The sequence below is a fragment of the Anopheles coustani genome, chromosome 3 (genome assembly GCF_943734705.1).
Source record: "Anopheles coustani chromosome 3, idAnoCousDA_361_x.2, whole genome shotgun sequence".
In the NCBI taxonomy this organism is placed as follows: Eukaryota; Metazoa; Arthropoda; class Insecta; order Diptera; family Culicidae; genus Anopheles; species Anopheles coustani.
Genome location: NC_071288.1, coordinates 31,397,939 through 31,467,507, shown reverse-complemented (window position 1 = coordinate 31,467,507; position 69,569 = coordinate 31,397,939). Strand labels below are relative to the sequence as shown.

Genomic DNA, 69,569 nt, shown 5'->3' with positions numbered 1-69,569 from the left:
GATGCGAGAGCCCGAACCACGTGTGATGTGAGAGAACTCTACAAAGTTTCCTTTGAGAGCCTCCCAGCTGTCACACAACTGCATACTGTCAACAAAGTTTTGCAAAGTGAGACTCGTATTCCCCATACCCGTGGCGTCCTTGGACTTCAGCACGCAGTTGAAATCCCCTGCAAGGATGACCGGTCCCGGTGCATTCCGCAGGTAGTACGCCAACGAGCGGTTGAAAAAGAGTTCCCGCTCAGCTCTGTTTTGACTTCCCGAAGGAGCGTAAATGTTGCATAGCGTGGAAGAATTCTCAAGCCGGACGCAGATTAGTCGTGAGTCCAAGCTACGCTCGACGTGAGAAAATTTTAGGTTCACCCGCAAGGCGATCGCTGTACCTCTCCTTGTGTGGTCAATGTTTGTTACAACATTGTACCCAGGGAGCACTAAGTCTTTGACAGAAACTTCTTGTAGGAAGATTATGTCTGTGTCAAGAGTGCGTATGAAAGTTCGTAGTGCATCTAGTTTGGTGGAATTGGATATCGCATTGATGTTTATCGATGCGATCGTCACTGATGTCATCAACTCATCCATTTCCACCAAACTACTGTGCGTCCACTTCCATTACCCCAGTCGGTTTCGCTGCCGTGGTATTGGTCTTTTTGGGAGGACGACCTGGCTTACGCTTGATCGGTTCCTCCCCAGACTTGCACGACACGTCGCTGTCCGTCTGTTCGTCCGTCTTTCTCTTACCTGCCACTGTTTGCCAGGAAAGGGATGAAGGTGTAGCGGAAGGTGAAGGGACACGAGGGGCTTTGAACGTCGATGAGGCATCGGCGTCCACCTGAAGTCCGGCGTTGTCCATCTTGGTGCTGGTCGATGCTGCCGGTACGGTCAACGCACTTGCCCGGATGAAAGATGCTACTGCCGGGACGGTCCGTGTACTAGCCGCAACGCTAGTGGCCTGCATCGGGATGATCGTTGCTGGTGCGCCTATTGTCAGGCTCGAAGCACCGGCCGGTGCGCTCGCCGCGACGGTCGATGTGCTCGCCGCGACGGTCGATGTGCTCGTCGGGACTGTCGGTGCGCGGACGGCCGGTGCGCTCTCCGGGTCGGTCGATGCGGGCGCCGGGATGATCGGTGTGCTCGATGGGATGAGCATTGTGCTTGCCGGAACGGTCGGTGTGCTCACCGGGTCGGTCGGTGCACGGACGGTTTGTGTGCTCGCCCGGGGGACTGTTGCTGGAGCAGGGTTTTCGGTGCCATTCTGCACCGCTGAGGCATACGACAGCCTCTCGTTGACGCTCGTCTTCTGAGCCACCAGTTTCCTGCCTTGGGTGCAGGTCATCCCATGGTGTGCAGCAAGACGGCATGTTCGACACGTTTGCTGCTGTCCCCGGTATGTTACCAGCGTCTCTTCCCCTCCAATCGAGACGTATGACGGCACCGGCTTAGACAAGACCGCTGTGACGTAGCGGTATCCGTCAGGGATTCCGGCACACGGGTATGGCTTCGCCCATACTCCGGCTCGGATTGACCGGACTTCTCCGTAGCGAGCAAAGAAATCCGTAATGCATCTGTCCGTGATGTCCTCGGACAGGTCGTGGATTTTGATGACCACGGAATTGTCGACCATTACGATCGGGATCGGGAATTTCTTCCCGTCGCATTCGAGAGAATGCTTGCCGTCGTTCTCCTCGACGGTTCTTAGAGCAAGGCTCTGGTCCTTCACTCGGATGTGAAGGAAGTGGGATGCCGGCTTCGTCCGGATTGAAACGATTGAAGAGCTGCTTAGACCCAGCTTGGTCATGGCGAGGGTTGTGGCCTCCATCAAGGACGGCCTTTTGGGGAGCTTCGAGAAATCCACCCGCAGGGTGCTTCTCGAAGCAGCCATGATGTGGCTTGCTTTTGCACTTTTTTTTTTTAACACTCTGTTTTGGTAAAAGTGCGTCCGATCGCAACGAGTCTCGGAGAGGAACTGCGGGTTAGATACAAATACTCTTATATTTACTAATAAAATCATTAAATTATATTTTAATTGAGGGTTTGTTAAAATATCTTCAATTGTTGAACAAAAAACCAAAGTGGTGCTATTTTTATTTCCTCCCTGTTTTCATGACTTATTTTGTTTTAATGTTATTAGCCCACATGAATGCGATCGTAATCCACTGAAAAGTTGTGAAACTGATTGTAGTAACGTAAAAAACTCGAAAAAGCTCTTATTTTAACGAATTATAAAAAATATTGGCAAAAAACAAGGTGGTGCTGTTCTTGTTTCCTCCAGTGTACCTAATTCGGGGTCCACACTGCAGCGCAACGTCCCGTTTCTAAAGTATCCCAGTTTCGGCAGAACAATCGCGCAAGCCAAGCGCGACAGAGGTAGGAGAGTATGTGGAAATATGCATCACATTGAGCCGCGAACTCGGCTAACATTTTTTATTGAATTTTGAGGTAGTAATGCATGATATTTGTTTAGCTACGTATTTTATGCACCCTGAGTGAGTTGTACGCTCCTACATTTGAAATTCACTGAGAAAACAAACTTAAACAAACAACGACGATATTTTGGCCCGCCGTAGGAAGTATATATTTCCACACCATCTCCTACTTGTTGAAGAGCAGGTTACTTACGTTTCGGCACCTGAAAAAACTTTGGTAAAAATATCAATTAAAACGGAGTTTGATAACTGAATTACATTTGTGAAGCCTAAAAATAAGTAGTACAACGAAAAATCCGATGTTTCGTGAAGAATATTGCTCGTTTTGTTCGCGTTTGTGTTTAGGTTTGTTTACGTTCTGTCCAGCTGTCGGTTTGTTTACGTTTCTACACTAGCGCAATTTGTGCGACATTTTTTTTTGTATGGAGTTCGGCCGCCTGTCAGGCGACGTCTCGTTTCGTGACGGGACGTCGCGCTGTAGTGTGGACCCCGAGTAACGAGAAATTTCGGTAGTATTCGATAGCTAACAATTGAGGGTATTATGACTAGGGGTCCACACTACAGCGCGACGTCCCGTCCCGAAACGCGACGTCGCCTGACAGGCGGCTGAACTCCATATAAAAAAAATGTCGCACAAATCGCGCTAGACGATGCCTAGCTCGGGGCCCACACTACAGCGCGACGTCCTGTCACGAAACGATACAAAAAAATTTCGTACAAATCCCGCTAGTATAGAAACAGCGAAAAACGCGACGTCGCGCTAGCTCTTGTCAAATGTCAATTCGAAACGAAAACAAACCGACAGCTGGACAAAACGTAAACAAAGCGAAACACAAACGCGAACAAAACGAGCAATATTCTTCACGAAACATCGGATTTTTCGTTGTACTACTTATTTTTAGGCTTCACAAATGTAATTCAGTTATCAAACTCCGTTTTAATTGATATTTTTACCAAAGTTTTTTCAGGTGCCGAAACGTAAACAAACTGCTCTTCACCAAGTAGGAGATGACGGAAAAAAATATACCTCATACGGTGGGGCAAAATATCGTCGATGTTTTTTTTAGGTTGTTTTCTCAGTGAATTTCAGATGTAGAAGCGCCAAACTCACTCAGCGTGCATAAAATATGTAGTTAAACAAATATCATGCATTACTGTTCATCTCCACATAGCGAACTCATAGGAAACTCTGGTGAAACTCCTGTCAAACTTGTATGGAGTTTCGAGTTTCCCGAGTTCGCTAAGTGGACTCGCATTTGTTTCGGTCTTCTTCGCTTCTTCTTAATCCGTCAGTTATTAAACGTCAGAACGAGGGGCTTTGCTAGTGCTGTCAAGAGTTTCCTACCAGTTTCCTACGAGTTTCCCAGCTGTTGCGGGAACTGAGTTCGACAGTTCGTCGGAGGAGAGTTCGCTATGTGGAGATGAACAGTTACTACCTCAAAATTCAATGAAAAAATTTAGCCGAATTTGCGACACAATGTGATACATATTTCCACATACTCTCCTACCTCTGTCGCGCTTGGCTTGCGCGATTGTTCTGCCGAAACTGGGCTACTTTTGAAACGGGACGTTGCGCTGTAGTGTGGACCCCGTGTATCATAATACCCTCAATTGTTAGCTGGGTTGATTATGTGTCGGCGAGGAAAGTTCCTTTGCTCGCTGGGTTTTTGCATACCCGGTTGACAGAAATTTAAATTGTTGCTGGTACTATGTAGTTCCAGCAAGAATTCCAGCAATCTGCCATGGAAAAACTTCCCGCTAAGCAGCTCGAAATATCGTCCTCAAAACCTCCTCCGCGCGAACAAACGTCCTCCATTTTTGTATGGGGATGAAACAAAAGGAGAACGTTTTTCGAGCAATCGTCCTCCTTGTCCTCCTCACCATACAAAACTGCTCGATGTTTGTGTCATGGAGGACGTTTTTGAGGACGATTTGCTCGAAATCGCCTAGCGGGTTGTTGTAACTACATGACAGCTGCAAAAAATTTGAATTTTTGTCAACCGGGTAGTATGCTGCCACCTTACTTTTTATCGATCTTGGCTATGGCCTAAAGGCCTTGCAGACATGAACTATGCCTGCCAAGGTAATACCAAAACAAATACTTGACAACCTCTATTCTTCTGTCAAAATAGCTTGTCTTGGCATTGCTCATGTGCGAAGTATCACCGAAAGTTGTCGACAAGTTGTCGACGACAACATTCTTTTACAATTTGTTCTATACTCATTTTTTCTCTGAAAAATAAACAACAACAGTTGTGTTTGAATGCGAATGGTTGTTTACGCTTGGTAGACTGGTTTGTTTACCTTCTGTACTAAGTAACATTAAATTGTCGAATGTTGGCGAGGTTGCAACCAAAATTTGGTTGAGCAAGATTTGGTTGCAAATTTTTCCGAAAGATGGCGATACCATAGAATCTGCATATTGGCAGTGAAAGTTGGCGCCAACATTGGCAATGTGTGCAAGAGCTTTAAGGGCATGATTATACACAAACATGGCGGATCGAGTCGTGCTATACGTATACCGACGCCTATTGTGCTTCTAAAATATAAATTTTAAGCGAGGTTCTCAGTCAAGTGTTCAAAATAAAATAGTTGTGAAACCCAGAGAAATGAGGACAGCGCAACATTTCATTAAAAAATGTCGTACTGAAAAAAAACGGCACAAGTTTCGGAACATCGTCATTACCTTTATACCGCTCATTGTGCTTATATTCATATTGAATTCTACCCAGAAAAAACAAACAATAGGCCGAGATGAGAGCGTATACGGCGAAGAAGTAAGTTTATATCTTATATATATATTAATCGAAATCTTGGTTCATGGTTATCATGCAATCCATGTAATTTTATACATCAGCTAATCGCTTTAGTTCGTCGTAGGACGAGACCCGCTGCTGACTATCAGTTTTCGCATAGTGATGTGTGTAAATTAGTGATGTGCAAACTGAGTCAGAGTGAGTGAGTGAGCCAATTCATCGCAATGAATGAACTGATTCAATTCATCAAGATGATTTATTCTGGCTCATTACAGGGTTTCGATCCATATCATGGTAGAGAGAACATTTTTAAAGCACAGGGGATTTTTTCAACCGGTTGAGAGAACTTTGCAATCATATAGGGGAATGTGTCAGACAGCCAGGGGAATCATGCAAACCCAACGGGGAGCTTTGCAACCGGTTAGGCTGGTGTCAGTGCTTTACCGCGTTAAGTTTCGACAGCCCAAAATGTATGGGATTTGACAGCTGCAAGCTGTCGCACGATTTTATCGTACGATAAAATCAAAATCGTTTGATTTTATCGGATGGATGCATCTGGTTTTATCTGTCAACAAAGCTGGATTTTATAAACTCGGAGAAATATAATATATTATTCTCTATATAATATAGAATAGAAAAAAAATTTAATCTTAGAATTTGTAAAATTACAGAAAAATTGGCGGACCTGACATCCGACTAAACATCGTGCGACAAAGCACTGACACCAGCCTTAGGGGAGCAAGCTGTCAACCCCCCAAAAGTTCTCGTTTGTTGTAATTTGTTTGTTTACTTTGATCCACCCCTGTACGTCCACGCAAGAAAATTAAATTAATTGCTGTGTATTTTTACTGGTCTATTAATTTAATTAAAACTTGTGTCTTCGATTTATGCATCAACTAGTTTACCTTCGTTTGTCATGCAACGAATTTAGTACGATAGATGTGGAGAACCTCGCATCGAATATACCACATTAACTTGTCACTTTGCGTTTGGCTCAGCGGATCGATTGTTTGACCGAACCGTTCGTAACATGTCGAAAAAAGCTGAAAACTCGGGGAATATTGTTTTAGTCTAGTTGAAACCAATTTATACGTTTTTAAAATATTAAATTATCTAAAGTCATTCCTTTCAACAAAAACGTTGAGTTTTGTGAAGTTAGCAGCTCGCTCCTCTTACCGGTTGCAAAGCTCCCTGGTAGATTTGCACGATTTCCCTAGCTGTCTAAAACATTCCCCTATATGATTGCAAAGCTCTCTCAACCGGTTGAAAATATCCCCTATGCTTTTAAAATGTTCTCTCTATCCATTATATGGATCGAAACCCTGTAATGATTCGGCTCAGTGAGAATGTATTGACTCTGGAAGAGTGAATTGGCTCAGGAATAGTGCATTGGTTCCCTTAGAATGATTTGACTATTTTGCGAGCTCAAAACTCCACATTTTTTCGATGAATAATCAGTGATTACCAGGTCAATTCAGTTAATCAGTAATTATCCATCGAAAAACTGCGTAATTTCAGCTCGCGTAATAGTCAATTCACTCTCCCAAAGCCAATTCACTCTTCCTGAGCCAATTCACTCTCCATGAGCCAATCCACTCTCCCTGAGCCAATTCACTCTCCTAGAGTCAATTCATTCTCACTGAGGCAATACATTCTCACTGAGCCGAATCATTCTCACAGTGTCAATTCATACTGAGTGAATAAAAGAATTGACTCTCTATTATAACTCACTCACTCTGAATTGAATCACGTTACTGAATCGTTATTCTCATGACTAGTGTAAACGTCTATAAAAAGCACGGTCTGGGTATTTCCGAGAAAGATTTGTGATATTCTTATCTTAATGCATGATCATGTTTGATTTTTTGTGTTTTTTTGAATAGCAGTTTTCTGGGTAAAATCCTAAATGAGGTCGCCCTGCCGAAATCACTCTCGTGGCTACACCATTTGCGAGAGGAGGTACCTAAAAGTTGTGTGAACCGTTTGGATTGGATGTCTCGATTATGATTATACTGGACGAGATGTACAACATGAACTCCCACACGTATTATTTGCATGAGTTTATGAAAATTTGGCTACGCAATCATCAACATAACAAACTCATTTGGATATTAACCGTTTTTGTGTGGTGCAGACCTAGGCTAAACACATGCAAGAATTTTATTGGCCAGTTTCATGGCGGCACATCACCATGGATTCTATTGACATTTTTTCTTCTTTGCTTTTAGGAATTGGCGAATTTTTTACCTAGCGAGCTTATCAACAAATTCTACTATACGCCAAATACCAGCCTAACAAAAACTATCATGGAAGATGTACGTCAAATTTTATACATCGTCGAAGAAAGTATGCTGATAAAATTGGTTTGCTCGATTTTTATACGTCTAATTTTTGATCATGATTCATGATGTGCTTACAGGAGTTGAACCAGTTGCAACCGAACAGTTGTTGGAGTATAAAGTTCTGGACAACGAACACATTTGTTTCGGCATCATCTTTTCGAATATTTCCCATGATGATTTGCTTCGATACACAATACGTATGAAAAACAATAACTTTCAGACCGAACAAACATACTCGCGGGACGTTTTCAACGCATACAAGATACGCAATAACGAGTACATCCAGAGCGGATTTTTAGCTCTCCAGAATGCGATCGATCGGGCGTATACATTTTACTTGGAGAAAGCGAGTCACGGCGACGATTTAAAGATGCCACATGCTTCCTTGCACTATGGACACATTCCAGTGGTGGAAAGTCCTAACATAAAGGACTCAAACAGTGCCTTCTATACAGTCGTTTGGACACTCGCATGTGGTACTTTTCAAAGTGTGTACCTACTATTGCTGCCCTTATTAGAAGAGCGAGCTAACGGTGCAAAGGAATACTTGAAAATAGTTTGTTCGGCTAGCTATTGGAATGAGGTGACACTATTCAGCATTTCTTTAATTCATTTTTTCATAGTTTTCTTGATAAGTGTGGTATACTGTTTATTCATTGATGTTTGGGAAACCAACCCTGCCCAGGTTGTCTGGCTGATCTTACTCGGCCTATTGTATCTTATACATTTGATTGTATTCATCTTTTTTCTAAGCACTACCCTCGAATCGTCAACCATTGCCGCAGCGGTGGCACCCGTTTGTTTGTTTTCCTCTGTCTTGGTTAGTTATATCTTCAAATCCCTAACATTGCCACTTTGCATCTTTCCCGTGAATGGTTGGCTGACTGGTGGGCTTATATTTGTTTCATACAAATCCTCCGGTCATGTCTTTGAGGCACACGATCTGTTCAATAGTGCGTATCCTACGTTTGAAAGTTATAGTTTGTTCAGCGTTTACCTGATGCAGCTTTGTGGCATTATTTTTTGGCTGTTTCTGTGGTTCTATGTTACGAACGTATTTCCTGGGCGGTATGGAACACCGAAGTCAAAAGGATTCTGTTTATCGAAAAACTACTGGCTTAGGGCACGTGGTACACTAATGGGCAACCGAGTAATGGCCGAAAGTCGCCGTACAGTGGATCAGTCAGTTGACCAAGAAATGGTTCCTGTTGATTCCATGTGCTTGGATACACCCATTCCGGATGGAGTTGAACAACAAGCAGTTGGTAAACAGGTGAAACCTCTGGTTCGAATAACAAAGTTAAATAAGGTTTACAAAAGACGCTGGAACACCGGGCGGGAAAAGGTAGCGGTGAAAGATTTTTCTCTTTCCATCTATTCAAATAGCATCACGGTATTACTTGGCCACAACGGTGCCGGAAAGACGACTACAATGAACATTATTACCGGTATGGTCCCACGTACTTCCGGTTCTATAATTGTGGACGGAGAGCAAGCTCCCGATCGGTACCGGCAGCAGATCGGGTTCTGTCCCCAGCACAACGTGTTTTACTCATTCCTCAACTGTCGAGAACACGTGGAATTTTTCGGTTGTTTAAGAGGTTTAAGTCTTGAGGACGCTCGAAAGGAGGCGGTGGATGTTATGAAAAAAGTAAATTTGATGGATAAAAGCGAAGCTTTTGTCCACACACTATCCGGCGGAATGAAAAGGCGACTTTCTTTGGCCAACGCCATCATAGGGAACACCAAACTGTTAATCCTCGATGAACCGACATCCGGGTTAGATCCGGAGTCTAGGCGCGACATATGGGATCTGTTGCTGAAGCTGCGCAGAGATCACACAATCCTACTGACAACGCATTTTATGGAAGAGGCCGACATTCTCGGTGACTGGATTGCGATCATGGAGTACGGAGAGTTGGTAGCGTTTGGAACCCCGTTATTCCTGAAACAACGTTATGGCAAGGGTTACACACTGAAGCTGCTAAAAGGGCCCGAATTTGACGCCGATGGAATATGGAAATTAGTTCAGCAACACGTACCCAAGTCAACCGTACGAGAATCAGTAAAAGAAGTATTTTCTATTACGTTGCCTTATGAATCATTGAATCAGTACCCGGCGCTGTTAAATACATTGGAAACCAATCAGAAAGATCGAGGCATTGAAGCTATAAGCATGACGAATGCGTCGCTTGAGGAAGTGTTCTTAAAGTAAGTCTAAATTTAGTGTAAACAATTTTTTTTTTTGTAGTCCAAACAGAATGTTTTGGTTGAGAAATATCTCCTAAAAGAGAGTAATTTCTTTTTTCACCTTCAGTTTACAAATCAACCTTATTGTTTAATATGTTAATAATGGTTCTATGAACTATATTTTTATTTTTTGCAAAATAAGCTTCTAATATTGTTTTTCTTGTTTATTGTAGCTCTAGCAAATCCAACAAAAGATTCCAGCATCATCCGGAAAGTGAAGATCGCGTCGATAGTCCCATCAGAATGCCACTAACTTCATCGACTACAGTTAAAAGGGCGTCCAACGTACTGTCACGTGCTTCATTAAACATAGGCTGGGCCATTTGGCGCAAAAAGGTTATCCATATGCAATGCAACAAGCACATTTACGGTGCGTTACTGCTGCTGCCTGTTATAGTCATGTTTATTTGCTGTATCGCCACCGGGCACACGGCAGGTGCTATGGATCTAGCCGCCGTAAGCCTTATCGCAACGAAAATTTCGAATGCACGTGGTGTAATAGCAATCAATTCCTTTTCCCTCCAAAATGGAGACAACACACAATCATTATTCCGTACCATTTTAAAGAATACAACGTTTGAGGGAGTAGATCTGGTGGTTCAGGAAAATATATCACTGATAGAGTTGCTAAACAATGAAATTCGAAAGGATTACACGAAATACCGCGACGAAGTGGTAGTAGGAATTGAGTGCAATCATACCAAGGATGGTTTAGACATGACAATACTACACAACAACAACCTCGTGCACAGTACCGGTATTGGACAAAGTATAGCGACCACAATACTGATGCGCTACTATTTCGGTCATCCCAGTGCGAATGTCGAAGTGCAGAACATTCCATCAACCCGCAAATTACTAATCGATGTTGCGACACCATACTACGTCACGGAGCTTGTTTCAATCGGTAAATATCGCAAACGATGCTCCTCGTGAGCATGTTTTCTAAAAATAACGGTTTTGGTTTTGTCCTCCCTCACATAGCGTACATGTTCTACATTTTATTATACTTGCAATTGCCTCTGCTAGAACATCAGACAGGTTTTCGACAGTTACAAAACATTAACCGGTATGTATACTGGACCAGCACTTATTTATTTGACATTTTGCTGCATACTGCGATAACCACGCTGGTGGTGGTTTTGCCATTAATTACCGATCGCGGAAATGTTTTTTCGTCGTCTGCGTATATGCACATCTTTGCCGCGTTACTTTTGTATGGCGTGCAAGCCCTGCTGGTAGTGTACATCATAAGCAAGTGTGTGGAACATGCGAATACGGCGATCACGATCATGAGCTATTTAATGATCATTGGGGGTAAGAATATCGGGAAAGATGCGAATTGGCTGTCCAATCGATACCGAGCTGACCAATAGAAACGTTAATATTGCAATTTTTCTTCTTAACAGTTTGTGGTGTGGTGCTGCTTTCGAGCGGATACGACGATATACAAAATAATTCTACTTTGATATTGCTACTGCACATAATTCCGGAGTTTGCCTTGAAGCATTCAATGCACGTAATCTACGAAAATGAAAAACTCATAGTCTATGAATCGCGCTCCTCCAAAATCGAAGCTGACGACAATAAGCCACTATCCCTGGTAAAACTGTACGTCGCACCACTGGTTGTGGTACCAATACTGGTATTGATTTTAAACGAAGTCATTGAGCACATTTATCGGCGAGAGAATATTTCAAAGTTCAAAAATTGTTCCGTCTTCTGTTTGATGTTTAAAACTAAAAAATCGTGTCGAAAAAGCCGAACATCCAGTTTAGCGAAACTACAAGACGCTGCTGAAAATATGGATGAAACTGATAGTGTTTTTTTGAAGAACGTACAAGAGGAGTCAAACACAGTGGACAAATTGCTGGAGAATACAACAAACGTGCGGGACCAGTACGCGATAGTGGTGAAAAAGTTGGAAAAGGAGTACATGGACGAACACAAGGCAGTGAAACAGATCAGCTTCGCGGTGAAGCGTGGGGAATGTTTCGGACTGCTCGGAATGAATGGTGCCGGAAAGACGACCGTGTTTCAGATGCTCTCCCGTAATCTGCCGATTTCGGATGGTCAGATCTACTTGCAACATTGTGAGGTGCAACAGGCAAACCCGTTAGAATACCGGGAGCAGTACGGCTACTGTCCGCAGATTGACATGTTGCTTGATTTTTTGACCGTGTACCAGACGATAGATTACTGCGCTTCGATTAAAAATATACAGGATAGAGAAAAGCACATTATTTACTGGCTGACGGTGTTGGACATACTTGCATATAAAGATCATGCGGTGGGAGAGTGTTCCGGCGGAACTAAGCGCAAGGTAAACACGATTCTCGCACTGCTGGGTGGACCGTCGGTTGTGCTGCTCGACGAACCGACGACTGGTGTTGATCCAAAGTCTCGACGGTTTCTTTGGAAGTGTATCAAAGACATTCAGCGAGAAGATCAAACGATCCTGTTAACGTCCCACAGCATGGAAGAGTGTGAGGAACTATGTAATCGGCTGTCCATTATGGTCGATGGAACACTTCGATGCATCGGTAGCATTCTGGAGCTAAAATCAAACCACGGGCAGGGTTACAACATACTAATCAAACTTAAAGACACGTTGGTTATGGATGATGCTGAAAATTATGAATCGCTTATTGCGGAAATTAAGAAGCGATTGAACGCATCGCTAAAAGAAGAACATGAAGTACGTTACTTGAACAATTTTTCATTCAACTCACACATGAACATTCAGTCATGTGTATCATAATGTGAGCAAGTGTAATAATGTTTCTTCATTTTGCAGGATATGTTGAAATTTGCCGTTAATCCTCCGGTCATGCTGTCTCAATTATTTGAAAAAGTGAATCAACTCAAAGAAGCGCACGACGAAGCAATAGCAAGCTATTCAATCAACGAAACTTCGCTCGAGGACATTTTTATGAAATTTCGCGCAAAAGCAAATGAAAGTAACCCTTGAACAGCAGTTTTATTTAAAAAAAGCATGAATTTTCAGCAACGTTTATAAAACTAAGAGGGTTGTGTAGTTCCTGTGCAAACTCTTAATCAGAGTACTCTCGAAAATAGTGAGGCTAAGCGAAAAACGTATGAAAACAGTTCACAAATTGCTTATCCCAAAGAACAGGATATTGTGGCAATCCAAAACCACATTCAAAATTGTTTTTAAAATTTTTCTGATGCATAATTTCCGAGAATCGGTATCATGTTTGACTAAGTTTAATCGGTCAATTTGTCTCTCGTTTTTGAAACGCAAGAACTTCGTCGTATTTGAAGATATTTTGTATTGTGTCAACAGCTGCTGTTTAATGCATCTGTATACTGTCTTTGTTTTTTGTATGTTGATGCACGAGTTTCAACCAATGCTACTAATCTTGTGGTTAGTTAGTTAATATATAATTGATGCTTTTTCGAGCTACAATCATAAAACGCGTTGCAAACATCCCTAATGAAAATGAGGAAATAGCAGGAAAGCACGTATTTATTGTATTGTTTTGTGTGTGAGGATCAGTATTCAAATAAAACAAAGCGATTTTTTAATAACAATATTATTCTGACTTGTTAGTGCAGACATCGTTTACGATGCCACAGTTACATCGGAGTACACTAAGGTTTATGTTTTAAATTACAGACCCAGTCAATTTAATTTCCTTTTATAAATCCCTTGCGATTTATGCGCAATATTGCTGTCAGAACCGGTCGTGCCCGGTTCCGATTTTCTTTCGACTAGAATTTTTATTTCAAAGTGGCGATTTGTTTACTTTTAGCTCTGTTTGCAACAGATTTTGTTCGTTACTCTAGGTTGAACAATACGCTAAATTCAAACATGAAAATGATCAATTAACTGCATTACCCATTTTGTGGAACATTGCGTTATTACACGAGCGGAGAGCATTTTTATGTCAAAAGAATATTTTGGTAGTAAAATTCTGGGCAAAGATGACAGCAAAAGCGCTCGTCTAATAAGGGTATTATTTTACAAATTTATAACAAACTCCCTTTTTCGGTTGACCTAGTGCAGTCCGTTTGCTGCAGGCGCGCCGCCGTTTCAAACTAATTTCTTCAGTCCAACTCATTGGTTTATGCTGTCCATCTTTCCCAGTTTAACCGATTAGTTCAAATTATTACAGCTTCTAACTGAAACCGCAGCCAGCAATGTAGTGGGGATATGCCATGCAATAATGTGGAAGGTTGTGGGGTATATCCTGTTTCAAGCAAAGTTAGATCACTCTTCTGAACAGGAGTGGCACCACAAACAGGACAACACATGCCTTGTTGTTCCGTGATCACTGATAAAAAAAAGATTACACACAGCTTGACAGCTATGATAACCGACTGATAAGGGTGTTTACTTAGTAGAATAAAGAACTTGACTGTTTAGATCATTTCATTTTCTAATCGTTTTCATTGTTTTTTCAAAGAGACCAGGAACGATTAGCAGAGTGTTTTTTTTCGAAATTACGGTTGGGGTTGATCCGGGTCCATGCCGGCGGTGAAACTTTTCTAAATACTTTTAAAACACTCTTTTACTTCAAAAGATTTTTTTGCTGCATTACCAAAGTTGAAAAAGTGTTTTTTCCATAATGGCATACAGTTTTACTTGGCAAAAGTGAGTAAGACATGGTAAATGTGCATATTAAATATTTTGTTATGAAAGCTTAACATATTACCTTTCCAACAATGTATAAAAGATCATGGTCATAGTTTAAATACTTGTAAAACGATTGCCATCAAGCAATCAATAAAAGTTCGCTAGCGCGGACCATTTTTGAACATTTTTTTGACTTTGACAGATTATTTCTTGAAATCTACTAATCCTAAAAGGCTAAACATTTGGATTGGTCTTAGTTAACATGTCGGTAAAAGAGTAAATGAGGCCCCGGGCTAGATTCTCCTCTTCCTGCTGGTTCACATTAAGCGCCTGAAGCTATGCAAAGCGCGACACATGCATTCGTTTCGAATTTTTGAACGCTAACGGTTCGCTTAAAAGAACATAACGGTTTAAACTAATCACCCACTGGAGGTTTAATGCGGGTTAATATACTTTTACATGTTAAGTTACTAGTAAGTAAACTATACCACACTTGATGGACAGCATGAAACAATGAGTTTAGCCGAAGAAATGATTTGGAAACGGCGGCGCGCCCGCAGCGAGCGCAGCGAGCGGACTGCGCTAGGTCTACCGAAAAAGAGAGTTTGTTATAGTTTTGAGAAATAAGGGGGGCCCGTGGGCCCCCCTCATACCGCACCCTTAGGTTGATTGCGTAGCCGAAATTAACGGTACACACTACGATTCAAATACTCGTAGGTTGAATTTAACGAATTAATGTATCACCAATTGCATACATTCAGTTTAAACGTCCACAAGAGGTGTAGCCACGATCGAAAACATGGCGGCCGGGGCCTCATTTACTCTTTTACCAACATGTCTACTGCAAGGAAATGTGGTATAATCCCAAATGAAGCCCCCCCGTCGCCGCATCGTCGTCATTCTTTCCACGTTTGCGCCTAAAGTTATGCAATAGGTGGCACATCAATTCAGTTTGAGTATGTGAACCGTTGAATTTCTGTTAGAAGCAGTAATGATTTGAACTAATTGGTTAAACTGAGCAAGATGGACATCATAAACCAATGAGTTGGACTGAAGAAATCAGTGTGAAACGGCGGCGCGCCCGCAGCGAGCGCAGCGAGCGGACTGCGCTAGGTATACCGAAAAAGGGAGTTTGTTATAAATTTGTGAAATAAGGGTGGCCCGTGGGCCCCCCTCATACCGCACCCCTAGGTTGATTGCGTAGCTGAATTTTCATCCATCCAATTCACATCCTTTCCAGTATAACCATAATCTTTAATTTAACGTGACAATCAATTCAAACGGTTCACACAACGGCATTTGTTTCATCCATTGCATACCTTTTAGGTACATCCGCTCGCAAATGGTGTAGCCACGACAGCGATTTCGGCTGGGGGAGCTTCATTTGGGGTTTTAACGATTTTTTGCTTTGAGTAAGACAAGTGCAAACAAAAACAAAACATCCCAAAATGTCCACCGATTTTCGTTAAAATTAGTAATGTCCTCTTGTTCCATACAAGTTCCACATTGTGGGGCCTTATTTGGAATTTTATCATTTAGTCTTGTACCGATGAGGCTGCTGCATAAAATTTCATCTAAGAACGTTCAGGAAATAAATATTGTCTGTTTTCCTTATTGCGCATATTGCTCCATATTCTTCTGCCGGTGAAACACAATCTGCTGCATGGGCCGAACCGGCTTCGATGAAGGTACATTTTGCAATGCTACACTCTTATCGAGGTGTTTAAATACTATTTTCTTACATTGATTTAATTTCCTTGGTTTAACGTGCCATTTTGTTGAAGTGTTACTTCTTTCAAGTAACCTTGCATTCTGTCAAACATGCTTCAAATTTAGCGGGATCACTTAAATCCATCACTTGAATTCACCGGCCGGAGTCGACTCCTAATTATCTTGCACAACGTTTCCTACGCATTTATTTCGCTTAATATTAAAGCAATGAGTGATATCGTCTACCCGATATTGGTTGAAGTTGCCTGTAGCCGAGGGTAAGCGTTCCACAACACTCGCAGATGGGACCATCTATTGTTATCCTATGATTGTTGGTCCTTTGCAGATTCAACAAGTTAAAGCAACGCAGCGAAGTGTTCCAATATGTGCATGCGTTTGTCGACGAGCGCCAAGAAATCCCAATTGGTACGATTTTCACTATACCAGTGAAATACGTCGTAGAAGTGCAACTTTGCACAAATATAGATCAGTTCACGCCCCGCTCGGGGCTGCAGTTCAATTTTTATGAGCTGCATGATGCTGCACCCGAGGAGGAAACAGTAAACCATGGCGGGGAAGAGGTGGACATAGCCCAGCACTGGCTGCTCCCTTCCCGTGAACTGCACGGACTTTGGGAGAGTTTAATCTACGATGCAGAAATCAAGGACGGAATGCTGTCGTTCGCTGAAACATCGATGTTATTCTCCAGGAAGGGCGTCAGTACTAATTTGGTCACCTGTAATCGGTTGGCACTATTTCACGGTCCACCCGGAACCGGCAAGACAAGCTTGTGTAAAGCGATCGCGCAGAAATTGTCCATCCGGTTGAACGAGCATTATACGCATTCCCACCTGGTAGAGATAAATAGTCATAGTTTATTTTCCCGATGGTTCTCCGAGAGCGGTAGGCTGGTGAAAAAAGTGTTTGGTGAGATAACGGACTTGCTGCAGGACCCAAAGTGCTTGGTGTGTGTTCTGGTAGATGAGATCGAGTCGATTGTTTACGCCAGAGAAAAAATTTCCTGTAAGTACTTTGAAACTGCCCTGTATTGGATAAATCGAATGCTAGTCCAGTTCTCCCTTTCATTTGGTTGCAGCCAACGAACCGAGCGACAGCATAAGGGTCGTAAATGCCGTCCTCACGCAGCTTGACCGCATCAGACGATACTCCAATGTGTTCATCCTTGCGACCTCCAACCTGACCGAGAGCATCGATGCTGCATTCCTTGACCGTGCGGATTTCGTGCAGTACATTGGTTATCCGAAGGCGCAGGGAATCTACGAAATTTACCGCATGGCCCTACACGATCTCATCGAAGTGGGCATTATAAAGCGCGAAGAAACATCTATCTCCTCGCAGACTCTCTCGAAAAGTTGGCTCGGCGAGAATATTCCCCCCCATGCGGAAGCAATCAAAATCGATCGACCACCGTGCATTGTACTCGAGATGCTGCTACAGGTGGTGGAACTGTCAACAGGCTTAAGTGGCCGTACACTGCGGAAGATCCCTTTCCTAGCGCACGCCATATTTGTCAAAAAGGAATCGGATAGTCTATTAAACTTTCTTTCCGCTATGCGGCAGGCCATCCGCAAAGTGCGATCCGACAACGAGTTGCTGGGAAAGGATATGAAAACATTAACGGAGAAAGTAAACGGATTACATTTGGATGAAAATGTATTATGATTCACCCTCTCACCTCACGAGCACAATTTTCATTGTAGGTACGCAAATTTTGGCAAACGGACACGATTACAGTTTAATATTCAATTACAATGTTGTTCAACAAATGTGCAAACTGCGTTATGTGCTAGAATAATAAATCCGATTAGGCGATGCGTAATGATAATTTTTCCGAGAGTGATGCTGGCCAGTTGATCAATCAACAGTGTAAAACATAGTGGTATGAACTGCACCAGTTCCCACTCGTGTTGATACTAGGGGTGAAAAATAATTGGGCGTTTGGGGTCAATCGGTACTAGTACTAGACGTAATTAAAATATTATTTTCGAGCTAAACTTACCGTTATAAAGCTGTACTGAAAATAAGCAAGCAGAATGAGTACGTGTGTTTGCCATAACAAAAGGATTCGTTGCGAAGAGAGAATTATCCCTGTTTTGGTATCGTTCTGGTTAACCATTAAGCAGAGTAATGCACTCAATCGTTCCATCTGTTTTGAATAAAAATTATAGAAGAACTGTACTCTATCATTGAAAACACTGTTATTTTTGCGCTTACCAAAAGCAGCCAAAAACAGGAAATAAGAACTATTCTTCTGTCCCGTTCATCGACTGGCGAAAATCTGGCGCATGCCAGATTAAAAAGAAATTCAAATCGTGACTCCCGCCACGTACAAAAGCGTTTTTTCGAAACAGGGCTCATAATATGCCAACAGTGTTGTTTCCACTTGATATGATGTTACGTTCGTTGCTTTCTGTTTACTGATTGGATTATGTTACCCCGTCGCCTACTATGGATGAAGTAAGTTTCATGTGAATAAACTATCCGAATAAATCCTCAAAATAACCAACTTTCGTCTACGCGTTAATTTAGTGTCTTGCCATTTTTTTATTGTACGTGGATTTGTTCACATCACTGTACTCTAAATTTCTAAACCTAACTTGTCCGTGTACTTATTTAAGGATGCACTTTTGACCATTTTGAATATTTCTTAATGATGAGTTAAAAAACTTCATATGACACCTTCCGCTTGTCCGCTTGTGTATCCGCTTTTCCTGTATGCCGTATTTTTGCATGGCCATAAATGAGATAAAAAACATCAACACTAAAAAGAAACAAAACAATTGCTGACTAAATTGTTCACTCTCGGTGCTGATATGAGAGATCCAACACCACTATCATTAACGCTTATCGGTGTAGTTTAGCCTTGCTTAACATGCACAATGATGTTTTCTATATGTGCTTTAGGTTATGTTTCATCTTCTGACACTTTCAAAGCTAGTCGAGTAAAAACTGTTGAAAAGAAAATTTTGAAAAATCTCAATGCGTACATTTGCGTCACATGAAACCGGGATGGCTTGTAAAATTCAATCTAACATTTCTCTAGAATTCAATAATTCAAGAACGAAAAACAAACCTAGCAGGCGGTATAATGGTTACAAACTGTTTAAAAACGAAAAAAAAGATGGTCAAAGAAGTCGTGCGTGCCAGTCTGGGACCAGGCAATTCGGGGTACAGACCTTAAAACGGATGACGACACTACTCAAGAGATTCCACCTTTAAGATTAAAGCACTGTTGTCGCAACTGATAGAGTTTACCGCTCCGGGGGGCGCACCGACGGAGGTATTTGCGCCGACTGCGTTACTCCCCAGGGGAGAGTGCATCACGGAGACCGTCTGCTGCTGCAGCTGATTGCTCTGTTGGTTTCTTTTCGTTTTGACTTTCGCGTGCCGCTTGTGCGAGCGTTCGATGGCATCCTTCATTTCGGCGACGTACTCATCGTACTTCATTTTGTCCTTAAACCAGGCCACTATGATAAAAGAAAAGATAAACGGAGGTTGAAGGTTAGTTTTGCTTCAGTTGCACTTCAACTGTTCTACACTTTCGGTTCCGCTATGCTCACCGTACAGCGAATCGCTGAACAAAACGACCGAGGACAGTTTGAACTTTTTCCCGGTGTCCCACGTAACGGCATCGAGCACCTCGTCGCTGACAATCGACGTTAGCGCATTGATGACGATATTTTGGTCACACTCCAGTCTTATTTTGGTGAGATGCTCGAACAGCTTGTTGTACAGCGACTCATCGCCGCAGATGCTCTTGTTCAGCTCGATCAGCTCCTTAAGAGACCGCAGTGGAAACTTAAAGCACGATTCTATCTCAACTGCTTGCGTTGCCTGCTGCTGATGATGATGTTGCTGCTGCTGATGCTGTTGTTGTTGCTGCTGTTGTTGCTGTTGCTGATGTTGTTGTTGTTGTTGTTGTTGCTGCAGCGTTGGGTTTGGGTCTACGGAAGTCAATTGACCGGAGACAATCGTCGTTGTCTGCAGTTGAGCATTGCCCGACTCCTGCTTCAGCGCCGTTAGACGAGTTAGACTCTGTTCGGCCACTATCTTCAGTAGCTCCTCGATATTGGACAGCTTTTTCAGTATCTGCTTAATGTCTTCCGACTGAGAGCCGACATTGCTGCTGCTTTGGCATGCTAGACCGGCGCCGCTGTTCGATGAGAGCGAACCGCCCACTCCCACGGACTGCTGTCCGAGCGAGATGATTTGTTGCTGCTGTGCTTGCAACTGCACCTGCACTGTGTGGCTATTTCCGAGACCGACCGTCTGCAAAGTTCCTCCAACGGAGGCGCATGTTGTACTGTTGCTGTTACTGTTTGTAGTAATGCCAACCAACGTTGACGAAGATGACGGTTCCTGGTGCCGCACTCGTCGCAGCTCCTCCGAATCCATGCTGTGATCATCGTCATAGTCGTGGTCACCGGAAGTGGCTGAATTTCGGTGTGAAAAGTGGAAACACAACGCCATAAGCTAACTGTTACTTCTCCGTTGTACTGCAAATCAAATACTTACATGGCTTTTCATCATGCTTGTCCTTGTCACGAAATTTTTTGATGATTATGTGTATGTCGTCGGAGATCGGAATACGTTTCTTTTTCGCTGAAAAAACAGCACAAGGGTAAGTTTCCCCAACGCGAATAGGGTTTGGGTTCCCATAACACCGAAACTAGACAAACTCGAAGCTACTTACATGTGGTCGCATAGTTGTGGCAATTATCCATCGTTTATGGTTCCCTCCTGGCGCGCTGTGGTGGACCTGTTCGTACGACTGGACTATTGAAACTACCAGTGCACTACGGGATGGAGTGCATCCGATGCGTCGAACGTCGGAAAGTGTTGGCGTATAGCATAGACTGCGTTGGTGTGGTCCGTGGTAATTTTCTTATGGAATTTTAGCTCCTACCAATCGCCCACTGCAGTTGGGTTTCGAAAACTGGCGATACAGATTCCGCTATGCCACAAGTTACACTCGAAACGAAGCAGGTGAACTGCAGAGTAAGCACATTGGGAGTCTCCCACACGGAAAAGTCTTGTTGAACAATCGAACAACAAACGAGCGAACCTGGGGATCTATGCAATTAAAAAATGGAAGAAAAACACAGATTGACAGCTGTCAATGGAACCTACCCAAGGAGCTGTACAGAAGGTTGATTAATGCATAAGCAGATTTCAAACTAACCTAACCATACGTTGATCATATTTTCCAACAAACATTTGATCCTCCATAATTTGCTATTCTGGTTTACATTCTAATACCATTAGTATAGTAGAACAAAACATAATAAGGCAAACCTTCTGATGTTTCGGATTCAACAATATGTATTAATCACATTGTATGGAAAATTTAGACGAATGACCGAAGAGGTCAAAGTCTCTAAAATTAAAAAAAAAACACTGTATGAAAAAGGAACTTACCAGTGTCCCCAAATTATTTAACCAATCATAAGGTTTTTGGGGGTCCGCGACAGCCGAGCGGTAGCGCCAGTTAGAAAATCGACCCATGAGCGCCGGGGCTCACCACCTCGACGGCGTGGGTTCGAATCCCAACCGAGACCGGACCCTCCCCTGTACGAGAGGACTGACTATCCACGTACAACAGGGAAACAAGTCTCGTAAGCCCTTAACGGGCAGGCATGACCAACAAGGTCGTTACGCCAAGAAGAACAAGAAGAAGAAGGTTTTTGGAATAGGCCTTAAAATATAAAAAAATATTTTTACGGTTACTAATTTTAAAAGTTAAGAAAACAAACATTTATTAAAAATTTGACCACTGTTTCAACAACTGCGATAACAAACAAATTTAATTTAAGTAGAATTTCACTGCAGTAAACTTATAAGAGAGTGTAATAGCATATCAAACACACATTTGAATTCATTTCTTTTATTCCACTATGAACTTTCTTTAATAATCGTCTTCGGTCATGTCTGCCACGCAAGGGTTCGGTTTAGAACTGCTCCAGGCCGCGAAAGAATGCGTATATTGCTGGGCAGATGTCCTGCAGAATGAAGAAGTTCAGTATTCGTCTATAAAAACTATATATTTTCGGATGTCATAGATAAGGATGTCGTGGATCTGGTACAACCCTAAATTTACGTATAGTTTTCTTTTTAGAAAGACATATCAATCTTAATTTTATTATTCGTTACTACCAACTATATACATTTACCACTCTTCCTGCATGCTCAAGTCACGTGCGAAGAAAAGCACATTCCTTTGTGCAGGAACGTGGGTTACGAAATATTTACAGCCTTCTTACGGAACAGTAACCGCAAACGTTAACTTAATGGTAAATCGACGATATAGCCCGAAGGCATAAATCTAATAAAGCACATTTGAAATAAGGCAAAGTAGCAGCAGCTAATGATAATAGATTAGAATCATTCAAGTCCTCACAAGATAGAAGGTCAAGTGAAATTGTGTTGAAAACCTATGAAACATAACGTTTCTTGAGGCCACTTTCAGTGATAAGGATGGGCCTAACTCTTTCGCTCCCTCGCCCACATAATTTGACTCAGCCTCCATTCCTTAAGATAGTGCTTTATGTTATGTTATCGTGTTTCAGATCGAATCTGGCTTTACATTTATGTTTTATGTTTTCATTTGTATTGCTGCTTGTCTTTTAACGTCGCATCTTCTAAGGATCCATTAGCTAGCAAACATTGTTTCTGTGTACATATACTCTACATCGAGGGACCATTCCATTACATGAAAAGGAAAATTTATTGACTTTCTTTACTTTCGAACGGTTGTAGAAATTATATACATAAATTAGTGAAGCCACGAAGCGGCTTTCCCTAGTGTCCACGGTGTTTTCTATGTTTGAATTGCTAAACTCCTATTATTAAGTTCTCGATCGCTCGATTTATGTGTGTGTGTGTGTGTGTGTGTGTGTGTGTGTGTGTGTGTATATTTATTATTTTTTCAATCAATTTCTAATGCTTTGTAAAAGGTACATATAATGTCGAATCGTCGTTGATTTCGCCCGAAAACTAATTTTGCACACCTTAAATATTCCGTTCTAAGCCAGATCCCTCGCCCTCATGTTCTACGATTATGAAAAATAATCAGATAGAGCTCCCATAGACCATCCGCGTCCGAATCGAAAGGCACACACACACATTGTCCTAGAATAAATTTATTTTGTGGACATAATCAGTCTTTTAGTTGCCGTATGTAAATATATGATTATTAAATTACTAATGTTTGTTCTGTTGCTATTTATGCTCATGTTGCTTCTTCCTCTCCAGTGTCGATTCGACAAATCGATCTATCCGATCGCGATTCCTTATCACGCGCCGCCTGCTTGGCAAACGCTTTATCACTCGCGCAAAATCCGCTCTCTGATCCGTCCTGCCCACATGGCTTTAGTATGTTTTTGGTACCTATTGTGTTCAACTGGACCAGTGTGGAAAGGATGTTTGTATTGCAATTTCCCTTGTACGTTTCTTTTTGCTGCTAATTAGAGGTGAACATATATTTCAAAGAAAACCGCCAACAAATCTCTTTAACCATCCCTCCGTGGAACTCGACAGCTCTGATTGGTTCGGTTAGCTTTTGAGTATTCTTCGGTAGTGTCCTCCCTTGGCCCTAACGACAGTGAAAGGAGCAGCTGCTACGGTGCGAGTTAATCATCACACGTTATCTACATCAAACATAAGAGGCCAACGAACGATACGAATCGTGTCGCTTTCGTACTCAACATTACACTTGATCACTTTAAAAACAAAAAACCCACCCATTGCGGTCATCCCACAATCGTGCCACCTCATGAAAGGGATATGACAAACCGTATGGTGAACACGGTGCACCGGTCGGCTGATCCGTTAATTGTCTTCGTCCGAGTCCCGGTTCACGTGTGCACATTCTGGTTCAACATAAGGTTGCGCAGGCGAAGCAAATTGGCAAGCAGATCTTCGCCCTCGTGCCGCTCCCGTATGTAGTACAGTTTGCCACTGCTGGCACTGCGACCCAGTGGCACGATCGGTTTCATGCTGACCGGCGGATGGGTGCAGGTATCCGCGCCGGTGCTGGCTCGGCGATCGCCCGCCATCGCCACGTGCGTCCCACGAGTACCCTCCTCATACGACAGATTCAACCCGATCGGCTTCATTTGCTGGCGGGGTGGTCCTGGGGCGACGTCCACGTCCGGCACCGTCTGATCATGCCCGGCACAACGGTCCAGCGAGCAGTCACCCGTACTGATGGCGACGAAACAGACAGGCAGTGCGGGAGAAAGAAAAGAGAACAAAAACAAAGCAAAACATGAAGCGGGCGGCTAACAGTTTGACTCATTTAACGGTTATGTTTAAAACGAAAGGATTCCTACGGGTCGACGATTGGTGCAGGGTGGAAAGGTGTACGAAACTGATGGAAAACCATCACGAGGCCTTAATGATGCCCTATGTTTGCCCGATTTTTGCTTATGAATGGGAAAAAATGTTGCCAATTTCGCCATTTCACAATCCCATTCTACCACAATGCAACACACATAATGAGGATGGGTTAGTACACCGATCGCGTTGGCTCGACCGGCGCGGCTACAGCACGCCACACTTACTGGACACATTAGTGGATTCTAGCGCCAGTCGGTTGTGGGTGGATATGCGCTTTTTCTTACGAAAGCTTTTCAGTACCGATGGCACCCAGTTCCAATTACAGCGGAAGCAGCTGAAACGGCCGAATGGGAAAGCCACAGATAACACTGACACGCAGTTTTCATCGCTTGCTAGGATGTTTCTTGTGTTGGAGTGTCGAAAACGGTTAGAAATTTGAATTCGAAATTTTCTAGGTGTGAGCTACTTGAGCGCCGAATCCCTGAACTCATTGGTGTGGTCGATGAAGACAACGAGTTAGATCTATGACATGATCATGCCATTGAGTGTACAAAATAACGCCATATTAAAGCCGAACAGTTCAGCACAGGCTCAGGTGATTCCACAATACCGGTGCACAACCCCAAGATAGACTATAAGGAAGCGAAAGGAAGGAAGTGCTGTTTACTAGATGCATACGACACCACGAGATCAATGGAACTCTAAGTAGTGCAGCGGGGCACTACGCGTGAGGCTGCTGGCTCTCAATGGCACCGTCTCGCGGGTTGTTAAACGTTTCGAAGGACGCCAACCGGTTTTTGGTTTTGCTCTTGGTTTACGCACCTCTACCGTGGACCCACGTTGTTTTACGTTATCCATAATAACCTCTTGACCTAGTGCAGTGTGACGGGCTTAACATATACGGTTAGGTAGTTAAGAATTAATTTGTGATCTAAGAGCAGTGGATATTCTCGTACACATGATAGATGAAAGATTCCCAAAATTAAAGCGTTTTGTATGCGAACAACCTACCCGTCGGTGTCACGTGATCCAAACGGTGCTCTACTCTTTCGCTTTTGGTGCGACCAAATTGAAATAACAAGTTAGTGTACTAGTAGCTGAAGTTACCCCTAACGAATTACTCTATCTACTCAAGGTACCTTTCATGTTCCTGATTCTAGACTAGGCAAAGATCTGTGTTAAGTTAGTTTTTATCGAAGGCAAACAGAATTGATGGCACAAGCAGTGACGGAGAAAGGAAGCAGGAAGCGAGGAGCAATGGAGCAAAGGATATTCTACATTTAAGGGAAGCTTGGTTAAAACTTAGTGTTGAAAATTTACCTCCGTGAAACAGAAAACAAATCACTTTCACTGTCGTTTTCTATTTGCGTGCGAGCTGTGCGCGGGCGGTGGCAGGTGCAACTGGAGCTTGTGCACACATGCACACGAACATACACTCACATACACGAACACAAACGCGCACACATACACACAAACGCAAACCGGTTGGCGTGCACATCTTAGAGGTACTGAAGTGTCCGGTATTGTGTGATCACTGACTACTCGATGCGTGAAAGTTGTCTAACAGTTCTTTAGCACAGCGTCTAGGATGCAAACACTCCGCGACAGAGATGTCTAGAGACATCTCCGTTTGTGGAGAATTTTCAAGGGACCATACGCCATTAAACGATACCCACTTCATTCCGGAACTTTGGAATCCGAAAAACAGTACTTGTGGGTGTCGATAGTTGGTCCTTTCCATTCTCGTCATTCATTCGTGTCTTAGTAGTGTGCAGGATTAGCGTAAGGCAATATGAGCAGACGAGGGATCACCCTATTCAGCGCAAAGACCTCTTGGTTAGATGTGACAGGATTTGTCTTCTTATCTCTTTCCTTCCTTAATTTGCTTTTTTTCTAAACTTAAATCTATCTGGAAAGGGTCGAAGGCCTACAGTGGTTCCACACGGCTAGGAAGTGATTATAACTCCTGGTCCCTGCCTGCCCCCTCGCTGATTTAGAAACTTTTCAGGTGGAAGCACACTCTGCCTGATCCCTTATCGCGAGCAAAGGAAGTGTTTTAACCGATTTTCAAGTCTCCAAAAGGCTAGCTTCTTACACGCTTCGTGACGATCGTGGCGGAATGTTCCCTCGCATAGCAGTATACCAACAGCCGCAACCGAACACCCGTTCTCTCCCAAGTGGTTCGGCAAAGAGTTTTCATGTGCTTAGTAGTGAATAGTGTGAACACTAACGGCTACTTGTTCGAACTATGTCCCACTGAGGGATTTTTCTTATAGCGCTAGATCTAGACGATCTCCGGGTAAACGCGATTATCGTGACTCGGGATTGTTGCCGCCGTCACCGGTAAATGGTGGTGGTGGTGGTGAGTGGTCGCGGTAGTGTTTCTCTGTTTGTGTGTGGTGCTGAGAGGTTGTGGGGAGGTCTAAGGTTGCGGTTGGCTGTGTTTGCATTTACCAGTAGGGCCCCGTTTGTGATTCGACGTTCATGTCAGTCCAGGTGTCCAGAGGAGCACTGGAGTCGACGTAAGGCGACCTGAAGGCACCGGTCGGCGTCGTTGTGCCATTGCGCCCATTATGACCACTACTGTACGCCGCGGCGGACGATAGGAACGCTCCGGAGTCCTCCCGTGGGGCAATGCGGTTCGTCAAGGAATAGTTACGACCCTGTGGGGGAAGGCATGTAAGAATAGGTATCGATAAGAAAACAGGGTTGAGAATGCAAGTATAGATTGCACATCGATACGTACATCATTGTTATCCCAGTACTCGACGCCATCGCACTTGTATGCGGCGCAAAACTCAATCCGTCTGGACTTAGGAGGAAGAGTAAGCTTGAAGGCAAATGTGTCATACAGAAGGTAGGCTGAAACAGCTCCGTTGCCAACCTGTCAGAGAAAAAAGAAACAATTAGCCACTTGAGCTCTGTTTGCCAGTAGGTAATCAGTAAATCATTCTAGTCAGTTTTAGCTGGCTGCAGTGTTTGCCGTTCTTACTTACCACACTGTAGGTGCAGAACGTATCCTCGTGCGTTTTCCAGCTGTCACAGGACGAGCGGATGATGACCTCTTTGTGGTAGGAGAGATTCTTCACCTTCACCGTGCCGACGATCAGCTGCTCCGTCTCTTTGATGATCACGTTCTCGAGCGATACGTTGCGCTCGTCCAGCTTCTGCCGGAAGCGCACGTAGTCGCTGGCGGGCTGCACGAAATCGACCACCCATTGCTCCTGCGGTACCGGGCTGATCATGCCCTGGGTGACATGGGCCAGAAACTGCAGGCTCCAGATCGGCGGCATGTAGGATGGTTCGCTCATTATCCGCACATGTGTCAGCTGTCGGCCGTGGTCATCCGCAAAGACGACCTTCTTTTTGCTTTTGGCGGGGATCTCGCTGGCAAGTGTCATCGTCGCAGCATCCGTTGCCTCCACCGCTGGTATCATGTCTACGGCGATGGGCGGTTCCGGTTCCTCGGGTGTGGTCGGATCGTCGGGACGCACCACCAAGCAGGAACGCCTCGGGGAAGCCGGCCCTTTACCTCCCGTCGGGCTGAGGCCCCAGGGCGGAGTAAGCTGGCGCTGGAGCGGGGGTGGCCCATTTGACTGTGGTTGTGTCGTGAGGTGCAGCGAAGCCGGCCGACAGTAGCTGCCCATGTTGGCGAAGTAGGATGCGGTGCTGTCATTGCCACCGCCGGGTGATCCCGGGGACCCACTACCAGGTTTGTAGTCCGTGGTTGGCAGCGAGTGGCTGTACACGGGGGGGCTTTGTGAGACCAACATTTCCGCAAAGGCTGGCATTCAGGCTAGTTAGCAGACGATGGGGATATCGACGAACGAAAGGTCTATTGGTATTTTTTCACGAACTATAAAGCTACCTTCTGAATGCTCTGTAAATAAAAAAAAAGTTAAAAGAACAACATTAGCTAACATGTCAGGTTGACCGTTGAGTTGGAACGAATCTAGTTCTATTTTTAACAATAAACTTTGTTAACACGAGATCCGTGTGCGACCGATCATATTATTTTAGCTTTGTCTTTTTCAATGTGACTCGATCCAAATTGTAATGGATTCTCAAGGAGAAAGTAGAGAGCATTCTGACGATTTCGCAATGCTGCACTCGGTACCGGCACCAGTTGCATCCGATTACTTTTTACTGTACCACAAGAGTCTTGGTCTGCTAAACCATTTCTTGACGGGAAAGGACACGTACGTCAGCAGTACAATATGATGAGGCAATACAGAAAATAATATTCTCCACAACCCACGCCCTGCAAGGCCGTGTAGGGGTTGGTTTGTGGAAGTTCTATTTTTAAGTGCATCCACGCTTTTATTTCTGCCCGGCAGTTGTTGAGCCGCGGATGCAGAGCGATTCGATGAATCTGCTGCTGATGATGAAGGTTACAAAAAAATACCAATATAGGACATGGTCGTCCAAGAACGAGGTGTTGTAGGAAAGATTTGGTGTTTTTAGAAAGTAAACGGGTTTATTCTTACATGTTCAATAGTTTTAAACTTTGCTTAAATGGTCATTGAAATCAGTTCGCTCTGCAGTTATGCACCGGGTATATGTTTAAAAAGGAGGTTAAAGGGTATCTTTCAGCGATAGTTTGTATACAAAAGAAGAAACGAAAAGATCCATCAATAATATTGCATCTGTAAATGTTACTCAAAGATGCTGAGATAAAACAACGAAAGAAGTAAAATGTGAGAATAAATGAATGAATGGTGGATCCAAAGGAAAAAAAATCTACGTGTTATTGTCATCCAAGCAATCTAATGTATTTATGATGCACATTCTCAGTCGATTTGTAGATTTTTGGCAACTTTTTTACCATCACCTCATTGATGATCGTAAAAAGTCATGTTTTCACCGAACCGGGCAGTTTTTTGCTATTTCTGAGTATTTAAAGAAAACAATAGACGATGCAAAAGAGAGACGACATGTGTCGCCAATTAAAAAATCCACTAAGGAAGTACATTCTTCCCGTAGCGTTTTCCACTTCTTTTCCATCTTCAAGACACTTCGGACAGAGAATATTGAAATTTGTTTACTCATCGTGCATACAAACACGCATGGAGACACTTGGGAGAGATTTGTTGTACATTTTAAATTGTGACGAATTGTGAAGCGCTAGCATTCCGGTGATTTATTTGTTTACGGGGCACACAAATTGTTGCCGTCGACCGACGTCACTTGCAGGGCAGCTTACGATATCAAACATGGACATGGATGGCAACGTTCCTACCGGTATGAAGTTGACTCTCGCTGAGACGTAATGATTGACCAAATGCGGAACAGCAATCTGCTAATCCTCTATCTAGACAGGTTTGTTAATAGGTTAAGTGAAGTGAAGTGAAGAATGGGTAAATTTAGAAACCTGCGCGAGAACAAGAACACATGTATACAACCCTGACGCAATCTGATACGGTATTGCCCCTGATTATCACGCCAGCATCAGCTGACAAAAATTTAAAATAGAGACGTTCCTGATGCTTCGCGCGTGTGGACGCACTTTTTTCTGTGAACGTCTTGTGAGCGAAAACATATGCAGCCGGTTACATCCGTCTGTTCTCCTGCGCCTGCGAAATCTCCCGTTCGTGGCAAGTGGAATTTTCCACCCAAGGAGCCATGGCTCGGCTACTGGCGCCAGCCGGGTTCCTCCTTCGGATCCACCGTGAGATTATTTATTTTTGTCTCCCGCGATGTCATGCGCGAGGGAAACATTCAATAACAACAGCCTCATCTCAGCTGGCCACGAGTCACGCTGTGGAAGGGCCGTGGCTGGATGGGGGAGGAGCCAGAAGGACGGATCGAATTGATAAGGTGTACCCCACCCCAACGTGTGCATCAAGTGAAAGGAGGGGGTGTTGAGCCATAAATAGGATTCGATCGATCACTCCGCTTGATCGAAGCCAACCCGGGATGATCACGAGGATCAGTAGTGCAAAGTGCAAACGGGGCGCCAACATAGACCATTCGATTCGGTGTTGGTGTTCTGTATAGGTTTTTCTCCCACGTCGGCACAAGGTTATCACATTGATGTTGCGCAGATTCCTTCTCGCAAGGGGGCCCTGTACTGTACACTTTTTCGATCTGGCATGTGCATATGGCACGTCTACACGTGACAGTCCCGTCCGTTGCTTCCAGGGCCGGGAGATGTTTCGAGGTTGGCTAGATTCGATGGCACATCTTTTGTTCGGAGACGCAGTACCGCGTGCGAGGTAAAGCGACACCAGTGTGCGTGGTTTTGGTTACAGCGAGAGGGCTGGACATTTGAGAATGAGGATCCCCCGAAGGGTCGGCGCGACTGTCGGCGGTAATGTTCCACACCCGAATGGCCGATTTTCTAGCACCCATCTCAAGGAGGATGTACCGGTTCGTACCCGACATTGGAACTCCGTCTGCCGTAAAGAGAGACAATTTATTTCAATTTTGTCGTTTTTAGGGCAGTGGCCTCGCCATCCTAAACGGCTTCATCAGTGTGTGCCAGTGATACCGGGTAAGCTGCTCCGCTGCACCGTAGTCGACCCCATTGAGAAATCCATGATGGCACAACACGACCGCCAGCCAATTGATGGCGATTGAAATTTTATTCATCAACCAACGGAACTTGACCCGTTGGAGGAAGAAAGAGTATGTAGTTTAGTCTGCTTCGTGTCACCGTTTTTCATTCACGATTGCTTCACCAAAAATCTACCAGTCATAGCATATCACTTGGAAAGAAAGTGACCGATCAAATAACTGAGGCGTTGGAAAGGCTTTAAAAATCTGAGGGCTTACAGTGTTACAGCTTTAACCGTGTCCTCAAGAGCAAAAGTACCGATTGGATCACTGGAACGAAATCGGTGTGCCCCTCAAGGGTGAGCCGATAAAGCCGATGGACAAGCACGGCCACCGTCGTTCCGGTCGAAAAAGGAGGTTATCATTCACCATGCTGGTACGATCATGGATTTATCTCCAGCACTAACAAAGACCTGCTCGAACTCGGACAAACAACAGAACCCGGGACCTCGAAAAGTATCCGCCTCTGCAAGTACGCTCGCCCTTGTGTTGTGCATCTCTGACAAACAGGAGACAGGTTGCAGAACTTGTTTTGACTGACCATACGGGCCAAGCCGGGGACCAATTGGCCTGTGAGGGTCGGCACTGAAGGCGCCGATCGAATCATTCGATTCTGGTACTGGTCTTTCCAGGCTCCCTTCGGCGAAGGCTCTGGAATTCCTTCTGGAACTACCTCTGGAGCTCTCTCGGTGACGTTATCAAAAACCCATTGCAATGGCGAAAGCGGCTGACGGGACTCCCCGTTACATCTTCTCCACACCCGCCCACCCCACCGGGTACGGGTAGGTAGAGGTCGTGACCCCACCAGTGGTGCTGGGTCCTATCAGTCTTATGGTGTGGTGCATGATTTGCCAGTTTTTCCAATCAAACCTGAGTGCGAGCGCCGAAGAAGGAGAAGGGGCAGAGGATGCCTTAAACTTGGTGAGGGTGTGCAGCCCTATCGTTGTGCGTAATCGACGAAACACAAACATCCGCAATAACGAAATTGAGTGAGTTCTTTTTCGTCTTTTTAAAATATCCGTTTATCACGAAGCGTTTATACCCCCAGAAGATTACTGCATCCAATCTGTGATATCTTCCCCGATGTGAGCCGTCGGACTGGCGATCATCTTCCAATAAAACGTTGGACTGACGTCAAACTTTGTACAGATGGATGAGACTGGCAAATAAAAGGCGGTTCGAATGCGGGGGTAATTATTTATACACCCCAAATCTGCAACAACACAACCGGTTGCGGATGTGCATTGACGTGCGATTATTGGGATATCAATGTATATTTGGAACTTGGCATAATGAAGTAAGTTAACGGCAATTCCAGACCTTTCCGGCAGGTTCTGTTTGCCTTTGAGAATGATACACATCAACGGAATTATATCCTCTACACTCGATCGAGCGTTCGTTCGATTGCGCAAGGAAGTTATTTAATTTCCCGACTGGTATTGGATTACTCACATCGATCGTCCGCTGGATCAAATCTGATGTAATATCAAAGTGATTTACTGGAGCTAGATTGGCACCGGTGTCAGGTGCAGGTATATATGTAACCCGCAAGGTAGATCAAGTCTCGCACCAAAAGGCAAATGACCCATCTTCCTTGTCGGTGTACAACCACAATCCGAGCGGAGACCGGTTGTAAAAAGATGCGCGGTCCTCTGGCTGTGTGATGGACCACGGTTAACCATCCTTCCCCCACGACGGGGCGGGTTTCGGGGTGGTATGTAGAAAGTGTCAATAGTTTGGCCGCATCACGCGCATCCCGCATGGCAACCGATGTTGGCTTGGTGCGCGTTCGGTTTGGTTCATCGCTTCACTTTCTACTAAAAATAAAACCACCCCAGCACAACACATTCTCACCGTCCGCGAATAGACGCGGGTGGCGGCGTCCTATCCGTTCGAGCTAGTGTCGGAACGTCTGGCCTTTCTTTTTATAATTTCTTTCCTTCTTTATAATTTGTTGTAGCAACTGGTGGTAGGCCAGGTCGGTGGTTTGGCCCCCTCGCTCTAACGCCAAGGGCTGTACGTGGGTCGCGAATTTGGTCTCGGTTCTGTATTGTGTTCCCTTAGGTCAGATCGTAAACGAGTAGATGAGGAATAGAAGTACATTTTATTAGCCTTTTTCCGATGATATATTACCCGCCCCATCCGGCCCACCACAAAGACCGACCGAAGATTCAAATGTATCAGTTAGAACAAAACAATTTGCTGACCCGGTGACACAGCTTCACCGGCGGGCGCCATCTTATCTTATATGTATATATTTTTTTATGTGATCTTACCCCAACATTGAGGAAGACGTGAGTGGAGGGAGTAGATTTTGGCACGCGTCCCAGCAACAATGGCACCTTCCGCTACCTTCTGATATCTCGCACTTCAGCTCTCGGGTGCAGGTTTTTGTGCTTGTTTGTTGTACTTTTTACGATGGTGCAAAACATGATTGCCCTGGTTTTACTAGGTGCGCATCAGGTGCGGTCGGAGAAGACCCGCGACGTCGGGGCGGAGACAAGACGGGGCGGACAACTTGACGTCGGCGTTGCACTTGGCAGAGAGAAGAAAGCGCCATCTTTTACAACCTGCCCCTCCTCCCGGGGCTACACGACGGCGATAAGATGTCTCCCCATCCGAAGGTGGGGGGCTCGAAGGTGCAGAATCGTCCGATTCACCACTATCATTGTTTATTTCGAGTGTTTGATTCTATAGGCTTTGGGCGTGAGGAAGTTTTTGAGCGCGATTTTATTGCATGTCGCTTCGGAGGATCTTCAGACCGGTGGAGGTAACACCCTTACACTGAACAAGTGGTATTTGTCGTTGGACGTTACGGTGTCTGTCCGCTCAATCGGTCAGGCAATTAAAGTCCAATACATGGTTTCATTAATTTTCTTGTGGCTTCGTTTCCCCAAAACAGTGGCTTCATTCGCTCAAAAACATGTACGTACTATTCCTTACTAAACACCTTGACCCACATTGAGCAGCCGAACGAGGAAACGTTTGGGATCGGCAGATGGTCTTGAAGGGACGTAATCTAACAGCTGATACCGGAGTCCTGACGGATCGCTTATCAGCCCCAAGACGAGCGTTTACGGCCTAAGGCTTATCTTGTAACCCGAGATAGCGCCCTTTCCCTTGCCAAACGCGTCGCTGAATCGCCGTCCACAGGCGGAGGGGTCTACGACCTGCGTCTAATGGTACCGTTCTTCGGTATAATTTTGCATTTCGGTTTCAGCTCTACAGGTTTCAGCACGAGATCCGTAAAACAGAAGAAGCAGCAGAAGTTGACGTCTTAATCACTATCGTAACCTTCGAACTCTGGCCGGGGAGCCCGCGTTGCGTACGTAGCGGGAATCGAAAGTGTGTCAAAAGTTTCCCGCTACAGCTAGATGCCCCGGAACCTCGGACAGTCCCTATTGACGTCAACCGTCGACGAAATGGAACAAAAACAGAGGTTGATGGGAGGACCAGGATCTAGGATCTAGACCCACACCAACGTGGACGAACAGTGTCTGAAAACATCTCAATTTGTGCCGAGACATATCCAACAAATCACTCGAAGTATAACGATGCGGCATTAATCACCGTCGGAAAACTTATTGCAAGTCGATGGGCTTCTTTTCCTCTTATTTGCAAAAGGACTCCGCCAGTCTGCTGCACTTCCGAGTGTACCGGTCGAGTACGGGACGGTAATTATAGATTACGGGGTGGCATTATTTTTACAATCCGTCGCCACTAATCCACCTCTTTGCTCGAGGGTGGTAGGCGGCTTAGCAAGTGGCTTGCGCCTCTCATCGGGTCGGGGCGTACACCACGCTTCCACGCACGTGCTCTCTCTCTGGGCCACTTCCCGTCTCGCGAAGGCGAAGATGATCACGCGCACGGTGCATGGGACGCTGAAAGACGCTGTGATGAAACGGTGGTGTTTACACCACTACCAACCAATACCGCCGGTTGGAAGGAGTTAGGTACAGATCCGGTAGGATTTACCGCAAGACGTTATCGGTCGACAATGACGGAATTCCTAATGCTGATACGAATTGCCGATCCGTAGAAGAAGTCTCCTTAAGGTTGTGCATCACTTTAAGAGCCTTATTTCTCTTCCACGTACCTAAACGCCATACCTGCAGCATGGCTTCATGCTTGCCTCGCTGGAATTGGGCAATGCATTTCTTCTGCAAAGGCACAGAAAGATCGAGGAACTGTGAGACTGGAAAAATAACCGAATAGACCAATCTGATAGACTCGACCTGAAATGCAGCTCATTCCATCAGGAATGAAAAACCTGTTTCCTTTCACATGGCGATACCGGGTGGCCGGCCTACGTAAATCTGTGGTCTGAACGGGACGCCAAGGGACAGGCCCTCTATCTAATGCCTATGCCATCGGGCCACATTTTAAGACATCGCCTGTGCGACATCGTGGGCTGCATGCGTGTCCCGAGAAACAGAGAGAAGCATAAACTTCTTTGATTGTAGACCTCGATGATAGATTGTCCGACACGCCGCGACATGGCACATACACACGAATACCCAAACGCCGACGCCATCTAGCCTTGCCGGTCTGGATTTAAGGGTGCATGGTTTTACGATTGTTCGGCCGTGTCTTTCCTTCTGCCCTCCCGTTCCTCCGCCCCTGGGGTCGTTGTCCGAACGTCGGGGGAAAGCTTCCACAACGTGGGTCGGAAAACGGCTCAAAACAGCATGTACACATCCCATGGGGCCATAGCTAAAAAGCTGCGTAATGGAACCGAGTGCAATTCGACTTTGGAACAACTTGAAGCGTGTTTGATTTAGGACCAATCAACGGACCGACCCGAGACCGATCGGCACGAGGGTGATCGGTTGTTTTTACTGTCTTTCATCCTCCCGTGGTCGTTGCCGTTAGAAATATATTTATATTTTTAAAAATAGCCCACCCGGGTTCGGGTGGAATGTTGCGAGTGGGCGTGTGTTACTGAACCGATACTGTACCGTTTGGGCCGGAAGCGCAGCACAAGGGGTTGCGGCTGGGAGAACCAACACAGGATCGTGCAGCACACTGCGAAAGGCCAACGCTCGCCAGGGCAGGATAGCACGCTAGTGTTCGCTATATTTGGTGCATTTCTATATTTGAACAGGATCTGCTTGGGGCATTGCTTTTTTTTAAGTTTGTTTGATTGCTGGCCAAAGCTGCACATGCAAATACAACGACGACGGATGGATTCGAATCGGTGTCGCGGGGGGAAATCAAACCATCGCAAAACATGGCCCTATCCTTGATCAGGAAAATTAAAACGCAAATGAATGAACGAGCGACGGCGCGAGTGGGAAAGTTCATTACTGCTGTCCACAGTTTCCTTCAACCGTATGCAAATCGATGTTCCCGGCGCTATAAAAAAGGGAAACTGTAATTTAGTTCCCAATCGGTCTTGTGCGTCCCCGAAGTAGAGCCATTTTTCACGATGGAAGTGTGGATCTCGATCGAGATGGTGGCTTGAAAAGGGGGTTTTACGACCCAGCGCAACGTTTGACTGAAATGCATGCCGATAGACTTTGCTGTGGTAGTAAAGTAAAACAGGTTTCGAGGTTCAGGCCGAAACGTATTCACCCATATCCAAAGATTTGAATCGGGCTCGGGTAAAGTGTCTAACTTCCGTAGCACCATTCTCCGGAATAGGTTCGAGAGGTTCATCCTGTTCGTTGCCACAATTGTCACCCCGAACCGCCGATACAATCGCAGCACCTGCAGATCTTGCCACATTACAACAACTACCACGTTAGCCACATAATTGACCGTCCGCCTCGTGAGACGTGGCGCCAGCTTTTATGTAATGGTCTGAGTGTTTTTGTCTCGCTCGATACCGAAATTCACAAGACCGTACCGAAACGTATCGCGTCGGTTTTGTTTCCAACCATTTTGGTCCACCCGGGGACAGTCGGCCAGCTAATTGGTGGACCCCGCTTATGACCACGCGCTTCCAGCTCGACCCACGATCGATGAAAATTATGACCTATCCAATTTCGGGGCTGCTTCATTTAACCGCAGCCAGGGAACCCGTGAATGCATGCGCCGACCACGTGATCGAACCTGCGATCCAGCGTGATCGCGCACACCAACAACGCGCGGGGAAGGTCGACGGTGGGAAACCACGAAGGTAGTTGCGGTAGATGCTCCACGTTTCGTTATCACCACAGGACGGGCGGTGCTGTGTTGGACTGGTTCCGAATGGAGAACCCAAAGGAAAATGGGCATAAAATCCGTCGATATTTTCAGGCGGGCTATTAATACTCCAGCTTTATGTGTCCCCGCTGCCGGCCGGCCGTGGCTTAATGAGGGAAAGTTTCGGCGTCCGAAATTCGGAGCAGTGCATTACCATTCCTGAAAAGGCTTCTACTACTTCAAACCAATAATACTGGTTCGTTAAAGTGCAGTCCAACGCCAATAGTTTCGACAGTAATAATTGCACTTTACTTCACCATATGTTCCTTGCCGGACATGCTTTAATCATGTGATCCACGGTCCCGAGGGTGCCAGTTCTTGCGCTCGGACCGATTTCTGCTGATCTACATCGCGATCGAACACAGCCAATTCCGTGTCGCCGCGGGGCAAAGGTCAGCGTGTATTGTCTGATAAGTAACTTACATATGACCTTCCGCTTTAAAGTACGCTCCAGCTATTTCTCGATGCCAAGAGATTGGAGTATGAAATAATGGATGTACTCCGGGTTTTTTGTGTATGTCGTCCGGAAGCGACTAAGAGCAGAGTCCTTGGGGGCGAACAAAAGGCAGATCCCTTTCAATGTCGCAATTACTTCGAACCGCGACGGCGCCATCTGTAATCAGATGCTTTGATTGTAGCGGCGATGAACACAAAAGAAGCAGGACAGATTTTGATGTAGGTCGTTTCGCTGAGACGTAAGCTAGGCGGCATTATTACTCAACCGAAGGTGAGATAATACTTGCTTTTTGAACGGCGAACTGAAAGTCCTTGGACCGGAAGGAAGGTTTTTGATGTGTGAACACGTGCCTTTGAATGTTGATGCTCAAAGTGTAAGCAGTGGATTGGCTTGTAAGCTGTTTTTATTCTAATATTAGATCTAGCAGTTCTTTTTATGAATGACCACGAGCCGGATGAAGTAACTTAAGCGATCGTAACAAACCACCACGTGGACGCATGGGTTCTAAATCTCACACGTACCAGCGATGCCAACATTGATTCCGTCTGTGTCCTACTCTTGTAGAGGTCATTAAATCACAACCGAGAGGTTATCATAATTCAGTGAAAGGTTACGGGTTTAGCCCGTAAAAATGATCACTAAAACACAGTCACAAACAGACAGAGTGTTCGTTTTGTTCTCGCACTGATTGGGTGAAAACAAAAAACTCCCAGCGGAACAAACAGATCGTGCCGGTCGTTTTGTTTCCCCCGCCTGGTGCACGGATCGGGTGCGCCTTCTCCGGATCTTGAACTTCCGACCGCGAGATCCGGTGCACGATCGCTATACTAGGTTACGCGTGATTGTCGCGTGACGAGGAAGCGAATCCGGTATGTCTTTTGCGCGAGCCGGTTGCGAGTTCTCGCGACTGCTAAGAAACCCCGTACCAACGACTTTCACGCGCGAGAGCGATCAGGGGCGGGAACTGTAGTCGCAAGGGGATTTTTTTTTGTGAGGTGCACCGGCTATGAATTATTTATAAAATGGACCTAACCTTGACGCAGTGCGGGACGGGCAAGGGATCAGTCCGACGTGACGCTGGTATTAGTGGCGAATATGTGCGTACCATATGTTTGCTGCAGGAAGCATTCGAAATCTAGGCTAGACTAAACAGCTGAAGTAGAACCGTGACCGAAAAATTAGGCGTAAAGAAGCAAACATTCTTACTTGTGGTTACAAACACATCAACTCTGTGTTCTAACAATGTTGAGTAACCACAGGTTTCAAGTTCAAGGCGCGACAGGTGGTATATTTGGCGATGCACTTGCAGGGCTTCATACGCTTTGGATGATGAAAAGAGAGAAGTAGAAAAGAAGAATCTGCGAAACACACTTCTTTCCAAAAGCAATAAAATTCACACGAAACTTACTAAAAAAAGGTTTCAAAAGGTCTTCTAAGTTGTAGCCTATTTTTTGGAGATCAATACACTATGTGAGGTAAGCAGTGAATCAGAGGTAATCAAACTGTCAATTCAAACATAGACATAAATCCTCGTGCACTCGATCAATCCTTAAATAAATATGATAAATACGATAAGAAACATTTCCTATCAAAAGTTAATTTTAGTTAGAAGGAGATAATCCTTTCGCTACCAGTTCAAGTCGTTTCGTTATCTACAAAGTGAACTTTTAATTATTTTGCTTAGGTAATACTAAGGCGTGCAGTGGCGAAATGTCCAGATAGTAACAGGCGTCACTTGACCCGGCGACCGATATTCGGCTTACCTACGACTTTATGCCACTCGTCCGGTCGGTGACCGCGTGTACGACTTGCTACGACATGACTCTGCCGCATCACGAAGCACTAGATTAGATAAGCGACGTCGGCGTGGATCCAATCGAACGATTGAGGGGTTTGCCAAAAACAAAAATGGTTGCACAAAAACATCCCAATGCCGCGAAAATCCAAGCGACCGAACCGAGGACGATAAGGACCCGGCGTCGAGGGAACTCCTAACAATTCTGCATGGTATGCACGTTTCCAGGTGCATCGATCGATACAGGCTCGGCAGCTCGTCGTAGTAAAATCATATCATCGCGTAGTAGAATCGGGCCAAACATCTAATTAGAATTGTAGCGATGTGCCCTCTGTGTTTCCAAAACATGCCCACGCTGTTGAATCACTCGCCGAGTGAATGGTTCAAGAGTGTCCGTTCGTGTCCGATAACCGTACGCTTTGCCCAACGGTAGGTCACAGCCTGTTGTCAGTTCAGTCAATTTCTACTGTACCGCTGGCAGCTTTCTCTGCGGTTCACGATGATAAGTTAGTTATGTTTGGGTGTGTTTTTTTTTTTTTCGGGTGACTGAAACCACCACCGGTCGGTTGTTTTCGAGAGCTGGCCAACGCGTTGAACGGGCCCTTTGCGGTTATCTGCTGCTCGATGACCTTCCTTGCCGTTGAGGTCAGACATGGGCAGCGCGAACATGGCTTCGCGGCTTGAGATTCCCCAAAATGGGCGCCCTGCCATCGATCGATTGCCGGCTCTCATCCGGCACGGACCTCTGTGAAGGCGTTATCATGGCGCACAATTAGAATAAATGGTTTTACGATGGGGCTGTTTTTATTGATTGTTTACCATTCGCTCGCTGCAGTTAACCATGGCATCGCTTTCTCCCAATTGCACTGATAACGTTCAACTGCAGCGATGGTTTGAGTGGTAAATCGAAACACATCCACTGCTCACCTCGGGCCGGGCACCTGGTGCATCGTTGCTTTGCGTTCACGCAGTCCCGAGGAATAATTTACTATTTCTCTGCTCCTCCCTTTCTGCAGACTAAAGTGGTCCCGGGCAGAGGCTAAACAAATTGCACTTTCCATTATCCGTGTAGGGTCCTTACCAAGGGCATGATCAATTTGTAACCCCATACCTAACCTGGGGCCATGTCGTGGTGTTTACATGCTGCATTGCTGCGCGCGTAGGTATGTGCGAATAAATGAGGTTCCCGGTGAAGATCCCGGCGCAAACCCACCACCAGGTGCAACATTGTAGAGGCGGCTTTGATCTTTTCCTGCATTCGATAGGAAAATGGGGGGCGTAGACAGCGGCACGAATCGGATCGGATCGATAGGCCGTAAGCAAAACTCATAATTCAACCTTTGTGGGAAGCTCGATCCGATGCTTGATGGTGCACAGAACATGTCCCAAAGGAAATAGGCCTCGTTGTGGCTAAAGGTAGGCATACACACTTGCGTGGAAGCGATCGTTGGCCAAGCCGTTTAGTCGGGTTTCGCCGCCGCCGCCAATCACCGCCCATGGGCACTTCTGGTGGCCGTGGACCATTTTTCTTGATTGCATTTCCCTGCTTCGCATTCCCTTGGCGCATTGATATGATAGGTGCGTAGGTGGCGAAAGCATAAATTATGCCATACGCAAACGGGAACGGCGGGCCACGATGTCAATGACTTACTGGCGGGCGGTTTGTGCTCGCCCGAGCCAATTACGGACGAATTGGTTTACCCGGGGAAGCTGGCAGGAGCCGGGAAAGGGGACTTGCAACTTGCACCAACCCTGATGTGGCTTCCTTTCGGACACTTGGTGGCAAACACAGCCGATGGAATGTCGGTAGGGTGTTTGAATAGGTTAAGCTATAGGCCGGTGCCTAGGACGTTAGGGAGTGATGGTGCCGTTAAGACGAACACCCAACGATGTTTTATATATGAAGTCGAATAAATTTGTTTTGAAAATTATTCTAGATGACAAGCAAAGGTGTAAGTAAATGCTAGTGAGCCTACATTTGAAATGAAATTCTTAAAAACAGGCTTGCTACTTACCGCTTTTTTCGGGTCTAACGGTTGTGTTTTCTCTCAAACGATTTTTGCTTCCGGAAGCCGCCTGGAGATAGTCCGACGGGGTTCGGGTGCTGTACGGGCCGCTGTATTGCACACTGTCACCGAAAAACAAGTCCAACCGTATAACAACCTTTTTCCGTGGGTCGATTAAACAATATACATATAATGCACAAGCGTCGTGACAAAACGGTCACAGAAGCAAATACGGAACTTCACTGACTAACATATTAAACCGTAGAGGTACCGAACAAATATAAAATAACACTAAACACCGGCACACGACCGTACGCAATTTGTAGCGCCTTCCTCCGTCCGAAACACACTTTGCCGAAAGGAACGCATTCGCGAACCACACGCGTTGGCGGAAATTCAAACCGAAAGGAGTAGAAATTAGGCGGCGATAATTCAGCACATTGCGCGATTAGATGTTCCTATCTTTCCTACGATCGTAGAGTGATCGATGATGATGTGGTGCCTAGGGAGTGTTTGTCGTGCTGGTTGGTATTCTTTTCTGTTCTTATTTTAACGGAGTTGGTTGCATGGAAGGATGTCGAATAATCGAGTCCTGTTCACTGAACATAAACTGTTGCGGTGTTGTGTTAAATTGTATATACAATTTATCTTCTACTCACGCACGTATAACATTAACTTTACATTTGAATTGCACTTAATTAAATTCTTGCACAAACTGTTATAGTGTCACAAGGACGCAAGTCAGTAGAATCTGAACCACACACAGTTTCGAACGATCCTCAAACGGCTTGCAAGATCGATGATCTTCTCTGACATATGATCAGGGGTTGAGCGTATCACTGCGTTTCAGCAATTTTATGGGTTTGTCCCTGCATCAAAGACGAAGGACACACACTTTACGAAGGCAGGCAAAAAACGGGAATGACGCTTATGTGCCGCTTATTTCTTCTCACGGGCAGGCAGATCCTTACCCAACACACTTCCGGTATGGCGGCGAAAATGCTTCGCTTTCCGCACGCTCTCGTTGAATTGGATTTCCCTTCAAGTTGGGAAAAAATATTTCTTCTGTAGCGCAACTGCTTTCGTTGAGGAACAACAGTTGGTTGGGGCGACTTTCTCCACCGTCGTTTAGCTCTCGACTAGGTGTACGATGTACTGAACCTTCCGTACAGAGTGTTGCTGACGTTGCTTCTGCTGCTAGTGGCAAGGACGAGCACGACGGTTGTCGGGCAGGTGCTGTTTGGTGTATACGGTGGAAGGAAAGGCCACGTCCATTTGCTTCGACCGTTTATCGAAGACTGAGCGTGCTGCTGCGCCGAGCGGTGGAATTAAATGCTTAGTTTCATTCATCACAGCAGCAGTGCTTGTGCACTGCCTCCACAATGCGCGAAAGAGCGAATGCGATAACTCTATCTCGGTCTCTCTCTCGGGGTTATCGCGTTGGGCGATTTCTCGGCGGAGAGAGACAAATGAACGTGTGAGAGCGATGAGCGAGCGAGTTGCGTGTGTAGAACCATCTGGGAGAGCTTCGAACCGCTAGGATCTTCTAGTCGCGATCCTGAGAGTGATCTAGAAGGATAATTCATACACAAACACACTCTCAAAACATTGGATGCCACCCAGAAGAGGCAGTAGTACGATCGAGTTAAAAACGGTGGCTACAAGGATAGTACTCTCTCACTACTCCTTCTAAGCGCCAATGTCAGTTCCTTGGATTGTTTACAAAAGGATTTGGTACACGATGCGCTACTAAGCGCGTTGACACAGTTGGTGGGCGTATTACAACCTGTGACAGGTAGACAGACAGCTGTTAGTAGTGTGGAATGGTACAATGTCACCGGCGAGACTAGTGAGATAATGCTACTTTAAAATGCCACCTAACGGAACCTTGGCCGTGGACAGAGAGATTAAGGATGCATGACGGTGAACCAACTTGCGTTTCTTTCCTGACGCTCGTGGCACAGGAATCAACAGTGGATTCGTTAAAGTTGACGGGAACCTAAGGTAGCACCGCATTGTAATGAGATGATCGTGAAAATATAAAAACGAGATGATCGTGAATAATTATATGCACCACCTTTGCGTGTGTTTGTATATTTCTGTGAGGCTTATCAGCGCCCTAGCGCCCGCCAGGCGACAGGGACCGCATCGTGTGCCCTTTTTCTCGTCGACCGCGACACGATGCCACTCCGATCGCTGATGATCCGGTCGGGGGAAAAACAGCATTAGCTATTATCGGTAGACAATTGTGAAGGGTACAACACACTCATAGGGAATTATCGCGCCCATCCCATCGGCGTCCTCGTAATCAGGGCTGTTCCTAGACGATTTTCCTGATGTAAGCCCATCAGGTCACGTCGTGACAACTACGGTGGTGCCGCGTTTACTCGTTGAAGATCAACGCCGATGAACGCGGGCACCTCCTCCGGCTAGCCGGGCCGACTCCCACCGTGGTCACGCGCTGGTTCGTGTGCACCGGGGTAAGGGAAGTAAGAGGGGTGTTTGTCTCTTTAAATAACCCAGAAGGACACCACACTTTAGCAAAAAGGAACGATGACCAAGCAATTCGTCCACACTAACCCACCTGCTGGTCCCAGCACGCGAACATGGGTGTTATTTATAGGGTCAAATTCCTTGCCATCCGACTACTTAGATTGGACTGTTGTACCATCTAATACGATCGATGGCTATCGAACACGATTCCTTGAGCGCGTTTGTAATGACGTTTTTGCCTTTGCGCCCAATATACCGCGAAAGGAAGGTGTGTTTCGATCGGGAATAGCAATATCCACACGTGCCACCGGTGGTCACACCCCCTGATTTTCGACAAGTTGCACCCGTGCCACATTATTCCGAGCAGCATTTAAGATCACACCGGTAAGCAAAGGCTTCGTCACGGCTTTTCCCCGGTTTGTTCTGTTTTAATTATAAACTCTTCTCGTCAAAATCTGATCACACGCCACATGATGTCACACGGTTTCAGCGGAATCTCACACATGTAGTGGCTCCCGATAACTCTAATCTAAAAGGTCAAACGTTCGCACATGCCAATACACGTTCCAGCATGCCTTGTCCACCAGCCGATGGTTGGTGCAAAATGGCGCGCACTGTAACAGGACGGTCACTGGTGCTTTCGGTACTCGGAGGTAGAAATTACGGACGAACAGCAATAAAACGACGCAGGTAATAGACACCTTACACTTTTTGTTTAAGGTGATTCATACCCAATTGATCGAATTTAAGCCTCTGTAAAACTACCAACCATTATCACAACATCAAATGCATCAAATGCATCGATGGACGATTGCAATTAAAATAAGATCGTAAACAATTTGACAGATATACACAATTTCCCACAAGGGAACACAATACAGATCGAAAAAACTATAAAACACAAATCTTTCAGCTTATCAATCCTGCGTAGCCCAAAGTGATCGAGCATCGGCAAACGCCGAACACCGCGGGACGCTTTCTTTTTTCGGACGCGCACTGACTGCTCTCGGGCATCTAATGCCTAATTTTCTGGAGGAAAATGTGTGGGAACCCTAAGTTTGCCCTAGACGATATAGTATTAGTATGATTGGGAATAGTTGATTCGCGCGTAGTGATAGTGCGTACCATCCTGATTATGTAAACCGGTAGTTGTACTAATTAAATGTTGTGTTAGTACATATCATACTTTCAGGAACGAATACCGGTAAAAAGGTAAAATTAATAATGGGGATTGGACGACAATAGATCATAAAAATATGCGCCCATTTATGGCATTTACTGCATTCAAGTAAGAAGGTATTGCAGTGGTTTGTAGTTGAAGTACGTACCGTGGTATTAGATTAGACATGGCGTGATTGCCAGAACGTCATAATGGTCCCTAGGCCCTCGAACGGTGTAGGTGTACAGTTTCTACTGCACTTTAGTGCAAGGGATTAAAGCGGTAGAAACAATCAGCGATACTGATAGGCGCCATCAGGCAGAAAGGAAAGTACGCTCTTTCTACCCAGTCGGATGGCGAAGCATCAAATCCGTGTGAGCGATATGCGCCACTAACACCACCGAGATCTCGAGCCACCGAACCCACCGAAGCGATAGGGTGCGCAGCTGACTGATCAGCGAAACGATGGTACCGACTTTTAGAGGCGCTTGGATGAGGAAGCTGCAATGGATGGTCCAGAGGATCCAAAAATAAACAAATCATGCAACCGCCACATGTCTACGGTCATACGGTACGGTGGGCCTCCACAGAGGGCCCTCTGATAGTGCACCGTTATTTACACTGCCCCGCTCCTAGGGTCTGCCGCAAGGCGCCCTTGTTATTGCTTGCCTTGGCAGGAAGGGCCACAGCCGCGGTAATGGTCAGCGTGCCAAAGACAAATGTCATTCAGCACCTGCATGCTTGAAGAAACTAGAGCCCGGCTAGAGCCGAACGGTCGACCGGGATCAATGTGGGTGGTAACCCCTAAGCGATAAGCAGCGATAGAAGAGCTGTAGAAAGTGAAGTAAATATTAAAATAAATGACCTGAAGGGTGAAGACATCGGCATTTAGCAGCATACCTAATTATAAAGAGATTATGGGAAAATAAATCACTATAAGTAAAGGAAAGATGCAAAATAGATAGAATAATCATAGCTTAATGGTTTGAAAAGAGTCTAGATTTATGAGAGCAAATGAAAATTTTACATAGTCACAATGTACATTTAAAAATACAAACAGTTAAGGTTGAAACTTTCCTTATCCAAGGCTGCTAACGAAACATCTCCGTGCACTAACTTCTTCGATCGAGAAAGCTACCTCCACCAGTAAATCCGTTCAACCGTGTCCCACAAGCCCTTTTACAAGCTCAGCCCCCTGTTCCCAGCCAATGGGTTTGGTTTGCCTACACAGATTGCCTAATTTACATGACGCATGATGGCGACCATAGTGGGTACTGTCAAGTGGGCCCTTTGAAATTTCTTCCGATCGACTGAACACCAAATTTGGGCAGCCCTCCAATGGTGGTACTTACATTCCATCCGTACAAACATACTTCGGTGTTGCGGGAACTCGCCCGGCGCCGCTAAAAGCCATGCGATGTGCGGTTGGGAAGAGTAGCTGCGATAGCGGAGACAGCCAACCCCCGATGGATCCATGCACTTCTGGCTTGCTGGGCATGCACTTCACAAAACCGAGCCAGTCGACGGTTCGAAAAATCCCACACACTTTCGTTGTCCCTTTTGTGTCTGGCTCACAATCCATTCATCAATCAAACGGTGCAGGCTTGAGTGGTGGCGGTGTTAATCCGATTGTAGTCTTCATGCGGCCCACAAGAGTATCTTTGGAGGAGGAATAAGCGTTTAAACACTCTTACTTTGGCAGATGGAATTCAAGTTCGATGGTAAGATGCCCTTTGTTCGTCAATTTCCTTTGATGGATGTTTGTTGCAATTGAATGAATGTTTCTAGTTTGACTTACGTTTGTGCCACGATTGTGGAAGCTTTTACATCGTAGGTAAGCTGTATTCGGCCGTTGATTGATCATGTAGGTTTAAATGTGTAGTGCTCACGGTAACGACTTTTCTGTTTGCTGAATTTGAAAGAAAAGTTAGACATAAATCTGAATCGAAATCAAATACTTATAAAATAAACATTAAAAAACAGTCCATTCATCGTCTTACATGCGCCACCCTTGAACCGTTACGTAGGGGGGCCAATTAGCAAACGTCCGGTTTGGATTTGGCCAATGTGCAGCAATTGAAGGGCGCGTGGGACTTGAGATCTGTCAAACATTTAGTGGAAACATTCAACCACCCTTCCGAATGATTGCCTTTTTTAACGGAGTAACATCGTCTTATCGATTGATGAAATCTTCACTGGCGCCAGATTGGGATTCTGAAACAAAATACAGTAGAGCACCTGCACCTGCAACCTCTATTGGTGTAGCGCAAGCATCGGGCGCATTTTTCAAAACGTGGCTACATCTTTGCACGTCTCTTCGTGCTCCATGATGCTCTCTATCTGCAAAGGCGCGAGGGGTATGGACTGCAATATGATGCGGTCGACCAAGGAAGTACGTGTCACATTTTTCGCCCGCACGATGGATCCGTTTACACGTGCGCGACAATGATCTTTTGCTACACATTTTCCACTTAAGGTGAACCCCGACCGGAACTCCGAAGGTGGATAAGGAAGTTTCGAACACACCTTTTTTGTTTTGGGGACTGTATCACGAACGCACGCACACGTGTATGTAGATGCATGAGAACGGTTTTGAATGACCAGAAACACAGAAACCGAAATTTCAGATCGCATCCTCACGGTCATGTCTTGCAATCGATCTTCAAATTTGTTTGGCGAGGAGGTGACCATTGCTATTGTTGCGGCTCACATTTCGACACTAATGTAGCGAATGTTTGGCTGTTTGTAATTCGATCGCTTGGTGGCGTTAGTGTACGACGACTGCGTAATCTTTGGACAACTTATTGAGGGGAAAGAAATTTGGCACCGTCGGTTTTTTTCCTTACTTCGTTCAAGAGCAAACAAATCGATGGTGGAATCTGGTGACATTTTTCTGCATTTCGCAGAAAACCGCGAGGAACTGCTACGGGATAGGGTTTCCGTTGCTCAGCGGGGCGTGTAATTTGAAGCTCAAAAGGAAACGGACGGGAAGAACTATTACCGGAAGGGTATGTGCTGGTCAACTACGGTGCGTCGGTGACGTGGGGCGAGAGCAGGCATGTTTCGATCGTTCATGTTACCAATATTAACCCCCTCCGTTTCGGACTGTCTTTTAACGGTGTAGTTCAATATGGAATACTTTCTTAGTAGTCTTAAGACATTTAAAAGAATTTATTATATTTATAGTACGTGGGCGAACATATTCGCCAACCCACCGTTTTTTCATGTAAACACACACCCTTTCTAGGGGCTTAAGGGATATTACTGCAATCAAAATCTTATGCAAACCTGCCGGTGGTAGCTTTTCATACACCTTAACGGTATTACGGTGTCTAATCCGACTCACTTTCACTCTCCGACTGGAAGTCACCGACGTTGATGGAAAATTTGTACTCCTGATCGCAGCCGAGGTACGAATCGCTCATGTAGTACAGTGTGTACTCGTGGTGACCCGGGCTCGGAGCGACAAAGTTCAGTTTCACCTTCGCCTTCTGCTGCAGCGTGAGGCGCTTGATCGACAGGAGCGAGTTAGTCTTCGGGTCGCCAATTACCACCCACCAGCCTTCTTCACGTTTCTGTGGAGCGAGAAAAATTGGAATCAGTGAATAAAAGCAAGGAGCAACATAAGAAGCGTTAGAAAATCATTTTATTACTATCTAGCTATTTCAGATTTCATACGTTTGAAGGTTTTCTTGGTATTTTTGTTTAAATGGAAAATGTAAAAAAAAAATACACCAAGGTATTCTGTCCAACATGCTTCACTCTTTCATCCAAAAAGAACAGTTGACTATATTTAAGCACATTACCACAGTTCTGATTGCTTAAGTTATCTTGCTATGAAATGTACACCATTTAATAAACATGAAGAATATTTAAAGATATTTACAAAGCTGCTAAAGTTTCATAGAATGTTTCAAAATTATCATTAAGAACCGATGAAACGATCATCAAACATTTGAATATTCATTTAAAAACATTATTGTTAGTATACTTATTGATTGGCAATTGAAAACCACCAATGGTTGTTAAAATCTTTAAAAAATCAATTCAAGCTGTAAAACCACATGAAAGTAATAAACATTTTCTTTGCAAACAAAATTATGCAATTTTTCAGCATTAAAAAAATGTACGTAAGCATATCGAACTACATACACAGATTCTTTGATTTATATCAATTTCTTTATCAAGGTGTAAACCATAGATGTTTTGTTTTCAAACCATTCGCTAAAGCAATCTGTTTGGTTTCCTGTATTAATGGCATTCGGTTGTAAAGCTATTATTCTATCCTGGAATTGTCTTTTCATAAGATTCTCCATTATGGCACAATGGCGACAATCCTCTTCAACCATTTTCTGTTGTGGTTTTCCTTCTCGCTGTATGTGGTTTCTCATCTTCCAGGCGGAAAAGAGGTGTCTTATCAGCCCATTGAGAAGGTTTCGGCAATAGGATACACGTCCGGAATCCGACCGCCAGGAAATGGAACACCGATCGGCGGGATCTGCGCGAGTTCGAGCAAAGATCGATTATCGATTGACCGTCGGTGGCGGATTTAGGTTCCATTTAAACATCGATTGATTTATTAGGCACCTGCGTTCAGCCACTTTGCTCTCACAATGTGCCCGGGGTGTCCGATTACGATGGACTGGGTGATCAACAAAGATCTGCTTACAAACAACGACGCCGCACGCGCCGTCGCCAGGATCATCCAACCGAGGATGCAAATTTTGCTCTCTACTCCATTTCGCATCCAGAGTATTGTTGAATGTTTGTTCTTGTCACTCGCCGGTCGATAGCAGTTGGCATTATCAAGTATCAGTTCAATTTCTTTTTCACATTTTTTAAAAAGAAACAGGAGAGCCTAATCGTTCATAGATCGTTGGTGTGTAAAAGCTCCCACAAAATTCACACATACAAAAAGGGCAGAATTAAAGGATAATACTAAATAGATCCATTTGGAGTACATCACAAGAAGGATCCAATACTACATCACGATTTGAATGATTCAATCAATATCCCACACTCTAATATGCAAGCCATGCTCTGTCCAACATCCTGTTTACTGGACCTAAAAATCATTCGGCTCTAGAGCTCTCAATAGTGTTAAAATGAATAATAATCCGATCCCAAGTAAAAGATCCCCACCCGATCGATGATAGCGGTGTATAACGGAGGCCTAACCGTAGCTTATCAAACAGATCGTGGGGTGTGTTTATTGGAAGCAAATGACAGCACCGTATAAACGCCCATTAAATGATACATATTTACAAACTCCTCATACCCGACCTGTGTACCAGGATGCGGTTCCCGTTTTTTGTGCCCTTTTGTTAGCTAGGAAAACATTATATTAATTTTGTTGGTTTTGATCGGTGGGGTTCGGTTCTTGGTCACTGCAGTCAATTGCACTTGGGGACTGCAACGGTGACGCAAGCACGCCGCTATCGCTAATTCACATTACTATAGTAGAAATGGTGATGAACTATTGTATTGTTTTGCGATTTTCTTGTGAATTTACTATTTTGACAACCTTGACAGGCAGGCCTCCGCGATAAGCGATAATCGGGAGGTTGCGTAGCAAGTTACTAGTTGACAAACCCAATGACGTTGGAGCCCTAAAAAAAACAAATAGGAGTGTGTTTGCCAACTAACCTGCGGGAAGAAGGGTGCAATGACGGGACCGGTGACATCGTCCTCTCGTTCCAGGTTGACCCCCACGTTTACCGACGAGCCGGAGTGTATGCGATCCTTGTCGAGAACCTCGAACGTGAGCTCAATGTTCGGATACCGATTGCAGAACCGGGCCACATCGGACATCTGCTGGTCGGTGAGCTGCAGCAGCCGCGTCCGATCGTCATCGTCCAGCTCCATGATGTCGAACACGGTCTCGATCTTCTTCTCCTGGCAGCGCTTGATGATGTCCGCACCGAAGTGCGGTAGCTGCTTCAGGTACGAATCCTTGCTCCACATCGCTTGCGTGACCATTTGCGCCAGCTCCATGGCAGCGACGGCCGGCGAAAGCCATCCGTTCGAGGAGAGCACATCGACGCAGGCCTGCACCAGTCGGATCGCTTTACCGAGAATTTGCTCGGTGTCACCCTGCAGTTCGGCACCAAGCTGCAACCGGGAGAGATGGGCTTGCAGCAGCAGGTTCGTCTTGATGTGCGGATCGTTGTACTTTGGTGCGGTTCCGTTCGGACCGGTCAGCTTGTTCGGTAGCCGGTTGGCCAGGCTGCGCAAAAGATTATCCTCGTGGTGGCGCACGATCAGATCCTCGTACTCGGCGGCGGACGAAATGATTTCCAGCAGACCGCGGATCTTTGTCTTGCTGTTCAGCGACAGACTGAACAGTTCGATCGTGGTGTAGTTGATGTAATAATATGCTGCAATCATACCCAGGTTCAATGGTAGTGTGTCCATCTCGTCCTCTACGCCGATGCACTTGGACTGCTCGAGATCGGACAGGGTCGATTCCACCAGCTCCGACAGGTGATCCGACAAGTGCCGATGGGTAACCCCCTGCAGGTTGTAGTAGTTCGGGTTCTGAGTTAACCTTCGGTAGAGGAACGTCCAGGTGAGATAGTCCACTGCGTCCTGCTTGTTTTCGATCGTCTTAGTCACAATCTCAGCATTGAAGTGATCGTGCAGTCGGTGGTCGAGATGGCTTTCGACGGGCAGTGGCTCGTTAAGGAACTTCTTGTAGAAATCCTTCTTGGAGCTCTGGCACATCAGGACCGCCTTCGCGTCGTCGTCCTCGAGCGGGCGGTTCGCGCGTCCCACCATCTGCAGCACGTCGGTGATTGGGTAGTCTTCGTACGAGTGTGTCCTCCCGTTGTAGAACTGCGTGTCCATGATGATCACGAGATGGGCGCTGATGTTGAGTGCCCAGCAAAGTTCACGCGTGCAGATGGCGATCTGTACCGCACCGGAATCGAACAGTTGTTCCACCATGCGCTGATCGGACGCGGTGAGACCTTCGTGCATGTAAGCGACTCCTTGTGACAGTGTTTCCTTCAGCGTCTTGTCCGTCATTCGGTCTAGGAATGGCTTGATGTCGTCCTCCTCGGCGTGGAAGAACCGGTTTGGCTGCAGCTCAGCCGCACAGTACGTCAGCACGTCGATCGCCGTGAGCCGGGCGAGCTTGCGCGATGTTACGAACACGATGACCGGCTTGTGCGGGCTAAATTTAGTGATCGCATTGTACACCGGCTTCGACATGGCCGCTATGCGGGATGCGTTGTGCGTTATATTGAGTCCTTGCACGTGCAGCTCGAGTGGAATCGGGCGCACCGAAGGGTGGAAGTTGAACGTGGCATTCGTGCTGCACCCGAGCCACTGGGCGATGTCGCGCGCATCAGCAAGCGACGCCGAAAGGGCCACGATGCGGATCGGTTGTTCGATCTGCGACGAAATATAACGCATACGAGAGCAGACCACCTCCAGCACGGGGCCATCTTCGCCCCCGATTAGCTGCAGTTCGTCCACGATGAACAGCTGGACGTTTTGTACGTTCTTGCGTTGCTTCCAGCGGCGCGAAAGTACATCCCACTTGTCGGCCGTCGTCACAATGATCTGACCCTTGGCGATCAGCTTCAGATCGGTGCCAGTTTCACCGGTCAGCTTTACCACCTTGCAGCCCAGCGCGGATTGCCCGAAACGCTGGTGCCACTCGTGAAACACCAGTTCCGCTAGCGGGTCCCGAGCGACCAAGTACACCACGCGACCTGCCGGATTCTGTGACAGCAGTCGTAGTACGGCAAACTCGGCGACGGTGGTCTTTCCGGAGCCGGTCGGTGCGCCAACAAACACGTTGTCCTCGCTATTGTAGACCGCGTTGAAGACTTGTGTCTGGATGGGATTAAACTGTGGGAACCGATCGGAGTAGAGTGCCTCGAAGGTAGCCTCGCGTAGCGCGCTAATGGGAAGTGGTTGCAAATCAAGCAGCTCCGTCGGAGGGAGGTTCTTCTCCGGCAGAATCAGATGCCGGAAGGACACTGGGAGCTGCGTTTCCGCCCCGATCCACCGGTCGGACACGATGCGCAGGAAGTACTGCGGTGGAAGTGGTTCAAATACGGGGACGAAGAACTTTACCAGATGATCGTCGGTGCAGTACTTCGCCTTCAGCAGGAAGTACTCATGGTGAAGGATCACCTCAGAATCGACGTCCTCGACCAGTATCCAGAACGCTTCAGACTGACCGTGAACCTTCTCGTCCCACTGGAAGTCCGGTGTGATCGTCAGCTCGACGCGCAGGGTCGAACGTGTGATCGGCTGAATGTGCGTCGACAGTTCCAGCTTCGGGAACTGGTGAATGTAGCGGTAAATGGTTTTGCCGAGCTTCGGTACGCGAATCAGCTCACCGATTTCGTTCGCCTCCAGATCGTACAGCCGCTCCCAGGGGAAGTTTTTCTTCTCGATCTTTTTCACGATCTCTTCGGGCATCTTGCGGAACTGACGAAGCGGCGACATGCTCTGCCACATGCGTCGATCGATCATTTTGCACAGCGTGAGACACTTGTCGGCCAGCTGCGCCCAACCACGGTGCAGCACGATCTCGAAGATGGCACGCAGAAGTCGCGCGGCGGACTGGGTCACGTACACCATGTCCGCCATCAATGCGAAACCTTCCAGCTTCAGTTGCGAAATGTACGCCTGAAGCAGCACGTTCACCTTGGCGCTCGGTTCCTCGATGCTCTCCTTGATGGGGATCGGTACGCGCTCCATCAGCTTCTGCAGTTCAAGCTTCTCCTCCTCGCGCACGGTAATGTTGCGGAACTCGCCGGATAGCGAAAACACCCGGAACAGTTCGATCTCGCTCAATGTCGGTTTCAGCAGCTGATGGTAGGTCAGCATGGTCTCGTGCGTGCAGTAATAGTGCGACGCGATGCGACCCACCTCCGTCACCTGGAAGTGGCCACTTTTGCGATCGTACTTCAGCAGCCCGCTCCGCTCGAGGTGCAGCGCCGCCGTGTGGATCAGATCTGCCCGGAACTGCTCGAGCAGTGGATCGTCCTGCACCGCATCGATCGATACGCCGTACAGGGTCGGTTGGCGTAGCATACGGATGTAAAGGTACGTGTAACCGAGCCAGGTGACGGCGTCCTTTACGTTCTGCACCGTACCGAGCACAATCTCGGCGTTCAGCATATCCGGCAGCTTCGAGATGAGCTGCGACTCGATCGGAAGCTGCTGGTTGAGCAGCGACAGGTAGTACTGCAATTCGCTATGGTTCGTGATGAGGATACCTTCACCCTTCGTGTCGTACTGCGGTCGACCGGCACGACCCAACATCTGCAGCACGTCCAGCGCCCCCAGCTCCACCCAGCGTCCTTTCTCCGGATTGTACACCTGTGTGCCCTTGATGATGACGGTGTGCGCCGGCAAATTTACACCCCACGCTAGGGTGGCCGTAGACACGAGCACCTGTATGTGCCGATCGGCGAACAGATCCTCCACCAGCGTACGGTCGACGCGTGTCATACCAGCGTGATGGATGGCGAAGCCGTACGGAAGCAGATCCTTTAGCTCTTGATTCTTCACCTGATCCGCTTCCGATCGGAGCACCTCCATGCTGGCGGAACCTTCGCGCAGGAACGAACCGAGCGTGTCCTTCTCCAGACACATATCGCGTACAGCGCGAGCCGTTTTGCCCGTCTCCTTGCGCGAGTGCACAAACACCAGCACCTGGTTGCGACCGGCGTGTTCCATCACCTTCTCGTACACGATGTCGTTCATCACCTGGAAACGCTTGAGCGCTTTCTTCTCCGTCACACCGATGTACTGCTGCTCCAGGGCTACCGGACGGTAGCTGTTGTCGAAGTAGAACAGACCCGTCTCAGGCCGCACCCGCAGGAACGTTGCTACGTCCTGGTAGTTGGGCAAGGTGGCCGAAAGGCCCACCAGCCGAACATCCTCCTGAGTCGTTTCGATGTTGCGGATCGTTCGAGCAACCAGTGCCTCCAGCACCGGGCCACGTTCGTCGTGTAGCAAATGAATTTCGTCGATGATCACCAATCGCACGAACTGGGTGTACGTTTTTTCTCCACCCTTTCGCGTTATAATGTCCCACTTTTCAGGCGTACAAACGATCACCTGCGTGGCTGCGATCTGCTCTCGGCTCAGTTGATGATCACCCGTCAATTCGGCCACGGTCAGATTGTAGGTGGCCAAGCGACGCCCAAAGTTACCCACCATCTCCTGTACCAGCGAACGCATTGGAGCGATGTAGATGATCTTAAATTCGTCCACGTTGATCGTACCGTCATCGTTGATGTGTTTACCGATCTCGCGCATCATCGTGAGCAGCGCCACGTTCGTCTTACCGGCACCGGTGGGGGCACAGAGCAGTAGATTCTCGTCGCTGTCTAGGGCGCTCTTGTATAGCCGGCTCTGAATGCGATTCAGAGTCTTGAAGCCGCTGAAGACGGGCTGCACGTACTTCGGTAGCTTCTCGATTGCAATCAACTCCTCGTCGTCGTCAAATGGACGCGGTTTAAGGGCCGGTACGTGCACTTCCTCATAGCCTTTGCGCTGCTTGCGGAAAGAACCGTCCGGAAGCTGACAGCGTTTGTTCGCCATCAGATGGGAACCTTGGGTGAAGGCTAGCTCGTCCAGCTCCAACACCGTACGATTGCCAATGATCTGACCACCGGCGCCAACACTTTCCCCACCTCCGGCGCCTCCGCGTGGTCCCTCCGAATCGTCCATGAAAGCGTCCTCTAGACGTTCCCGTCGTGCCCGAAGGGAGGATGATTTCGTGTCCGAGCCATCCATTTCTGACTCGTTTACGTAGTCACGGCCTTCATGTGCCTCCTGCTTCCCTGTATCCAGTTGACGCAAGATTTTGGCCAGCGCTGCGTCCGATTTCATCTTTTCGCGCAACTTGATACGATCGCTTTCACTCTGCGACTGAGCCAGCATCGTGCAGTAGAGAATCATTTGACGGTTCTTCTTCAACTGCTTGATGAAATCAAAACAATCGTAGCCAAGCAGTAACACTAGCTGATTCTCGCACTCACGATCGTCTCCCGATTCCTTCAGCACGCTCAGCACCTCGAGGGCTTTCGCCTGTGACATCATCGAATCGTTGTAATACTTGCGCAGACAACGCTGCAACCAGTGCGCATCGATATCACGCGGATCGAGTGCTTTTTCCTTCTTGTTCATGTCCTCTCCACCACCGAGATTTTCGGCGTGCAGAATACCATCGTCCCGAGCCTCCTCACCTTCGTCCTGTCCGTCGTCCTCACGCACCTCACCGTACTTGTCTTCATCCGACTCCTCCTCCGACTCCTCGAACCGCACATTTATGCCGTACTGTTCATCGATCGGTTCGTCGCCGCCGGGCCCAGCCTGTCCCACAGTTCCGATCGCACTGGCTGCGTCCGATCCAAAGTCGGTAATCTTTTTCCCGAGGTTTACTAGCAACGCGAACCGTTCATCCGCCACGCTACCCAGCAACCCATCGATTTCACGCTTCTTTTCGCGCTCCTTCATGCGATCGTTTTTCAGCACGGCCAGAATTTCATCGGCTGCACCACGCAGAATGTCCCGCGGCTGATCACCGATCGCTTCCTGGATAAAGCTCAGGAGCACCTCGTACGTTTGGCGCGTTTCCTGCGTCTTCGGACGGTACACGATGCCGACCATTTCGTCGATCCCTTCCGAAAGCAGTGTGGCGCCTTTCATGCTGTTGAAATCGTACTGCGCCTCGTCACGCTTTTGTCGCTTCGCCTTGCGTTCCTCCGTCTTTTCCGGTTTGCTGCGCTGCGCCCGGTCCCCCATCCGCGTGCCGTCGAGCTTACCGACCAACGAAATAACCTCACCGGTCGCTTCATCACGGCGCGGGCGCTCGATGAGCCGGATGTCCGCTTGCAGTACGAGATTCGAGTTCTGCGGCCAGTCATAACAAAAATCGTCAGGAATACGAAGGTAGCAAAACTGATATTTCACAACTTACCGCTTTGTACTCGTACTGCAGCTGTCTTGCCGCTGCATCCGCCATATTGTTGAGCTGCTTTCAAGTGCTTTTTTCGTCTGAATAATTTGTTCAATACACTGTCTAGCAGACTTTCTTTATATTTCACTCGTTTATAATGGAGGTAGCATTAAAATCACACTCAAAAACGAATTTTATTTAGTCCGATTGTAATCACGACGCCCGAAACCGCTTCGGTGTCTTTTGTTTTGACATTTACGCAGTAGTGTTTTCAGCTGCGAGATTCGGAAGACCCGAAGATTCGATCCTTTGACGAATTCTAACGATTCCAATCCCATTTCGACGGATTCTCAGCCCCTGCCCACCCAGTCTAAAATGTTTGGCCAGTCTAAATGTTTGGCCTCGGATCTCTTGCTCTAATCTCGCATTTGCTCTTGCTTCCACTCGTACGAGGGTAAGCAACACGCGGTGAGAATGTGTGCGATGCACGGTGACCTGATAGCGTGTGCGTTTACTTGCAGAAACGTAGAACTTGCATCGCGCCCCACACACATGCTGCTTCCCCACGCACAGCGTCTATAAGCGTTTGTTATTTTCTATTCTTCATGCACCTCTGGATGTTCATCGTTTGGGTTTTGTCGCTCTAATTTGTTATCTTTTTGCTATTTGTAATTCTGCTGCAGATCGATCAGTTCCAGTTCGGCGTCACATCAGAGCGGATGGTTGGCAGTGTACGAGGTTCCTGAAAGGGTTAGCGGAAAAGTAAGGTTAACTTAGGCACGACCGCGTGGTGTCGCCGAGCTGGAGCTCAAGTCAGAGAAATCCTAGCCGACGCACATCTCGTGCTGTTTGAGTAATCAAGCGGATCACGAGTTTCGTGCGATCTGACAAACGGAAGGCAATATTCCTTTCGTTACGGCGGGTGAACAGCCGCATTTTGACTGCGCACTAGCGTGGTTGGCTAGCAGTGCTCCTGGCCGCATGGTGGCAGTCAAAATGTGACGCCTACAGAAAATCTGAATCAATGAAAATCAGAACACAGAAAATCAGGACATATGGCCTTTAGTAGCCAGTCCTTAAACAATAGAGGTCTATGTCTCCAGGTTAGTTTGCGAAGGCCCAGGAAGCTGGATTCAATAGCCGTACTGGAGTAAATCCTCGCCGAAGTGAAGAAGAAGAAGAAGAAGAAGAAGCTGCAGATCGATGAACAAAAATCCATAATATGTAAGACCGCGTCTACACGGCATCGTAGCGTAGCGATTTTGATACTCCGTCGTAGTCTCAACTATTTTTTATGGCCGTGGCTAAGGCCTCTCGACCAACATTTACACTACGACACCTGATACCACTACCTCCTAAAAATCCGTGATCGAACTAGCACAATAAGTTCTGACACTTCTTGAGTATGCTCTTATCTGGACCACCTCCCAGGAAGGTGGTTCACCTTCGACCCGCAAAACCAAGCTCCTGCTTGATCTACGTGTCGGGTTTAGCGCTCTCTGCACCCGCTGGTGCTATTCCTTGGCCTGGCCAGTTTTGTGCTAGGCCCTGAACGTGACCGGTGTCCAAGATGTTGATCAGCGATGGATTGGTACCGCGATTGGCGGGTGCTGCTACTCACCCCCGGTGCATCCCTCCCCAAAGTATCTCAAACATCGAGTAACCGGTCTGTTCCTCTTCCTTGCTGAGGCCAGTCCGCAAAATTACGCTCCTGCATAATCTACGTCTGGCCTCGTTCCGTGTGGCCTGGCTGCTCTTATGCCAGGCCCTTGACAAGACAGGTTTCCGGTTTGGCATGGTCATCGTCAGACAGGTACCACCTTGGTGCGCTGCCTTCACCGGTGCATCCCTCATCGACAAATCTCAAGACGCCCCATAGCCTGCCTTGTTCTCTTTCCACTGCTGAGGCCTACAGCAAAACCACCCTCCGGCGAGGTCTACTATGGCCTCTACTTCCTTTGCACTTGCGTGCCTGTACTCAGGGTGCCCGCTTGTGCCACGAGCGACACTTTCGTTCTGCTGCTGGTCAGAAGACTTTCAAATGGGTGACAAGGCCATTTTACTCGTCTCCCACCAGCAACCCCAGGAGTTGCACCAGCCCAACTCCTTCGTATTCGGACGTCCACTCGCGGCTCGCGCATCAGTCTTGATTTGAGTGCCCGGGTCCTGACAGAGCACTGACCATCCAAACCTCGATTTCTGCGACTTTGGCGTGAATCTTCCAGGAGAGTGAATCCCTTCCGTAACACTTCCTACGGCTGCACGGCCCTGTCCGTTGATATAGGATCCATCCTAACCTACGGAGAGGCTAAACAGACCAGAGGGCTAGTTATCTAAGACCAGGATTAAAGATACCTTACAAGGCCCATCACTCTGATAGTGCATGGGAGGTCGGGTATCCCTCCCACCCAGATCTCTGTTCGTCACTCCTGTTGCTAGGGGGTCCAGTGGGCCCACGAGGAGGCCAGTATTCCAGGCGTTCACGCCGCACAATACACTGTTTTCAGGGCCAATTCGTCGGCATCAAGCTGCTCTTTGTTGGTATTAGGCAGTCAATTGCACGCGCACGACTTGTGTTTGGTTTCGTTAGAAAGCACTTTGGGCTTGTTAAGTTTAACTTTGGCGTTATCGGTAGCAACATTGGCGCGACGAGAAAAGGTCGCGTTGTTGTCGCGCCAATGTTGCTACCGATAAAGGCAAAGTTAAACTTAACAAACTCAAACTGGTTCCTAACGATGCCAAACAAAAACCTTGCGCGTGCAATTCACTGCCTACTACTGGCAAAGAGCAGCTTGATGCCGACGAATTGACCCTGAAAACAGTGTAAGATAGGTAAAGATCAGATTGGCCCAGCCACGACAGCAGGTCCCTAGTAGCCACGATGGAGGGGGTGCTGCGTAAGTTGAGGATTTCGAACATGCTGTCGGATCTGTTCGGATCTCACCGGGGTCTGAGGCAAGGTGATGGACTCTCCAGCCTTCTATTCAACATCGCTCTGGAAGGTGTCATGAGGGCGCGGGCTTCTACATCCGTGGTACGATTTTCACTCGCTCCTTCCAATTCCTCGGCTTCCCGGATGACATCGACATCATGTATCAGTTGACGGCGACGAACTTGAGGTAGTAGAGAAGTTTTGCTACCTCGGCACTGTCGTAACTCCGGACAACAACGTAAGTTGCAAAATCCGGAGGCGCATTGTTCAAGGGAATCGTGCCTACTATGGGCTCCTCAAACTCCTGAGGTGCAGATGGATTCTTCCACGCACAAAGTGTGGCATATACCACACGCTGATAAGACCGGTCGTTCTATATGGGCATGCTCCTGTCTATCTTTGGCGGTGTGTGTGAGCAGGGCGTGTGGAGGAGAAGGATCAACCACGAGATAGCAGAGCTGTATGGCGAGCCAGACATCCTGACGGTCGCGAAGGCCGGCAGGATTCGTTGGTTGGGGCATGTCATAAGGATGCCGGACGCATGCCCCACCAAGAAAAGGTGTTCAGCAGCAACCCGCCTAGCACGAGACGACGAGGAGCTCAGCGAGCTCGGTGCATGGACCAAGTGGAGCAGAAGCTGCAGCCATGGACCGAGCTACCTGGAGAATGATTGGTGACCAGGCCATGTCAGCAGGACGTGCTATCAACTATGAGTGAGAAGATGACAAGCATAAGGGTATCCACGACGCGCCGGTGGGTAACGGCCGGCGTGCGAACGGTTGAATGTCGATCACATTCAAATGCTCTATAGTGAGAAGATTTTCTCGAATCTGACAAGCGTCTCACCGAGTGCTTGGGCAGTGCACGGTTGTCCTGAAATAGGTTAGCGAGAAGTAGGGTTAACCGGATGGTCGCAGAAAACTGTAACTCGCACAGACAGTAAGGATAATCACAGAAAATCAGGACATATGACCATAGCAACCGGTCCTTAACACTATAGAGGTCTATGTCTCCAGGTTAGCTTGCGAAGGGCCAGGAAGCCGTGCTGGGGTAAATCCTCGTCGAAGAAGAAGAATGAAAACCGATACGGCTTTTGGACACCGTACGGGGTCTCCGGACTTGGGTCTGTTTACACTGGGCGTGCATGACCAAGAAGACGGTCGTTACGCCAAGAAGAATCGCGTAGTTTAAGTTACCTTCGGGGGTCCGCGATAGCGGTGGCGCCGGTTAGAAAATCGACTCATGAGCGCCGTGGTTCACCACCTCGACGGCGTGGGTCCGAATCCCAATGGAGACCGGACCGTCCCCTGTACGAGAGGAATGACTATCCACGTACATATAGGGTAAAAAGACTCGTGCACCCTTAACCGGGCAGGCATGACCAAGAAGGTCGTTACGCCAAGAAGAAAAAGTTAACTTTTGTTTTCTCCATAAAAACCCTGATGGAAAAGTATTTCAATAGGAAATTCGTTATTTTATGAAATAACATTCCAGTAAAATATCGTGGTACAAAATATTGAAAATCCTGTAATCAAAATTTCAACTGTGGTTGATTTCCGAAAACTATATTTAAAGAAAATAGATTCGAATATATTTTCTCATATACCTTAGGCATTTTGTATTTACTCGTATTTTATTTTACATCCAAAGTAGTTTCTGTGAACCCTTGCAAGTCACCCAGTTAAACACGACAATAAAGTTATTTCCATTTTCACATGGAATGGAAAAATTAAGAAATTAAAAAAATGACAAGCTGAAATTAAAATCATAATGGCCTGGACTGACATTATTATCATTATTGTAACCAAACTACTACCAATTTCAAGATTGATCGTCGGTCGGCTCTGTGCCATACTCGGACATTGCGTCCACCATCATATTATCAAGTACGAACTCTGTCGCCGTATCTGATTGCTCATCTTCTACCACTGCTCCATCGATTTCACCCTCTGCTGTGCCCGGATACTCATCTGCATCGTCGTCATACGGTTGCCTGTCTTCGATTGGCTGCTGCTCGGAATCGTAATAGGAATAGGCCATTTCCACCATGCCATTATCTTCGTCCACTGCTTCCGGGTCATTCGCGTCATTTTCGGATGCTTTACTTTCGTCCTGAATGATGGCTTCCTCATGATAGGCATCAACGACGGGGTCTAACTCCACCCGAGGCTCATCATCGTAGGTTTCATATGCTTCCGAATGCATCTCGGGTTCGTCTTGGTATGCATCGTAACTTTCAGATTCATCCCTGGCCTCGTCTTGATACATTTCCGCACCTTCCGACACATCCCTAGCTTCTTCTTCGTAGGTTTCAACATCCTCTGATCCGGTCCTTTGCTCATCCTGATACGTTTCATCATGGCCAAACTCGACCATGGGATCATGGTACGTTTCAGCGGCATCCGACTCCGTCGTGGACTCTTCTTGACATTTCTCAACTGCTTCCGGCTTGACATTTGGCTTTTCTTGGTCCGCATCAATATCTTGCAAATTATCATGTTCTTCACGCGACGCTACAACTTCCTGTGTCTTTGGATCAAGATAGTTAATTTCCTCCTCCTCCCTAGAATCAATCTGCTCTGTTTCCACTGCTCCAGTTGTCAGTTTGAATTCTTCTTCATGTCTTTCATTCGCTTCCGGCTCCACTGTTGATTCACCTGGCATTTGCTCAGCAGTGTCTGAATTTTTCGAGACATCATCATCACCAGTTTGAACTTCCGCCGATGTGTTTTTTTCACTCTCCACGGTAATACTACCGGTGTGGTAAACCTTTCCTACCTCGCCTTCCACATTATTCCCATCGTTTGTTACGGATGCCATTTGTTCCATCACAGCATGCCCCTCGCCCTCACTGATCGTAGCTACAGTCGACTGATGGTGCACCCCCATCATCTCCGGTGTGTACCCAACTCCACCGGCCGCCATAGCCATCGCATAGGCATTAGGATCCATTGCTCCAGCCGTCACCATTTGATGATGATGATGCATCATGGCCGCCGCACCATGCGAATACATCATGTTATCCAACGGTTGATTCTGTGACTCGTCCTCCGCGACATAGTGCATCATACCGTGAACAGCGACTGCACCGGCCGCCGCAGCCATGTACGCCGCCGAATGCATGCCGTACTCGAGCGCGTACTGTTGGTTGTACATTTCGATCGCCTCCGGTACGATCATGTGCGGTTGATCGTGATCAAGCATCATCGGTACGCCGCCCATCGTCGCTACCATCGCGGCGTGATGCTGCTCGATGGTAGAAGCCATCGTGTCGGGTGGATTGGCGGCGGCGGCAGCGGCAGCCGCCGCTGCAGCAGCTGCAGCAGCCGCCTCCTTCGCAATCACATCCGCGCGCTTGGGTTTGTCGCCACCGTCGAAGATGATGTCTAGTGCTTCCTGGAAATCCTTCGGCAGCGGTACTTCACCTTCGGCTGTTACGTAACCATCGGGATCTTGCTCCGATGATGGTTGCGTTTCTGAGGCAAGCATACTCTCGCCCTCATCGATGACACTGTCTTCGTCCATCGGTGCTTCGCCACCAGTATTCGCATCGAATTCCGACTGTGACGGATCCACCGTTTGTAATAGCTCCCCATACTGATAAGATTGACTGATGTCTTGGGCAAGTTCTGCATGGACTCCACCATCCTGAGCGTGTTCCGCTGGCATTCCTTCACCCGCGATAGTATGTCCAATGGTCGCAGCCGCGATGGTTGCTGGATCGGTCGAAACTTCAGACTGCTGCTCCGGCATGGTTTCAGTACCCTCAGTGACCGCGGCCGCTGCTGCCGCGGCTGCTGCTTCCTCCTTCTTCGCATTATCGGCCTGCTGCTTCTTAAAAACCGGCATCCGGCCAATGAAGGGCAACTTTTTCGCACCCCCGTTCGCATTATTGGTCGACTTAACGGTGCCCACGTTGCTCGATTTCGTTCCCTTTTCCTTACGATCCGCCGATCCCTTCTGGGACTTCTTGTCCACCTTCGTTGGTTTCGGTTCGGGCGGGAAGTTTACGACGGCTTTCTCGATTACCCGATGACCTCCGCTGCGGCTCGAAGGCGATCGGCTGCGGGTTCGTGAACGCGACCGGGAGTACGACCGTCGATGGTATCGTCGACCCCCACCGCCATATCCACCACCACTGGCGCTTCGGCTACGTCGCCCCCTGGAGCGACTTCGGCGACGGTCACGTCGATCGCGATAGTCGTTGCGTCGACCACCACGATGATCTCGTCCACCGTACCGATCAGGACTTTCCCAACGATTCCGACGATCACGGCGGTCCGGACTGCGCCGTTCATACTCACGCTCACGATCACGATCGCGCTCACGTTCTCGGTCTCTGTCTCGATCGTCATCACGATCGAAGCGCTTACTGTCCTCTGGTCCAATACTGCTATCGTCATGCGAGGGTGCATTCGATGCTACGGCCGGCTCGGCCGGTTTGGCTGTTGCTGCTGCTGCGGCTGCGTCAGCAGCTTTCTTCTCTTGCGCCGGAAGTACAACAGTCCACTTCCCTGGAAGTGATAAATTTTTATATTATAAAAAAAATAACTCAAAACTTATTTTACAACGCACACGATCAAGTGATAGCTAATTTTCAATTAATCTTTAAATCCTGATTTTGGCAAATAAGCAATTAGTTTACCTATAATGTAGGATTACACTTTTCGTAGAAACAAGGCTACAAATTTCTACAAACATTCATCCCTCTATGCCGAGTTTGTTTGTTCATCAAAGATACCAATGACTTACCCAAACTTGGCTGCTCCTTCGACGAACCTGCAGTAGCAGAACCCTTTCCACCCTCATTCTTCGCGGCTGCAGCAACCGCTACCGCTGCCGCCGCCACCACCTCCCGTGCGTTCACATCCTTCGCTTTCAGAATGTTACGCATAGCCGCGTGGATGGCGTTGCTAGAATCGAACTGTGGTTCGTTCTTTGCGCTCGACCGGCTGTCCTTCTCCGAACCCGAATCCGACTCCGAGTCGGACGAATCGGAGCTACTGCTCGACGAGGACGAGCTCGACGAAGCGGCCGCCCGCTTACGCTTCTTGGAGCGCTTCTTCTTTTTCTTCTCCCGTCGCTCCTCCTTACGAGACTTCTTTTTCTTCGCCTTCTTCGATGAGGTCGACGGTTCCTCCTTGATCGGTTTATGGACGCTGATGGACGTGTCTACAGCGGGCAGCAAGTCCAGAGACGATGAATCCATTGGGACGTCGTTTCTTTCGACTTTCGGCTGGATAGGAAAGGAGGAGCACGCGGCAGCAGCCGGAGGAAACAGCATGTCGCTTGAATATGACGCCGACGACGACGGATGCCGGAGCTCTTCGGCAGTTGGCGGAGGAGGGGGAACCGGCATTTCCTCGTCGCCAGGGCGTGGACCACCATATTTCTCGTAATCTCGCTGACGATTAGCCAGCCAAGTCGCTTCAAAGTTTCTGTTAGTTGCAACATATACCTGATTTAAGGGAAGGGGGTGAACAAAATAAATATATCGCAAAACACGGCCAAAAACGCAAAACTCACCGCATACGAGTTGGCATGTGTGCGTGATTTGAGGTGCCACGATGCGTCTTTCAGTTCGCCCATCCAGATGTCGCACAGTTTACAGTACCAGGCCGTGGCTGGAACGAAAAATTGTAGGCCACGTATGGGTGTGCGTTGCACCGGGGCGTCCGGATTCACCATCGTATCGTTTGGGTCCTGGTGAGCACGCCATGGAGCTTGCGCAAGCTCCTCGTCCCTGGTTTGCCCTTGCACGTTCACCACCTCACGCCGATGATGGTCCAGGTGCAGATGCAACAGATACTCTTTGGCCGTCTTGGGAAACACGTGGCATACGTTACACCAGTGGACTTCCGGATCATAGTGAACATGGTTGAACTGCGGCTTTTCTTCTTTCACACCACCCTCGGAAGTTTCGGTCGGTCTGCGGAAGAGATATTATTTTGATAGCGATCAAATGTTGTAAGCATAGAACCGAGATTGCTTTGCTCGCGACCATCATCATGTTCGTAATACCTGTTTCCCGAAGTTTTGCGCTTGCCACGGGCATGCATACTCTCCAGCACTTCGTTTTTCAACCGTTCCGGTGACGGCGATTCCGACTCCCGGCGCGGTGGTGGAGCTTCTGCACCCACCACTCCGTCTGGAGAACGCGATCTATTCCGCTGCGCGCGTCGCCCCGCGTCTGCATCGCTCTCGATTCGCTCGAAATCGGACGGCGTGATAGTCGGTGGATCCGGGATGGTGGGCAGCGGCGGTATCGATAGTATCGACGGCGGCGATGGAGTCCGATTCTTCGTTATAATGCCGTCCAGCAGGTCGATCACGTTTTCGATCGTCTTGATCTTGGCCAGTATTTGCGACTGTTTATGTTCGTGGTACCCGAAAGGGAAGAAAAGCCAGGCGCGCGACATGACGAAAAACGGCCACGGAATGGGAATAGATGGAAAAAGCAAAAACAAAAAAATACACACAACGATTAATGCAGAACCGTTCTCGTTAGTCCAGATGCGTCTGAGCGAATGGAAGAAGCTGCATTCCAAACCCTTTTCTTAGTCCGACTCTAAATCGAAATGCACTTCGCAGAGGGGTGTGCGTAAGTGTTGTGCGCCTGCGCAACTGGATGATCGTACGATGTATACGGGTGGAATTTTCCATTATTATTGCATCGTATTGCAGACAGGGACACTCGGGTCGATTGCGGCCAGTGGGCGGGCAGGCGAGTGGGTTATGCTATATCGCTATTTTTGGTACATTTGCAGTCATAATTTTCTTTCCCCTTTTGTCCTGGGCGTTGTCGATGACGTCAGCAGCTGCAGCTGCAGCATCAATGTGAAAAACCGAAACAAAAATTCATCAAAGGTAGAAGTTGTTTGCTTTGCAGGAGGCCGGTTGTAGCTGGCGAGCATATGGTATTCATTACTCAGTTGCAAAGAAGAGGGAGAAAACGGAATATACGATGAGGAGATTGGAGTTTGAAGAATATTATATTCCGCATTTCAATAGTCCTGTTTTTTTCTCCGGCAACTGTCGGTTGTTCTTGGTCTGTAGTTGAAGAAGGTGATCTTTCACTCCATCGAGGCTACAGCGTCATTTGATGCTTACTAACTAATTTACAGTAATCATACCCGGCACAACCAGGAGCAAGCGTAATCTGAAGTACGACAAAGGTAGGCTTGCAGATAATATTTTTTCTATCGAAAAATAGCACGGCCCAGACACTTAAACGCTATTTAACCTTCCTCGACAACTTCAAATTACATCTTGCTTTAACAGTAACTATGGTTACAGATACATTTTTGACAATTTTGTACATTTCAACGGCAACATCGTGCATGTAGATGTGCTCTCTTTTTCTCGACCTTCGGCTACCCGTAGCCCAGAAGGGAGGGTCGTTGCAGCATCTCCAAAAGAGGAGTTCTCATTCGGGACGAATAAATGCAATGGGTATACGACGAAGCGAATGTGACGCCGTGCCAATCGTCTTACCCCTGTCCTCTGACCGCACGTGCTGATGGACAGGGGGATCCTTCCTGTGTGTGTGTATGTTGCACGATCCTGTTGCTTGCTTATTGCAATCTCTTTTATCTCCAACATCATCTTTCAATCATCAATAAAAGGCTGTGGGAAAAGTGGAGAAATAGAGAAAACGATCTTTTGTCTACCGGGACACACCACCGGCGGCCCGGGAAAGGATGCTAGTAGTGATGAGATAGATAGCTTTGCTTTTTTCGATTGTTGAACTTTTTTTTGTAGCAAACAATCCCCTAATTTCCGTTAAGGACAAGCTGCGTGGAATATTTTTTACGCATTGGGTTTCTTAATTACTAAAACGGTCTAAATTAGATAAGGAACCGTTCGGAACTCGAATAGCTTCGCGAGCGTTTTTTATACGGGATTTCAACAGTAGACCTACCTGTAGCTTGTCATTTTCTTTGATAAAGTTGTTCGTTGTCGGGGACGGTGGCTCACGGCCCGAGGACAGATCCGAACGTTGTTCTTTGAGCGTTTTTAGTTCACGCTTTAAAGCTCCTGCCCGTCGTTTGTAATCGTCACGTTGTTTTTTCATTGCAGCCCGCTGATTTAACACTTCCAATGTGATTGCAGCTGTTAGTAAAAATGGATAAAAAGGAGGAAATGATGACTGATATGCTTACGCAGCAACAGTATATGCAAGAAAAATAAAATAAAAGAAACATTTAAATTTATGTAACATAAAAAGACCGAACTGACCTTCACGCTTTCGTTTTTCTTCTTCAGTTTCCTGAATGACCGGCGGCGGAGGAGCTTCAATCCACTCGGAACCTGTACCGCCCCCCATCATCATAGCCTGCGACGGATCCATCATTGTCCCGTCACCGTATGGACCGGTAACCATGCCATAGCCATAAGCATCATACCCTCCCATGTAGACGCCATTGTTGGCGTATCCTCCGTAGCAGGAAGGATCGTACATACCACCCTGCATCATGTAGCCTCCGCCACTTAGATCTCCACCCATCATCTCCATTGACATCCCTCCACCTCTGCTACCCATACCCGGCGAACGACTGCGTCTTCCGCGACGTCCATGACGACGCATCGGGGGTCCGCGGTCGGGTGACCGTCGCCTCGGGCGGTATGACGGTGGGCTGCGGGACCTCTTCCTACTGGATTGGCCATGCCGACGACGATGGTAGCTAGGACTGCGAGATGGACTACGACGCTTCTCCGTGCGGCTTACGCTGCGGCTATGACTGCGGGACTTGCGGTCGCTTTTCTTCTTCGAACCTAACAAACAGAAAATTACATCAGACCGTTAGCAAAACTCCCCTGAATGTAGATCTATCACACTTCCACTTGGAAAGACCCACTTTTTTCTGCTGGCGATTTCGAACGTCGGCTTTTGTCATCATCCATCTTTTCCATGGGAACCGATATCGATGAACGATGGTCAGGACAAACGAGGGGCTGTTTAAGGCTAGCCAAGTAACTTGGACGCCGAAAAGCACTAACAATATATGCAAATCTAGAAAGCAGATGGCGAAAATGTGAAAATTCACAACAAAGTCGGTGGAAATTTGACGGCGTTCTCACGCTACAATCAATTCGGCAATCGCTGGTCTATTTTGACTAGTGTTGGTAAAATCGGAATTCGGATTCCTTGACGGATTCGGATTCGACCGGATTGGATCTCATGTGATGAACTCCCGGTTGACAGAAACTTAAATTTTTGCTGTAGTATCATGTAGTTCCAGCAAGAGTCCCAGCAATCTTCCATGGAAAAACATGCTGTAACTACATGACAGCAGCAAAAAATTTGAATTTTTGTCAACCAGGCTACATTTAGTTTCGAGTCGTTCGGGACTCGATCTGGTTCGATTTTATGTAGGATCGGGTTTTTGTATGCAATTCGATTATCCGGAGTCCGCCCCAAACACCCAGGATAACCGACATTCTACTGTTTGTCCGGTATCTTTGACAGATTGAGACTTAGATCTGGATTCATAGATTCAAATCCCTACATGGAACATCACTAGCGCTAAGGATGATGCAAAAAAGTGTTGCCAAAAAATAAAAAAATATTTAACTATTTACATGAATAATCTTCTTTGAATACCTTGGTCAAAATTA

At 46.9% G+C, this 69,569-nt stretch overlaps 6 protein-coding genes across 7 annotated transcripts in view; 2 read left to right on the top strand and 4 right to left on the bottom strand.

Annotated features, from left to right (window-relative positions):
• LOC131259380 (phospholipid-transporting ATPase ABCA3-like) overlaps positions 1-13,319 on the top strand; it is a 22,327-nt gene extending 9,008 nt beyond the window's left edge. The window contains exons 7-14 of the mRNA XM_058260864.1: positions 986-1,196; positions 4,979-5,197; positions 7,405-7,522; positions 7,596-9,729; positions 9,942-10,675; positions 10,753-11,085; positions 11,178-12,466; positions 12,566-13,319. Coding sequence (XP_058116847.1) covers positions 986-1,196; positions 4,979-5,197; positions 7,405-7,522; positions 7,596-9,729; positions 9,942-10,675; positions 10,753-11,085; positions 11,178-12,466; positions 12,566-12,739 — 5,212 coding nt within the window. The 3' untranslated portion in view covers positions 12,740-13,319. The remainder of the gene's footprint in view (positions 1-985; positions 1,197-4,978; positions 5,198-7,404; positions 7,523-7,595; positions 9,730-9,941; positions 10,676-10,752; positions 11,086-11,177; positions 12,467-12,565) is intronic.
• Positions 13,320-16,212: 2,893 nt separating this feature from the next.
• Positions 16,213-18,526, top strand: LOC131258655 (pachytene checkpoint protein 2 homolog). The gene is made up of 3 exons (XM_058260012.1): positions 16,213-16,356; positions 16,425-17,101; positions 17,175-18,526. Exons 1-3 carry the CDS (start codon positions 16,307-16,309, stop codon positions 17,759-17,761), a joined length of 1,314 nt encoding a protein of 437 aa, XP_058115995.1. The 5' UTR covers positions 16,213-16,306; the 3' UTR covers positions 17,762-18,526.
• A 97-nt stretch (positions 18,527-18,623) lies between these two features.
• On the bottom strand, positions 18,624-21,125 carry LOC131258656 (serine/threonine-protein kinase pakD-like). Its single transcript, XM_058260013.1, has 4 exons — positions 20,793-21,125; positions 20,615-20,701; positions 19,660-20,532; positions 18,624-19,566 (listed from the first exon to the last, which is right to left on the bottom strand). The coding sequence occupies exons 1-4, from the start codon at positions 20,821-20,823 to the stop codon at positions 19,295-19,297; spliced, it is 1,263 nt and encodes a 420-aa protein (XP_058115996.1). The 5' UTR covers positions 20,824-21,125; the 3' UTR covers positions 18,624-19,294.
• A 1,679-nt stretch (positions 21,126-22,804) lies between these two features.
• LOC131258654 (uncharacterized) lies at positions 22,805-44,918 on the bottom strand. The gene is made up of 6 exons (XM_058260011.1): positions 44,660-44,918; positions 41,445-42,045; positions 27,433-28,316; positions 27,183-27,320; positions 26,891-27,099; positions 22,805-24,301 (listed from the first exon to the last, which is right to left on the bottom strand). Exons 3-6 carry the CDS (start codon positions 28,225-28,227, stop codon positions 23,953-23,955), a joined length of 1,491 nt encoding a protein of 496 aa, XP_058115994.1. The 5' UTR covers positions 28,228-28,316; positions 41,445-42,045; positions 44,660-44,918; the 3' UTR covers positions 22,805-23,952.
• Positions 44,919-48,240: 3,322 nt separating this feature from the next.
• On the bottom strand, positions 48,241-57,110 carry LOC131258652 (U5 small nuclear ribonucleoprotein 200 kDa helicase). Of its 2 annotated transcripts, XM_058260009.1 has the most exons (4): positions 57,041-57,110; positions 55,891-56,973; positions 50,734-55,797; positions 48,241-48,662 (listed from the first exon to the last, which is right to left on the bottom strand). In XM_058260009.1, the coding sequence occupies exons 1-4, from the start codon at positions 57,083-57,085 to the stop codon at positions 48,420-48,422; spliced, it is 6,435 nt and encodes a 2,144-aa protein (XP_058115992.1). In that variant the 5' UTR covers positions 57,086-57,110; the 3' UTR covers positions 48,241-48,419. The 2 variants fall into 2 exon arrangements, with proteins under 2 accessions (XP_058115992.1, XP_058115991.1); XM_058260008.1 differs by having other exon boundaries at positions 50,734-56,973.
• A 4,432-nt stretch (positions 57,111-61,542) lies between these two features.
• LOC131258653 (zinc finger matrin-type protein CG9776-like) lies at positions 61,543-69,015 on the bottom strand. The gene is made up of 7 exons (XM_058260010.1): positions 68,810-69,015; positions 68,190-68,726; positions 67,873-68,063; positions 65,973-66,319; positions 65,478-65,880; positions 64,704-65,409; positions 61,543-64,465 (listed from the first exon to the last, which is right to left on the bottom strand). Exons 1-7 carry the CDS (start codon positions 68,862-68,864, stop codon positions 61,773-61,775), a joined length of 4,932 nt encoding a protein of 1,643 aa, XP_058115993.1. The 5' UTR covers positions 68,865-69,015; the 3' UTR covers positions 61,543-61,772.
• Positions 69,016-69,569: the final 554 nt, after the last annotated feature.

What these genes read in the sequence shown, in the direction of transcription:
- LOC131258655 (XM_058260012.1), top strand. Translation starts at nt 16,307, where the DNA reads ATGAGTGATATCGTCTACCCGATATTGGTTGAAGTTGCCTGTAGCCGA. An exon ending in GAAGTTGCCTGTAGCCGAGG is followed by an intron (nt 16,357 to 16,424) that starts GTAAGCGTTCCA and finishes GGTCCTTTGCAG; the next exon opens with ATTCAACAAGTTAAAGCAAC. An exon ending in CGCCAGAGAAAAAATTTCCT is followed by an intron (nt 17,102 to 17,174) that starts GTAAGTACTTTG and finishes ATTTGGTTGCAG; the next exon opens with CCAACGAACCGAGCGACAGC.
- LOC131258656 (XM_058260013.1), bottom strand. Translation starts at nt 20,823, where the DNA reads ATGGATAATTGCCACAACTATGCGACCACAT. An exon ending in CCACAACTATGCGACCACAT is followed by an intron (nt 20,702 to 20,792) that starts GTAAGTAGCTTC and finishes CTGTTTTTTCAG; the next exon opens with CGAAAAAGAAACGTATTCCG. An exon ending in GTTCAGCGATTCGCTGTACG is followed by an intron (nt 19,567 to 19,659) that starts GTGAGCATAGCG and finishes CTTTTATCATAG; the next exon opens with TGGCCTGGTTTAAGGACAAA.
- LOC131258654 (XM_058260011.1), bottom strand. Translation starts at nt 28,227, where the DNA reads ATGCCAGCCTTTGCGGAAATGTTGGTCTCACAAAGCCCCCCCGTGTAC. An exon ending in CGTTCTGCACCTACAGTGTG is followed by an intron (nt 27,321 to 27,432) that starts GTAAGTAAGAAC and finishes TTTCTCTGACAG; the next exon opens with GTTGGCAACGGAGCTGTTTC. An exon ending in AGTACTGGGATAACAATGAT is followed by an intron (nt 27,100 to 27,182) that starts GTACGTATCGAT and finishes CTTCCCCCACAG; the next exon opens with GGTCGTAACTATTCCTTGAC.
- LOC131258652 (XM_058260008.1), bottom strand. Translation starts at nt 57,085, where the DNA reads ATGGCGGATGCAGCGGCAAGACAGCTGCAGTACGAGTACAAAGCG. An exon ending in TGCAGTACGAGTACAAAGCG is followed by an intron (nt 56,974 to 57,040) that starts GTAAGTTGTGAA and finishes GACTGGCCGCAG; the next exon opens with AACTCGAATCTCGTACTGCA. An exon ending in TTGCACCCTTCTTCCCGCAG is followed by an intron (nt 48,663 to 50,733) that starts GTTAGTTGGCAA and finishes CTCGCTCCACAG; the next exon opens with AAACGTGAAGAAGGCTGGTG.
- LOC131258653 (XM_058260010.1), bottom strand. Translation starts at nt 68,864, where the DNA reads ATGGAAAAGATGGATGATGACAAAAGCCGACGTTCGAAATCGCCAGCA. An exon ending in CACATGCCAACTCGTATGCG is followed by an intron (nt 65,410 to 65,477) that starts GTGAGTTTTGCG and finishes CCCTTAAATCAG; the next exon opens with GTATATGTTGCAACTAACAG. An exon ending in GAAGGAGCAGCCAAGTTTGG is followed by an intron (nt 64,466 to 64,703) that starts GTAAGTCATTGG and finishes TATCACTTCCAG; the next exon opens with GGAAGTGGACTGTTGTACTT.